Source organism: Gossypium arboreum, chromosome 11 (genome assembly GCF_025698485.1).
Source record: "Gossypium arboreum isolate Shixiya-1 chromosome 11, ASM2569848v2, whole genome shotgun sequence".
In the NCBI taxonomy this organism is placed as follows: domain Eukaryota; kingdom Viridiplantae; phylum Streptophyta; class Magnoliopsida; order Malvales; family Malvaceae; genus Gossypium; species Gossypium arboreum.
In genome coordinates this window covers 7,824,888-7,894,014 of record NC_069080.1, presented here as the reverse complement: position 1 = coordinate 7,894,014, position 69,127 = coordinate 7,824,888, and the positions used below count along the sequence as shown (strand labels likewise).

At 32.8% G+C, this 69,127-nt stretch overlaps 3 protein-coding genes across 4 annotated transcripts; 2 read left to right on the top strand and 1 right to left on the bottom strand.

The window, feature by feature from the left end:
• The first annotated feature begins 10,111 nt into the window (after positions 1-10,111).
• LOC108460225 (BEACH domain-containing protein C2) lies at positions 10,112-30,078 on the top strand. The gene is made up of 32 exons (XM_017759641.2): positions 10,112-10,433; positions 11,095-13,153; positions 13,819-14,606; positions 15,029-15,718; positions 16,015-16,149; positions 16,415-16,519; positions 16,727-16,840; positions 16,957-17,033; positions 17,618-17,699; positions 17,976-18,299; positions 18,623-19,239; positions 19,551-19,635; positions 19,894-20,088; positions 20,342-20,884; positions 20,983-21,120; positions 21,231-21,710; positions 22,653-22,798; positions 23,528-23,597; positions 23,728-23,811; positions 24,031-24,087; positions 24,169-24,237; positions 24,349-24,435; positions 24,512-24,628; positions 25,312-25,461; positions 25,616-25,700; positions 25,788-25,908; positions 26,061-26,157; positions 26,243-26,356; positions 26,495-26,870; positions 27,843-28,633; positions 29,034-29,156; positions 29,550-30,078. Exons 2-32 carry the CDS (start codon positions 11,155-11,157, stop codon positions 29,625-29,627), a joined length of 8,937 nt encoding a protein of 2,978 aa, XP_017615130.1. The 5' UTR covers positions 10,112-10,433; positions 11,095-11,154; the 3' UTR covers positions 29,628-30,078.
• Positions 30,079-32,258: 2,180 nt separating this feature from the next.
• LOC108460757 (uncharacterized) lies at positions 32,259-33,878 on the top strand. Its single transcript, XM_017760386.2, has 5 exons — positions 32,259-32,619; positions 32,705-32,742; positions 32,842-33,074; positions 33,342-33,471; positions 33,553-33,878. Exons 1-5 carry the CDS (start codon positions 32,466-32,468, stop codon positions 33,676-33,678), a joined length of 681 nt encoding a protein of 226 aa, XP_017615875.1. The 5' UTR covers positions 32,259-32,465; the 3' UTR covers positions 33,679-33,878.
• Positions 33,879-34,059: 181 nt separating this feature from the next.
• On the bottom strand, positions 34,060-36,436 carry LOC108460756 (cytochrome P450 704C1-like). 2 transcript variants are annotated; one of them, XM_017760384.2, is made up of 6 exons: positions 35,972-36,436; positions 35,534-35,749; positions 35,168-35,461; positions 34,758-35,078; positions 34,479-34,682; positions 34,060-34,387 (listed from the first exon to the last, which is right to left on the bottom strand). In XM_017760384.2, exons 1-6 carry the CDS (start codon positions 36,266-36,268, stop codon positions 34,199-34,201), a joined length of 1,521 nt encoding a protein of 506 aa, XP_017615873.1. In that variant the 5' UTR covers positions 36,269-36,436; the 3' UTR covers positions 34,060-34,198. The 2 variants fall into 2 exon arrangements, with proteins under 2 accessions (XP_017615873.1, XP_017615874.1); XM_017760385.2 differs by having other exon boundaries at positions 34,761-35,078.
• Between the last annotated feature and the right edge of the window lie 32,691 nt (positions 36,437-69,127).

The following is a 69,127-nucleotide window of genomic DNA, read 5'->3' as shown; positions in this document are numbered from 1 at the left end:
TTGAATTTGCAATTGAAGTTTACCCAGATATAGCTCTAGTGTTTATTGATCCTTATCATATGGCGTCAGTGAAGTTGAAAGAGCTAAAAGTTCAATTGCAAGATCTTTTAGACCGGGCCTTTATATGTCCCAATATATCGCCTTTGGAAACTCCAGTGTTATTTATATATATATATATATATATAAAGATAGGTCGATGTAGTTTGTATTGTTGTGGCCTTGTTTTTTTATCTTGAGCTCTATTTGATTAATAGGGGTTCTGAGCTAAAAATTGCTTAAGGTACCCCTTCCGAGTTGCAGTTACAATAGCATTCTTTAAATGTACACATTGCTCAATTTGATTCATTTAAGCATTATGGTATCTGCAATGAAGGTTGGAGTTGTTGTGATGTTGGCTAGGTGGAAGATGTGGGGTCATTTCAAGAATTCCCTAGTATTTTACCTAGTCGGATATCTAGGTTAGAGAATAATTGAGCTTATGATGAGTCCTAAATTGATTGTTCGGGGCTCGAAGTCGCTAGTCCTTGGCCTCCTCTATTGTTCACCCACTCCCAATTTCTTTGGTTTGTTGGCTTGTGATGTTCATATCCATGCCGACCTACCCCTAGGTTGGTCATTGGCTGCTAATAGCCTTAAAATCTTTTAGAGGCGATTACCAAGGAAGGTTGATTTTACATGGTACTGGGGTAGAAGTATCGGCACGAACTTTCTCAATTTTATTTCATTTTGGAAACTTATGTATCATTTCAGAAAGACGAGAGAGTTTACTTAGTGCATTCTCAATGAAGATGTACCTCAGTTGTTGATGGGTGGTTCCAACAATAAAGGCTTGAATGACCTATTCATATGTGACCCATTTTGTAACCATGGTGACAACATTGAAACATCACACATAATCACGAAAGGATTCGTTTGCTCCTTAGCAGATAGTCATTAGATAAGATGAATAATACTGAAATGTCTTGTTAGACAGAAAAAGACTTGTGAATTGCCTGACTAGCTGTTTGAAAGAGTGAATGGAACAACAAGTACCACTATTGAGTTGTTTGCAAGAGGGTCATAGAGAAGGCCCTACACTGCTCCACCAAATGTTTTTAGTATATTCATATGATTATTATATCTAGCCAGATGGTCTTTCAAATCCCCCAACCAATTGTAAACAAACTTTGGAAACTTGAAGGATGTTGAGATATGGTTTTCAAATACTTCTGAGATTAATGGTTTGTTGGAGTAATTCCAAAAAGTTTCTTCTGTTTTTACCCCCTTTTACTTCTTGCATTAGCTCTACTCTGAATGCTCTAAGTTGTTCTTCTATAAAGACATTGTTGTTACCATAGGAACGTTGGGATATTGTTAAGAGGTCGACATTATTCCTATGAAGGTTTTCCAAATTTTTGCATCGCGTTTTCCACAAAGGGTGGACTAAGCTTCATCCTATTGGTGAGTTGGGTTCTCCCATCTTGGGTAGCTCTTAATTCAACGACAAGCTATTTATTCTAGGCATTCCTTTGATCAACGACGCGCTGTTGTTCTTATTGCTACTAGAAGTGGCGCTCTTACTGAGAAAACTACTATTCTAAATGTTGTCGTTTTCCCTGTGTTTCTGAGTCATGGGGTTGAAGACCCAATGCTTATTGGTGAAAACACTGGTTTACAAAGGTGAAGTCACGGTTGGTGGAGTCGTTGTGGTTGTGAGGTAAGTTATGGCTTCTTGCAAAAATAAGTTATTTGATCTAAGAGTCCAATGTTAGAAAAATTCAATTTGAAAATGGTTTTCGTTACAATGAAAAATTAAAATTTAAAAACGAGTCGATTTGTGATATTTATGGCAACAAAATTTTCTCAAAAAGTACTTTTATTTTGTACGAGATGGATCCCGATGAAAAATATTTTTTTTACTTTCAGTACGAGCGTAAATATCTCTCTCAATAGAAAATGGAAAAATTGTTATTCTCGATAAATAGAATTTATACTTCAAAATAGATTCTCACTATTTCTAAGAAGAATAGCAATATCTTAAAGTTGTATGTTTTTAGCTTACTATAGCCATCTATTTATAGGGAGAAATAGAAGAATCCTAATTGAATTAGTAGAATACAAATAATATTTATGACCGTTATCGCCCGAGCATAATAAAAGCAATTTTATAAATCAATTTAAATGTGCGGTTTTGACTGTAAGTGGACAATGTCAGTTGTAATATCTGTAGCATCAATGGAACACTAGAGCATTCCAATGATCAAACCCAAATGATTGCCGATAAATTTTTTTGTCATGTTAATTACAAGTTAAACAATTACTAATCTAATAAAGTCGGAAATTATTAGTGCAAATTCAAATGAAATAATATTTAAGCTATATCTAAATCAACAAAAAAAATACTAAACTAACTTTTTTTCTTTTTATTGGGATTAATTCAAATGGATTGAAATGATGGTTGAATGATTATTGGATTACTAACTAAGCTAACAAATCTATGATGATTATATTGTTTGTCACTCCTAGTTAGGAATCTCCTCTCGATCTCATCCTAAACTAAAAAATACCAACTAAGCCCTTCTCTTGGTCTCACTTAGGCATATAGATCTCCTTTCAGTCTCACTATTCGGCATAAGTGTACCAAAGTCCTACATGATATAGTCACCTCTTGGTATCATCTATTTAAATCTTTCATCAGAGGCGTCAGTTCTAGTGTAATATGTAATTTAATACACTTGAACAAACAATCAATCAAAGCATAGATAATAACTTAGCCAAGTAACTCACACATCTATCAACTAATAAAATATTTCAACACATGATTAAACTTAATTTCCTCACAAGCATTTTGACAAACACATAGTAAGCATAAAATATAAAAGATAAGGTTGAGAAAATGCTCATTAATAGATAAAATTCAATGAAGCTCAAACGTTTAATACATTTCCCTTCACAATGTTCCAACAAAAAAGAAGAAATAAAAACACCACAATAAAAATAAAAAGAAAAGAAAACCTAAACTAAACCCTAAGCTATGAGCATTGAACTATGAAACTAATGAAAAATGTTCAACCATCAAATTTGAAAACAAAGGCTTATAAAGATGTATTTATAGTCTATTAATATTGACCATTATGGCCTTAAATAAAAAATAGACTTAAGCTTATTGGACATAAAATTGCCCCTACAGTTTTTTCACCCGTCAGTGTAACACCCCTTACCTGTGTCCGACGCCGGGACAGGGTACAAGGTATTATCGGACTTAAACATAACCAATCATACAAAATCGGGCAATAAAATTTTATTCAATTTAAAACCATTCATACACTTGCATATCGTCCCCTATACGGGCCCACGAGGCCCAAAACATGCATTGGAAGTGGTTCAGGACTAAACCGAAAACTTCGAAAAACTCAGAAAATTTTTCATCAAAACAGGGGTTACACGCCCGCGTGCCTTGGGACACACCCGTGTAGGTAGCCCGTGTGGTCACACACGTCCGTGTCCTCAGCTCGTGTAACTCTCTATTTATGATGTCATGCACGATTTGGGGTCACACGCCAGTGTCCCGGGGCTGTCCCTTCACACGGCCGTTTCTCTACCGGTAGTGGCCAAGAAAATGGTTATTTATCGAGTCATTTGCCACCCTCATTTGCACACTCACATACACACTTTCAATGGCACAATTAAGCTACCAACACAACCATGATCAAGGCTTAAACATAAATACTTATTCACAAGATTAACTTAAGGTCACTTTCATAGTGATCATGAACTCATAATATCATGAAGCCAATGCTTATAAACTTTACGTATATACTTGTACGAACTCATAACACAGTCATATCCTTTCACATCATTGACATAATCTTTGAATTACTCGTTGAACCGCTTGGAATGCTAAAGGATACTCGAGAATCACATACACATAGTAAGATGCCAATGCCATATCCCAGATATGGTCTTACATGAGATCACATATATCGATGTAACATATATCGAGAATCACATACACATATATCGATGTCTCATATCGATGCCATGTCCCAGACATGGTCTTACACGAAATCACATATCGATGCCATATCTCTGATATGGTCTTACACAAAATCACACAACCCTAATGTCATGACATTTGTATCCTATCTATTCCTAAGGTTCAACCGGGAATTTTACCACATCGAATCTTCATCGAACGTATTCATAAAAATAATTAAATAATTCATGCAATATCAATATTAAATGCATAATATAAAGTTGCATTATTTACACACGAACTTACCTCTATACCAAAATGGTAAAATGACCTAACCGTCAAATACCCGTTTTCCCTCGTTCTAGGCCCGAATTGTAACACTCCTTACCCGAGACTGTTTACAGAATCGAGCACGAGGCATTACTAAACTTAATCTATCACTTAAATAGTTTTAAATTGTTTATTTAAGCTTTTCGAATGTCTTGCCATTCGCTTCGTAGTCGCTTAAAATTCATATCTTGAGTTCAAACTCAAAATTAAGATCGTAAATTTTTCCTGAAACTAGACTCATATATCTATCTACTAATTTTTTTCATAGATTTTTGACTTGGCCAATTAGTACAGTTTATTAGTTAAAGTTTCCCCTGTTTCAAAACTCGACTGCACTAACCTCTTCTTACTACGAACCATGTTTCTTCCTGTACAAAATTCATATCACTAAGACGTTTGTTTCTCTTAAAACTAGACTCAACAAGGATTATAACCATATAAAGTACACCTTCTAATTAGTTTTGTACAATTTATGGTGAATTTCCAAAGTTGAAACAGGGGATCCAAAAATTGCTCTGACCCTATTTCACTAAAACTCAGATATATCATAAAATATAATACCTTTACCTATTTTGCTTATTCCATAAGAAAATAGACATAATAAGCTTTAATTTCATATATTATTCATCTTCAAACTATGTTTCTACAATTTTAGTGATTTTTAAAAGTTATGTCATTTCATTACTTGAATCTGCTTTTTAGGTTACTTTCACATTTTCATAATTTTCATGTGATAATCACCATTCAATCATACATATTAATAAACATGCGTATCATCGGCCATTTTTATTAGCTAATCACTAGCAAGTATTTACACATCATTCATTGTTCATATTATATCAAAAGTAGCTAAGTTTCTATACATGCCATACACAAAACAAAACGTCTAATTACACCGAGTTATTTCTTTGATAGTGTGATCGGCCTCCGACGTTTCCTTTGATCCCCGAGTGGCTAGATAAGTACTATAAGAAGAAGAAAATAAAGAGGTTAAGCACTAGGCTTAGTAAGCTTACAAGCAAATAAATCACAACATTCAACATAATGGATAATTATGCATAATATCATCTAACATCATAAAATTCTTTACTTCTCAATTTCTATCTTCTTCTTTATTCCTTTACCTTCTTTCTTACCTGACCTTTCCTTTTTCATAAATATAATCTGCTTTTCCTTTGCTGTTAATTCACTGTAATTTAACTCAGATCGACCGTTGAACCACTCGAATACTAAGGATACTAGGTCGCTTCTGTCTATCAATATCTCGCCAATGCCATGTCTTTGACATGGACTTACATGAATTATTCATGTCTCCAATGCCATATATAATATGGACTTACATGGCTCATTTCTGTTCTGTCCTGTTAACCCTAATATCCTAACATTCCTAGGATTCAACCGGGGCTTTCTAACACTTTTCCTCTGTCACTTCACCTTAAATTCGACTTTAAATATTTTCATAACATAAATATATAAATGCTGAAATTGACAATAATAATGTAAAATAAAAGAATATTGCATTTATTTATCAAACTTACCTCGATACAAAATGTGACTAAACTTTACAATTTAGTCATTTACTTTTTCTTTTCCCGATCTACTCCAATTTCACTCTTCTTGATCTATAATAGCAAATTTAGCTTATTTAATATCAAAATTTATCAAAACAGCCCTTTACTCAAACTTTGGAAAAATTACATTTTGCCCTAAACTTTCACATATTTGCACTTTTTCCCCAAGGCTCGTAAATTAAACTTCACCCTATTTTCTTATGTTTTATGACATGCTGATCATTTTTCCCTTCTATAACAACATCAAATTCACACACTAACATGTACTTATGACTATTAGGTATTTTTACCGATTAAGCCTTTTTACTCGTTTTCATTTAAAACCAAGTAGCACAAGTTGTCTAACATAATTTAAAACCTCATATTCCATCATAAAACATCAAAATACACAAATTTCACCTATGGGTATTTTTCCAAATTTGATTCCTAACTTAAATTATTGCTAGCATAAGCTTTAAAGAGCTACCGGGACTTCAAAAACGTAAAGATCATTAAAAACGGGGCTTGGAATCACTTACTATGAAGCTTGAAAGTTGAAGAAACCCCAGCTATGGAGAGAGGTAAGGTTCGGCTGGTAACTTGAAGAAGATGATACAACTTTGTCATCTTTTTACCTTTTTATTAATGTTAATAACCAAATGACCAAAATGCCCCTCCTTAATAAACTTTCAAAAATTCCTTCCATGTCCTAATTTTGTCCATGAACTTAAAATTGGTCAAATTTCCATTTAAGATCTCCTAATCAATATTCCAAAACAACTTCATACTAAAAACTTCTAGAATGCAAGTTTTGCAAATTATTCGATTTAGTCCCTAACCTCAACTTAAGCACTTTATGCATAGAATTTTATCACGAAATTTTCGCACAATCATGTAATCATACCATGAACCTCAAAATAATAATAAAATAAATTTTTCTACCCCGGATTTGTGGTTTCGCAACCACTATTCTGTTTAGGCCCTATTTCAGAATGTTACACGAATCTCCTTCTTTTTTTTTTTATCTATAATATCAAAATTAGTTCACTTATTAGTCACATTATTCAATGTGAGCAAAAAAATCAAATTATGGCAAAATTACATTTTTTCCCCTAAAGTTTGACATATTCAATTTCTTCAATTCCCAAGCCTAGCCGAACCTCTTTTATACTTATAGAAGCCCACATTTTTCATTTAATCACACTTTTATGATATATTTATAACTTTTACAAATTAGTCATTTTAAGCATTTTCACCGAAAATCACTTAGTAAAAGTCGTTTCTCTAACAATAAACATACATTTTCTACCATTAAACACAATAATACACACATATTCATCATGGGTTAAAAATCTATACTTTAACCATGTCTCAAATTAGTGGTAGAAATAGATATATCTTGTTACGAGGATTTCAAAAACGTAAAAATCATTAAAAGCGGGATAGAAACAGACTTACAATCGAGCTTGAAAGCTTGAAAAACCCTAGCCATGGTTTCCTCTTGCAAATTTTGGCCAAAGAGGAAGATGGACAATTTTTTGGGTTCTTATTTTGTTTATTAAATCATTTAATTACTAAATGACCAAAATGCCCCTAACTTAAAAATATTCTATTTCACCTATTTCACGTCCATTTTTGTCCAACAAGTTATCCAACGGTCTAATTCCTTTTAAGGACCTCCAATTTAAAATTTCATAGCAATTAGACACCTCTAGCTTCTATAACTCAAGTTTTGCACTTTTTACGATTTAGTCATTTTGACTAAATTGAGTGCCCAAACGTCAAAAATTTCGAATGAAATTTTCACAAAATCATTCTGTGAAACCGTAGACCATAAAAATATAATAAAAAATAAATTTTACTGTGTCAGATTTGTGGTCTCGAAACCACTGTTCCAACTAGACCCAAAATCGGGCTGTTACAATCAGGCAGTGGTATCGCGATACCCACAATAGTCTTGAGATTGGGAGTCTTTTGGGGTCTCGGTATTGCGATTCTCATTACTGTAGTTGGCCTCAATTTTATTCACTTCAGCACCATTAGGAGTATCACGCCTTCCATGCCTTGGTATCACAAAGCCCTCTTTTAAGTGATGTTCTCTTCACGTTCGGTCATTATCAACTCCTTACACCACCCAATCTCATTGTTAGGCTTCCCATGACACAATTGACCAATTTAGGTCTAAAAATGGCATAAAGCTAACAAAAACAATTTGTTAACAAAAAAGAAACTAAAAAATTACAATAAAAAGGCACCTAATTTGCTTGAGAATAAGCTCTTTCAATGTAATGGAGAGCCTAATTTGACATATCAAATTACTGACGATCAACTTATTTGATAGAAAAATAAATCCCCACTTCTCTTGGAAGAGAGGAGTGGCTAACTCTAGTTAATCATGCTGAGGTTACTGCTTCTCGTACATATTATGAGTGGTTTTGGACCTCTATATATCGGATCCAATTATGTGCTTCTTAAACTTTTAACGCAACACTTTGTAATTTAATCAAATCCAATACATGTTTTTTTATTTCACAAAATAAATATTATTTATTAAATTACTTAATTATATGTTTAGAATGAAAATTCAGTGTTCTCAACAAGCTTTGCGGTGGCGACATTGGCTCTTCTTGTGGGCTTTTCTACTGGACGTGGGTACATCAACCTTGTTTTTAAGGGCTCCTCGGATCAGACTTCTTCTTTTTCTTCTCTAGGCAGCGGCGACTGAAGTTGTTGAGGAATCTAAGGTTTGCTTCCCTTGGATTTAGGCTGGGCTTGTTTAGCTTTGTGCTAAGTGTTCATGTGTTTGCGAGCTTTCGGCTTTTATGTAATGTAACATTGATGTTTTAATGATACTACTGGTTTCTTCAAGAAAAAATTGATATTGCCAAAGCGTAAAATATTTATTTTGGTTTAAATTCGGTTATGCGGAGCTTTTGTTTAGATTTATGATGTAAGTTTTGAATATTTTTCATCATTAACTTAATATTGTTTTGTAATGATTACTTTAATATGGTGGCATAGATTTTAGTTTAGGATAGAACTAAATTATTGAATAACTACTTAGAATAACGAAACAAATTAGATTTGTAAATAAGTACAAAATCATATCGATCGATCTTTATTATGAACGTTGATCGATTAGATCATTTCTTTGTGGATTTCTATATAAAACTTTTATAGATGCGTTTTTGGATATTATTATATTATTTCATTTACGGAAAAAATTTCTAATTCTCTATGAATTGTTCTAAAATCTTTTTTTTAATATCATTAAAAAATCAAATTACTTAATACTCCACCAATTAGTAATCTAAGATTTTATGCATTAATTAAATGAGTCCGAGATCCACTAGGATAAAAATATTATAGATGTAAAATGTAGAAAGGGAATGAATGTTTTTTTTTTTTGCCATTTTTTCATTTGTAAGTTGTTAATGAATCCAAGTTTTTAAAATTTACTTATCCAATTTTTTAATTCAATTTACTTCATTTTTTTATAAATTAGATGAGATGGGATTTGAATTTTTTAAAAAGTTAATCGAAAATTTAAATTGGGTCCATCCATCTGTATTTTATTCTTATCAATCCACCCTCCATTCTCTCCATCCTCTCACTCTCATATTTTCTATTTCATTTAATTTTTCAGTTCAAGATATAAAACTAACTCAATGTATTATTTCATTTAATTTACGTATAAAATATATATTTAAGTATGGTCGAAATTTCAAATACATATATTTACATTTGAAATAAAAGAATTAAAAATAAAGAAATGAAACTATTTTTTTCAAAATAAAACTATTTATTGTTAAGATATTGCTACATTAAGTATTGCATGAGAAATGAGAGATTCGTATCCGACATAAGCCGAAAACTTTTAATGGTGATGTAGATCACATGACTAAATGTGTTGATACAGCTAGTTCTTTGATATATTTATTTAGAGCCCCACAGACTTCGATTATAAGCTTATTGAGAAGAGATCGCAATGAATCTATCAGGTCTTAATTATGATTTATCTATTATAATTGTTTAATGTTATAATTTTCTAAAAAAAAAACTCATAATTTTGTAAATAATAATTCACTATACCCTTTCCATGGAATAATAAATTTCTTCCGTTTTCTTCGCTTGGAATGGAAGCAAAGATTAAAAGCTAAAATTCTAGAAAAAAAAAATCTTTGTTTATTTTTTCTTTGGAATGTGATGACTACTTTTACAGTGGTAATAATAATACTAAAGTAAATTAGTAAAAATTAAATAAGGAAAAAAAAGAAAAAAGAAGTGACATTGGAGATATCATTTAACCACCTATTTTCCTTTGTTTTATTTAATTTTTATTTTTTGACTGGGCAACCATTAGGAGGCCCTATTGCTAATTACTTGCTAAAATCTACCTTCTCTTTCTCCGGCGCCCATTTCGCCCTTCTCGCTCGTCGTCGTCTTCTCCAATTCTCCCTTTCTCATATCTTGAAAGAACTTTTTCTTTTCCGTTTCTATAATTTTCTTCACCTTTTCGATTTCCTTGTTCGTTCTTTGTTTTTTAATCAATTATATATATAATTTAACGGGAAAAATTTAAAGTTGAACCGACCCAGGTAAGTTCACCTTCTCTATCACTCGTCACATTTTTATATATTTTCGGGAATCATTCAAATCATTAGTTGTTAAACTTTGATCCGTGCATATATCGTTATTCTCTTTCACTTGGATTGGGGTGGATCGGTCTGTTTGTTTTTCTGGCATTCATGTTAATTTGTTGATTTCAATGCCAGTTGATCGATTCGTCAATGTTAGAAAGGTTCATGTTTTTTCTTCATATAATTCAATGTTGTTAATTCTTATTTGTTTTTTTGAATGTGTACACGCTTCATGAGCTAGATCCGCTACTTCTTGTTTCATCTCACTCTTTGATTCAAGTTTGAATTGCCTGTATCTACGCGATTTTTGTTAGTTGGACTCAGCTGTGAACTTTTTTGAGTTTTAACTAATCGTGGAGGACATTAATGTTCTGTAATTAAGAATCTCATGTGTTAAAATTGAAAGTGAAAACATAGGGATAGACTATATTGTTTTTTCTTTTATTTTTTGAGTTCGTGAATAATTTTATAATTATTATTATTTACTGTGCATTATGCTAAAAGAGTAATTTGTGATGTTCTCGACAGTGTTGCATCTATAGTGTCTGATTTATAGTGTTTTTAAGAATTAACTGGAGTGACAATTAGTTTTGTTTTTCATATTTTGTTGTTTTTGCAGGTTTATTCAAGTGCAAATAATTCAAATGAGTATTTGCTAGGTTTTTAAAGTAATAATACAATGGAAGAAGAAGAAGATAAGAAGTTTGGTGAAACTTCTGTAAAGAGTTTTGATACTCATGAAATTGGTTCTGCTGTGGAGGATAGAATAGGAGGATCTCATCAGGATAATGCTACTGGTGGTGAGGAATCTATATTGAAAAACAATAATGCAGTTTCACAGGAGGTTCATTCTACAACTCCTATAGGGGATGAGGACCAATTTGAGCCTGTTTCTTTAGAAAATCAAGATAAAGCTGCTGGAGAGTTTCAGGATGATCAGGTGGACTCTAATCGATCCTCAACTTCTGACTATCAGAGACAGTTATCTGTGATGGAGTATGATTCTTCCTCTATGTCTGGGCCACGGCATGATAGTTCTGCTTCAAGCCCTGGACCTGAAAGACAAACAGATTACCAAATTAAGCAGTCAATTTCAGAAACTGGCCTCGATTCTGTCTTTTATGCAGATTCTAGAGGCTCGCCCCTTGGGTCACCAACAACATCTAAGCCGAAAGCTGCTATGCCAAATGTGTCTCCCGAGTTATTGCACTTAGTGGATTCTGCCATTATGGGAAAGTCTGAAGGTTTGGACAAGCTGAAGAATATTGTTAGTGGGGCTGAGACTTTTGAAAGTGTGGAAGATATGGAGAGCATTCCTTTCTTGGTTGTTGATTCACTTATTGCCACAATGGGTGGAGTTGAAAGTTTTGAAGAGGATGAGGATGACAATCCTCCTAGTGTGATGCTAAACTCTCGGGCTGCAATTGTGGCAGGTGAACTAATTCCTTGGCTTCCTTGGGAAGGAGATAGTGACATTCTCATGTCTGCCAGGACACGGATGGTTAGAGGTTTGTTGGTTATACTGCGGGCTTGTACAAGGAATAGGGCTATGTGCTCCATGGCTAGTTTATTAGGAGTTCTTTTGAGGTCAGCTGAGAATATTTTTGCTCAGGATGTTGGTTTGATAGAGCCGATGAAGTGGGATGGAACTCCCTTATGCTATTGTATCCAACATTTGGCAGGGCATTCACTTAGTGTTAGTGATTTGCACAGATGGTTTCAGGTCATTACAAAAACACTTACTACCATTTGGGCACCTCGCTTAATGCTTGCACTAGAGAAGGCAGTGAGTGGGAAAGAGTCTAGAGGACCAGCATGCACTTTTGAGTTTGATGGCGAAAGCTCTGGTTTACTTGGTCCTGGTGAAAGCCGTTGGCCATTTACCAATGGATATGCCTTTTCAACGTGGATCTATATTGAATCATTTGCAGATACATTAAATGCAGCAACTGCTGCAGCTGCAATTGCTGCTGCAGCTGCGGCCAAGTCAGGAAAATCATCAGCTATGTCCGCTGCTGCTGCTGCAAGTGCATTGGCTGGCGAAGGCACTGCACATATGCCTCGTTTATTTAGCTTCTTATCTGCTGATAATCAGGGAATAGAGGCATACTTTCATGCACAGTTTTTAGTGGTTGAATGTGTGAGTGGAAAAGGAAAGAAGGCTTCATTACATTTTACTCATGCATTCAAGCCACAATGTTGGTATTTTATTGGATTGGAGCATGTATGCAGGCAGGGACTTATAGGGAAAGCTGAGAGTGAGTTGAAATTATATATTGATGGATCCTTGTATGAAAGTCGTCCTTTTGAGTTTCCTCGCATCTCCAAGCCACTTGCATTTTGTTGCATTGGGACAAACCCCCCTCCTACAATGGCTGGCTTACAACGCCGCCGTCGCCAGTGCCCTTTATTTGCTGAAATGGGCCCAGTATATATCTTTAAGGAGCCAATTGGTCCTGAAAGAATGGCACGCATGGCTTCTAGGGGTGGGGATATGCTGCCTTCATTTGGTAATGGTGCAGGACTTCCTTGGCTAGCTACAAATGATCATGTTCAGAAAATGGCAGAGGAAAGTTCTCTATTGGATGCAGAAATTGGAGGTTGCATTCACCTACTCTACCACCCCTGTCTTCTTAGTGGGCGGTTCTGCCCAGATGCTTCTCCTTCTGGTGCTGCAGGTGAAAAATTTCATCTGTAATTACAGTATATGATTCTTGGTTACTAGACTCCAATAAAATGTCTGTGCATATAAAATTCGTCTCCTTGTCAAAGTATTCTTTTTTTTTTTTATCCTTCACCCTTTTTATTTATCCATGCTCCTGAACCAGAATATGGTTTACGATATTGAGGAGTGAATGGAGATCTTTATTATTTTTATCTCATCGTCCTTTCTTCCCTATCTATGTGCTGTTTCAAAGTGTTATGAACATGCAAAATGCATATACTTTTATGGTATGCTTGTTTGTTTTCCTATAATCCCCCTCTCTCAGTGCATGCAGGAGTAATGAAGGTTGGTGGCTGTGTGGATGGCATGTTAGTGATTTTGGATGTGCATGTAAATTTGTCTGCTGCTGTGCATACCCGTTTGATTCTTATGTTGTTTTACTTGGCCTTTTTATTGGGTTAAATTCAGTTCTGGACATTGCAATATGTATTTTGCCAGATGAGTTGAGAAAGATGTCTTTATTTATATTAGTTTCTTCACTCATTGTTTTGGTTTTTGTTTCCACTCATATTTGACTTTTATGTTGTGTATATATTTGGAATTGGTTGGCCCCCATTTCCTTTCTATGCAAAAATTATTCTAAATTCTTGCTTAGATTACCTACCTATGGTGATCCAGGTATAATACGCAGACCAGCTGAGGTTCTTGGGCATGTCCATGTTGCAATGCGGATGAGACCTGTGGAGGCTCTCTGGGCTTTAGCATATGGGGGACCCATGTCTTTACTTCCTCTGGCTGTCAGCAATGTGTGTAAAGATAACTTGGAACCGGAACAGGGTAGTTATCCATTGTCTTTGGCTACAGGTGCCCTTGCTGCGCCAATATTCAGAATTATTTCTGTTGCCATCCATCATCCTGGAAACAGTGAAGAGCTATGTCGTATGAGGGGACCTGAGATTCTATCAAGAATCTTAAACTATCTTTTACAAAATTTGTCGTATCTTTGTTCTGGAAAGCATGATGGTGTTGGGGATGAGGAGCTTGTAGCTGCTGTTGTTTCCCTGTGTCAATCTCAAAAGCACAATCATGCACTTAAAGTGCAGCTTTTCAGTACACTGCTTTTGGATATTAAAATTTGGAGTTTGTGCAGCTATGGGCTCCAAAAGAAACTCCTATCATCTCTTGCAGATATGGTCTTCACAGAGTCATCTGTCATGCGAGATGCTAATGCTATGCAGATGCTTTTTGATGGCTGCAGAAGGTGCTATTGGACAATTCGTGAAAAGGACTCTTTAGATGCTTTTTCTCTAAATGATGCTATGCGGCCAATGGGCGAAGTGAATGCTTTGGTCGATGAGCTCTTAGTTGTCATTGAACTTCTAATAGGAGCATCACCGCCTTCATTAGCTGCAGATGATGTCCGTTGTTTACTTGGATTTATGGTTGATTGCCCACAACCTAACCAGGTGAGCTCATGTTTTTCTGATTTCCTTTCACTAGTGCTTCTGAAGATGTGACTTCACTTTTATTAAGATGAAAGTTGAATGACGTGCTGGTTTAAGAATGTTATATCATACTGAGGCATGAGAATATTTTTGACAGTTGCCTATTTTTCTATAACTAAACTTGTGAAAACACCTTATTTTCTCAAGATCTGGTGAGTTGTGCTTAAAACTCTTTTTGGTTTCTTTTCTGTAGAATTATGGGTATGTACATCTTTTATTTGATTCGGGGTTTCGGTTTCCATTGTTGGATCAGGATATAATCAAGTGCAAGTGCATCATGTGGTTATATGCATGCCTAATATTTTTGATTTATATTTCAGGGCATCTTTTATGAACTAGTTTCTTATGATTTCACCAAAAATGATTCTCCTGTATTCTTTCAGGTTGCCAGGGTGCTACATTTGATCTACAGGCTAGTGGTACAACCAAATACAACCCGAGCTCAAACATTTGCACAGGCATTCATGGGTTCTGGTGGGATAGAAACTCTTCTTGTCCTCCTGCAGAGAGAAGCTAAAGCTGGTGATCACCACATTCCTGAAACTAGCACCAAGACTGAGGAAAGCTTGGCTGTTGAAAGATCTGAACCAGAACTAGATACTTGCATTCCAGAAGGAAGTCAGGATGAAGGATCACTAAAGGAGAAGGATCAAATTTCACAAAAGAGAGATTTTCACGGTATTTCTGGCCTTGTGGCCAGTTCTAGTCTGAAAGTGGAAAGGGTGTCATCTGTTTCTGAAAATGCTTTTATGAAGAATTTGGGTGGAATAAGTCTTTCAATTAGTGCTGACAATGCAAGGAATAATGTTTACAATGTTGACAATGATGATGGAATTGTTGTTGGGATCATTGGGCTGTTAGGTGCTTTAGTAGCTTACGGACATCTGAAATTTGGTTCCCGTGTGTCTTCTGAGATGACAAGCAACCTTTTTGGTGGTGCGCTCAATGATGCAGCTGGAAGCATGTTTGAAGATAAAGTTTCTATACTGCTTTTTGCATTACAGAAGGCTTTTCAGGCTGCTCCTAATAGGCTTATGACAAGCAATGTATACACTGCTTTATTAGGGGCCTCGGTATGATAATACTCTTTTGCTTCTATATATCTTAACCTTGTTCATCAATGCTTATTATACTTGTACTTTATTGCAGTGTTTTCACTTGAAAAGCTTATCAGTCTGGGATTTTATTAATTTTCTACTACTTTTATTATATTTTTACTTAAAACTAGTATGTTGTAGCTTTTCAGCTTGCTTTTGATATTTCAATTTGTTTAAGTAGGAAATATTATAGCTTCTTGTGTTATCTTGCATTTGCATTTAGCATTGAATGTGAATGATTTTATACTTCTTTTTCCCTTTAATTTGCTCAGATCAATGCTTCTTCACCGGAGGATGGATTGAACTTTTATGATTCTGGTCATCGTTTTGAACATTTACAACTTTTGTTGGTTTTATTGCGGTCTCTTCCATATGCATCTAGATCTTTCCAAAGCCGGGCACTACAGGTATGCTTGTCTGAGTTTACTGGATGTAGATTTTGTTATGTGTTGGTTGTTAACTGAAAACATTCTTAATTTAAATAATATTTATGAAAATAAAACATAGTTTAGAATCGTCATCTGTTCTGTTGGTGGTAGCATTTCTCATATTAAATTCAACTATAGTCATATCTTGGTTATCTCCTTTTGTTTCACATTTATATTTTGTCCTTATCTTGACTTTTCAGATTTTCCATTATAATCTGAGCTATTTCTTTCTATATGATTTCAGGATCTTCTGTTTTTGGCTTGCAGTCACCCAGAAAATAGAAACAGTCTAACAAAAATGGAGGAGTGGCCTGAGTGGATACTAGAGGTCCTTATCTCTAACTATGAGGTAGTAATTTCCAGCTTCTTTTTTCTGTATGCTAATGTGCTTCTTCCCCATTGTTGTCTTTGGTGTTCTGTTGCAAATGAATCTGGTAGTGCTGTTGTTAGGGTTGGAGTTGTAGAGTTTTCTAACTAGTATTTTGACCTTACTGAGTAACTTTGAATGTATATACTCCTTGTATTAATTATTGCAGCTTGTTACCTGCTTTTGCAGATGGATGCGAGAAAAAAGTCTGATTCAGCAAGCCTAGGTGACATAGAGGACCTCATACACAGTTTTTTGATTATTATGTTGGAGCATTCAATGCGCCAAAAGGATGGATGGAAGGTTTGTCTTTATCCAACTTTTCCACTTTGCTGTACCTTCTAATATACATTTGTTCCCCTTAATATTAAGTATGTCAGCACCATTTATATTTTCTGGTCTTTGCTTCCATTTTACAGGATATTGAAGCCACAATTCATTGTGCTGAATGGCTCTCTATCGTGGGTGGCTCTAGCACTGGGGATCAGAGAATTAGGTATTCCACTGCTGAGTCCTGCTTCATGATTTCCACTGCTTTTATTTGTCTCCTAAAGTGCACCTTTTGCCATTTGAATGTGGTTGTCCATAGTTTATTTTCCCTGGAGTGATATGTAAGAAGGCACATCTTTTTTTGGGAACATACACAATATTCACTTGTTGGGACATAATCAAGTTGAAGGAGAAATCTAAAGTTTGTATTTTCACTGATAAAAATGTCTTACTTGCTATCTTTCAGAATCACTGAATCATTGGATTCTGTGTTTTGCCTTTGTTAAGGTGATAAAGGTATTACTATTTTGACTAAAATACAAAGTGGCAAATTATGGAAACTATATTTTTTCTGTAGTTACTTCTAAACCTTTTGAAACATCTTATTGGCTAAAAAACTGAATATGTTTGATATATTCACATAGGATAAATAACAATGTGACTCTAGTGATTATTTTAATGTTGATTCACCGATTCTTTTGCATAATGTGCTCCTCAAGGGGCCAATAAAAAGTTTAGCTGTAATCTTTTTTATGGATAAATAAGTATGGTTAATTTGTTGTGATTTCCTATGTGATTGTATTCTGAAAGACGTGAAGAATCCTTGCCAATATTCAAGAGAAGACTCTTAGGTGGGTTGATGGACTTTGCTGCCAGAGAACTTCAGGCTCAGGTAACGTTAAATTGTTACCAATTGACTTCAGCTACCTTTTTTCACTTAAAAGAGTTTTGTGGAAAATGATATATCCATGTTAGTTTAGTTAGTCATGAAATAAAAAGTCGATCCTCCTGTAATTTTGTTTATCCTTTTGTCATGTTTCCCGTCTTACTACTTATTACTCTCTCTCTCTCTTTTAATTTTTATGTCATCATCATTGATCTGTTATGTTTCACAGCACTCAAATGAAAAATGGCAATAATTATTTATTGAGCTTTTCTTCTTCTGCAGACTCAAGTTATTGCTGCAGTTGCTGCTGGGGTTGCAGCCGAAGGTTTGTCTCCTGAGGATGCTAAGGCAGAAACAGAGAATGCTGCACAGCTTTCTGTGTTTCTGGTAGAGAATGCAATTGTCATATTAATGCTTGTTGAGGATCATTTGCGGTTGCAAAGTAAACTTTCTTGTGCTTCATGTAAAGTTGATGGTAATAAATCTCCTCTTTCTTTCGCGTCTGCCCCAAATAGTCAATCAAGTTCAGCGGCATCAATTGGTAGAGAATCAACTGAAGCTGTGGATGATAGCAGATCTGGAAATTCTGGTGGACTCCCTCTTGATGTACGTATATAGTGATCTTAAAGACACATCTATATTGCATTCAGAGTTTAGTGATTCATATATTAACTATATATAGTTCTCATCAGTTAAAATTCTTCATCTTCTACTTTTACCTTATTTGCCAGAATTTCTTCCCTGGTTTTGTGAGTTGTGACATTGGATGAGAGACAGTTATCTTAGAAACTTAGACGTGATTGTTTTCATTGTTTTCTAGTTAAAGAAAATGGATACTTCTTGTAAGTTCAGTTGAGCTTCGTTTGAGTTCCTTTATGGCTTGTTCTGATTTTGTTATTTCCCCTCTTCATGTTCTGTTTCCAAACAAGGTCCTTGCTTCAATGGCTGATGCAAATGGGCAGATTTCTGCAACAGTGATGGAACGGCTTACTGCAGCTGCTGCAGCTGAGCCTTTTGATTCTGTCTCCTCTGCTTTTGTGTCATATGGGAGTTGTGCTATGGATTTAGCTGAGGGTTGGAAATACAGGAGTCGTTTATGGTATGGTGTTGGCCTGCCCTCAAAACCAACTGACATTGGTGGTGGCGGCTTTGGCTGGGAGTCGTGGAATGCTGCTTTGCAAAAAGATGCTAATGGAAACTGGATTGAGCTTCCTTTAGTGAAGAAGTCTGTAAGTATGCTCCAAGCATTACTGTTAGATGATTCTGGACTTGGTGGTGGTCTTGGTATTGGTGGTGGATCAGGTACTGGGATGGGAGGAATGGCTGCACTTTACCAGTTACTGGACAGTGACCAACCCTTTTTATGCATGCTTCGCATGGTACTTCTTTCAATGAGGGAAGAAGATAATGGAGAAGACAACATGATCATGAGGAATGTAGGCGTAGAAGATGGAATGTCTGAAGGACTGTATCGAGGCAACATTGTATCCTTAGATAACAGTGGTCGAATGGCAGCAAGGAAACCGCGGTCTGCTTTATTGTGGAGGTATGTTAAACAGAGGAAATCTTATCCAATAACCACTAGGATACATATGTGTGCTTATCTATGCACTTTGCTTTACTGTGGACGTAAGTTAATCAGAGGAATCTTAACCAATAACAACAACACATAAGTGCACAACAGTATGCACTAGAGTGCCTGCTTTATCTCCCTCTCTCTACTTTTCATTTGCTTATGCATTCCCTAAAAATTATGGTTTGGTGCTCTTTGACTTTGTAGTCCAATGATATTTCTGCTTCATTTCCATGATTCATGCACAATGAATTTCAGAACTTATTCATTTAAACTATGTGCAGTGTTCTTTCTCCTATTCTGAACATGCCGATTTCTGATTCCAAGAGACAGAGAGTTTTGGTAGCATCCTGTGTTCTATATTCTGAGGTTAGTTTAATTGAATCAGCTTAGTGTGAATAGCAGCAAACTCTTTATTTATTTGTTTTTATGGTATAGTTTTTTATCAACATTTTGTAGCATAGCTATTTTTTTCTTCTCTGTTATGTTCTCATCTATTATCATATTCATTTTTTCATGAAAACATAATGGAATATTTGGTTTTGTTTCTTCCTTTCTTATGTTTCTATGGATATCTAGGTTGTTCATTGATATTTTGCAGTGAAATAAATGTGGTCTATGCTGCAGGTGTGGCATGCTGTTGGGAGGGACAGAAAGCCACTTCGAAAACAGTACCTTGAGGCCATTGTACCACCTTTTGTTGCTGTTTTGAGGAGGTGGCGACCACTTTTGGCAGGAATTCATGAACTTGCTACTGCTGATGGTTTGAATCCTCTTAACGTTGATGATCGTGCACTGGCTGCTGATGCACTGCCATTAGAGGTTGCTACATATCAGTATCATTCTTAACTCCTTAAAATAGTTTCTTAGTTTAGGGTTCAAACTTGTCTTTCCTAGTGTTAGCAGTGTTAACTCCCTGTCCTACAAATGTGTTTGTGCATGCATGCTTATTGGAAAATTTCCGGAGTTGCTTGTTGACCTTTTTGTACATTTATTCCCTTTCCATCTTTTTGTTATTGTTTCATTATTTAAGATTCACTAATTGTCCTTTTCTTTCTTTTTCTTTGTTTTTCAGGCAGCTCTTGCAATGATCTCTCCATCTTGGGCGGCTGCTTTTGCATCACCACCAGCTGCAATGGCATTGGCAATGATTGCTGCAGGCGCTAGCGGAGGAGAAATTCCTGCTCCAACAGCCACACAGCTTAAACGTGACTCCTCAATACTTGAGCGGAAAACTACTAAGCTGCAACATTTTTCTAGCTTTCACAAACCTCTGGACATGCCTAACAACTCACCGTCTCTTCCCAAAGACAAGGCAGCTGCAAAAGCTGCTGCCTTAGCTGCTGCACGTGATCTTGAACGCAATGCAAAGATTGGTTCTGGAAGAGGTCTCAGTGCTGTTGCAATGGCTACTTCTGCGCAGCGGAGGCATGATAGTGATATGGAGCGTGTAAAACGATGGAATGATTCTGAAGCCATGGCCGTTGCATGGTTGGAATGTCTACAGCCAGTCGATACAAAATCAGTCTATGGGAAAGATTTTAATGCTTTATCCTACAAATTTATTGCGGCCCTTGTTGCAAGTTTTGCTTTAGCAAGAAATATTCAGCGATCAGAGGTTTATTTATGGCTAGCTATCATGATTGTCACTGCTTTTTTAGCCCACAAGACAAGTTGTCAATACAGACTTATCCATTTTTTCTTTTGAAATCTCAGATTGATAGGCGTGCACAAGTTGATTTAGTTGCACGACACAGATTATTCACTGGGATTCGTGCATGGCGCAAACTTATCCATTGCTTGTTAGATACGTCATGTCTCTTTGGGCCATTAGTAGACCAAATTCCTAGTAAGGCATGTGAAATTTAAGACTTTTTGCTTTTCTCCTTTATGTTTGTTAGATAACTGAACTTTGATCTTCATCCCTTGTTGAACATTTTTATTTCCTTTTATGGCATGTCTAGGTTTTTTGGAAGCTGGACTTTATGGAAAGTTCTTCAAGGATGAGACCATTTTTGAGAAGGAATTACACAGGGACTGATCATTTTGGTGCTGCTGCTGATTTTGAGGAGCAAAATGATGTGAAAAAGACTCAAGAGGATGTCATAAGCTCATCTAATACTCCTATTCTGGCAGCAGAAGCAATCTCAACAGTGTTTGTGAATGAAGATGATGAACATCCAGAAACTGATAATGTAGATAGCAGAGGCTATGTAAATAACCAAAGTGAGGAAGGTCAGCAAAGGCTTTCTGGAATAACTGAGCAAACCTTGGAGAAATCCATAGAATCTAAAGACACTAAACTTTCCAGTGAGCAAGACTTGGTCCAGAGTTCAACAATAGTTGCTCCTGGGTATGTTCCTAGTGAACTTGACGAGAGAATCTTGTTTGAACTCCCTTCATCCATGGTTCGGCCACTGAGGGTTATACGAGGAACCTTTCAAGTAAGTTGTTAGAATTGCATTTAAATTCCTTTCTGCTGTGTTTTTGTTGCTCTAAATGGGTTCTGTAGTTCTGATTGTGATATTTTTCACTGTACCGCCATCACCCAGACGATTGCTTAAAGTCTTTTTATATTATAGATTTAAGATGCTCAATTTATCAAAAACTTTGGATTTCTTTAATTATGATGACATGTTTGCATTAAACTCATAATAGGACCAAGACAGTTGGCTGATGACAAGAAGCATTTAACTTTTTTGGAATATTGAAGGAAAAATTGCTTTTTCTGATCATTGTGTGTTCTGTATATTAGCAAAAATGTGTGAACTTAAATGGAATGTAATTGTTAAATGCCTTTAAATGAGGGTTGCATGCCATCTTTTCTGGTGGTTAAGATTTGATTGTCTCCAAAAGGAATCTATGTGAGTTGCGAAAGGCAGTTCTAAAAGGTGATGAACTGTGCAGTTTTGTGGTCTACTTTTTTTTTTTTTATAAGAATGATTATTTGTATGACAAAAAATATAATGGAGAGATCTATCAGGAATTCAGGATAGAAGGATCCTATGTTAGAATTAGAGAGGAAACTTTCCCTGTAATGCTTTTGGTTGAATTGGCACAGCCCTTGTTTAAATTGCTGGTTTTACTCCCCTCCCCCCAGTCCAGCTAACTCTTCTAGCTTTGCTACATAATCTATGGAGACTATACATTTGTTGCTTCCGACATTAGATCTCTGGCTGCCGATGATGCTATCATTCACATTTTATGATGCTGGCTTTCTTTAAAAATTGAGAAATGTGAACAAAAGGATTTCTGTATGAGTAACTTATAACCCTGATTTCACCTACTTTTCCCTTCTGCCCCATGGTAAATCACCATGGCCGCTAGCTTTTCTATTGGTTTAGTATAAAAGTTTTATTCTCTCTTTTTTTGTTTTTTTTTTCCAGGTAACCTCAAAGAAAATAAATTTTGTAGTTGATAAAACTGAATGCAACATATCGGTGGATGGTTCAGAAGACAACTCTGAAGCAAAAAATGATGAGAAGGACCGTAGTTGGTTGATGACTTCTCTTCATCAAATGTATAGCCGAAGGTGTGAAGTTATAGTGAGGAATTATGTTACACTTGGTCTTTATTCTAATATTTGTTCAAGCTTGCTTTAGAAAATATAAGCTTCCCCATTATATATTGGCTTTGAGCTACTAGCTACAACTTTTGTTATTTGACACTCTAAGTAGATATTGGGAACCATCCTTGATTTAGAAAATATATTGGCTTTAGAAAATATAAGCTTCCCCATTATATATTGATAATTATTGTCAGACAGTGTGCGTAAATATTGGGAACCATCCTTGATTTCATATTAATGAGCATGCAGGCACATATTTGTAAAGCAAGATGCCTGCCTAGAAGATGGAATGAGAAGAGATGCCATTTTAGTGCTTTTGTGAAATGGCCTTTATTTCTGCATCTTATTGTGCCTGCTAACATCCAGAAATGTTCTTGAAATTCCTCAATATTCCAAACGTGTTAATTTTTAATTTCTTCTTTCCATATTGCAAGTGCTGGATATGAACTGCACATGAGGATGGTTTTTTTACTGTAGAATCTAGTAAAATATACAATGAATTTGAGGTCTTCACTCTGTGTTCTTATTGCCGATTAACATCAAGAGATATTTGTTATTACATTGTGCATGGTAATCCGTAACTTAATATCCTTGTTGCTGAATGTGCTGCATTTTAAGTTTTCATCTTTCAACTTTGCTTTTGCTTTATCATATGCTATGCATCTCATTTTGCTTGTTTTATCTTTGTCATAGATATCTCCTACGAAGAAGTGCTCTGGAGTTGTTCATGGTTGATCGTTCTAACTTCTTCTTTGACTTTGGGGTATTTTCCTATTGGACACACCTTCAAGATTTATTGCTTTGTGATAAAAAGAAATATGCTTTTAATGGTTGTTGACCTAGTATGCGCCCCTTAATCTTTGGCTTACCTCTTTTTTCTTTTAATGATTCAGAGTTCTGAGGGCAGACGAAATGCATATCGTGCTATTGTACAAGCACGGCCTCCTCATTTAAACAACATTTATCTTGCAACACAGGTTTGTTCTTTTCCTGTAAATATTTTTATTTAAAGAGGCCTACCATGTGTGTATGTATATACATGGTGAATATTGTTTTTATTTAAATTGAGAAGAGTGGAATTTTACAGATATCTTATGGCTACAAAATTTTGTTCATTACAAGGTATCTAAGTGTGTATTTAGCTGCTGCAATTCATTTTCTCTTCACGTTGTTGAACTCATTGTTTTCTTCTGTAGAGACCCGAACAACTCCTGAAAAGAACTCAGTTAATGGAGCGTTGGGCTAGATGGGAGGTATGTGTTATGGTATACATGTATATTCACGTGTAATAAATAAGCAGTATAATCATTGAACAAATTGCAACCCCTCTGCAGATCAGCAATTTTGAATATCTAATGCAGCTAAATACATTGGCCGGGCGTAGTTATAATGACATAACTCAGGTGAGATTGTTTCTAAATATGCATCTTGATGAGTAATCACTCATTCTTTTTGTGGTTGTTTGTAATATCACTAAGCTACATTTTCTTTCTTTCCTTTCTTTTTGCTTACAGTATCCAGTATTCCCATGGATCCTTTCTGACTACAGTTCAAAGAGTCTAGATCTTTCTGATCCTTCAGCTTTCCGAGATCTTTCAAAGGTGGCTGGCTTTAATCTTGGTGGCACTTTATATCTGCACTCTCCTTTTCTGACATTATAACTTTGTGTACTTGCAGCCTGTTGGAGCATTGAATCCAGAGCGGCTGAAGAAATTTCAAGAGAGATATGCTAGCTTCGATGACCCGGTCATTCCCAAGTTCCATTATGGCTCACATTATTCAAGTGCTGGAACTGTATGTTTTCTATTCTGTTTAACATTTTGGGTTTTACTTTTTATAGTGTATATTTAAATTTCTTAAACTAGGGTCACTGCTGGATACATACCAGCAATCCATGAAGAAGGTTGATTTCTTTAGTTTGTTTCTCATAGTAATTGGGAAATTTGTATACATTTCCATATGCGTGTTGCTTGCTGAGTATTTGCCTTTAAAAATAAAATTTTGTTGTTTACTGTCTTCTGTTTTATTATTCTTCTGTCTGCCTCGCAGAATATGTTTTGCGAGATTGGCTGATACCCTCTATAGAGCTGACATGTTACTTTGTGCACCTCAAAACTGTAGTTTATCTCCCTTAACTAATTGTTCTGATTGCTTGAAATTTTACTGTTTCATTGTGCATCTGCCATTTCACTAGGTTTTTTGCTTCATTTCAAAAGCATTAGTACTATTAGTTTTCAGCATGATCTACTTCTCTCCTTGAAATTATTTGCAAGGACTAATTTTAACCAAGTGATAGCTGGATAGTTTCCTTGCCTGTAATTTCTTGTCATCTTTTCTTTGATTGAATTCTTTCAATTTTTTCACTAAAAAAAGTTCTATGGCAATTAGTCGATTAAGGGGATTTTTATTTTTAAGTTTGACCTATAGATGCAAATTCTTTATTTTAACTACTGTGTTGTGTCGGTATTTTCTTGCAGGTATTATATTATCTTGTTAGAGTTGAGCCATTTACAACCCTTTCGATTCAGCTGCAAGGTGGAAAATTTGACCATGCAGACCGGATGTTTTCAGACGTTGGTGCTACATGGAATGGAGTTCTTGAGGACATGAGTGACGTGAAGGAATTGGTTTGTGTTTTTGTTTTATCTTTGGCATGAGAACAATTTTATCTTATACATTGTTTCTTATCTCCATCTTTTCTGATCTCCTTTGGCTGTAGCTTCAATGGGTTATCAGAATTTTTTTTCTTCTACTGTTTTTATTTTACTCTTTTCATGTTAGGTTCCGGAGCTGTTTTACCTTCCTGAGATGTTAACCAATGAGAATTCAATTGACTTTGGAACAACACAATTAGGAGGAAAGCTTGGTATGTACCTGAGTGTCCTTTTTTCAATATCTGAAGAGTGACAAATGCCAGTTGCAGTAAGTTCTGATTTTCTTTTTGAACATTCAGATTCGGTAAAACTCCCACCATGGGCTCAAAGCTCAGTTGATTTCATTCATAAGCATCGAATGGCTCTTGAGAGTGAACATGTATCTGCACATTTACATGAATGGATTGACCTCATATTCGGGTTTGTTTTCTTTTACTTTCTTTCCTTATCTAAGTTGATTTTCTTTCCCTTTGTAATCTTCACTATGATATTATTGTTAATAATTAATTGTTCATGGAGATTCTTCTTTTGAACCTTGAGTTTACCAAAATTTACACAATTGGAATGGTCAGGTATAAGCAGCGAGGCAAGGAAGCTATATCGGCTAATAACATGTTCTTTTACATTACATATGAAGGGACAGTTGATATTGATAAGATCTATGATCCAGTGAGTTTGATTTGCTATGTTGTTTTCCTAATGTGTGCTCTATTTGGAAATTATTAATTATCCTATGCGTTCATGTAAATAAAAGGTACAACAGCGTGCTACACAAGACCAGATTGCTTATTTTGGACAAACTCCATCCCAACTTCTTACTGTCCCTCACATGAAGAAAATACCTCTTTCAGAGGTTCTTCATTTGCAGGTAGCAATTCCAATTTTGCAGTTCTGTTTTTTTTCCACTACTTTCCATATGATCTAATAAGATCGTCCTTTTTGTCATGGCAATTTTTCTGTCAAAATGATCTTGTTAAAACTGAATCTGGATAACATTTAATGTCAGACAATCTTCCGGAATCCGAGAGAAGTAAAATCGTATGCAGTCCCAAACCCTGATCGCTGCAATTTGCCTGCAGCTGCTATTCATGCGTCTTCAGATTCCGTCATAATCGTTGACACAGATGCGCCAGCAGCTCATATTGCACAGCATAAATGGCAACCTAACACTCCCGATGGTCAGGGAGCACCATTTCTGTTTCAACATGGAAAGGCAACAACAAGCTCTGCTGGTGGAGCACTTAGAAGAATGTTCAGAGGGCCAGCAGCTGCAGGCTCTGGTTCTGATGATAGGCAGTTTCCCCAGGCACTAGCATTCGCTTCTGCTGGGATCAGAAACTCATCTATTGTTTCCATCACATGTGATAAAGAAATTATCACTGGTAAGGGTAACCTATTCCTAATATTATGTTGGCTGACTTTAATAAATTTGATTGTTATAGTACACTTTTTATTCCCATTTATGAACCCTTCAGAAATCTTTCTTTGTGATACTTGCAGAGAATTTGCTGCAAGTTCTCCTTTTCTGATTCTTTATAACGTTAGGATCCTTTCTTTGGTCCTAGTAGTCTTTATTTGGAAAGATACTTCATAAATACTGCTGCCTGAACTCTGAAGGGTACTTGATACATGTTTTGAAATTAACATTTCCTGTATTACAGTTTTCTGGTCAATCCATTTAACTAGGATTATAATGTGCTTATAGTTTGTCTCTAAAAAATCTTTGTTCCTTTCTGGGTAAAGGAAGGGAATTGTGTACTGGTGGCTTGGGCAAATGAAAAAGGTTGGAGGGCTAGCATGTCTAAAACTACCCTGACTTCTCATAAACATTAAATCTAAGTTCTCAATTTCATAGTAGTGGAATGCTGCAGGACAACTGTGTTTTATGATGATTACAATTTCAGTCTAATATTGTGAACTTTTACAAGATCAGCTGCTGCCGTACAATATTTAGTGTGAAGAATTGGTCAAAAAGAATATATCAATCACTTTTGAATATTTTTATTAATCTCTAGTTTAGAGGCATTCTGATGAAATATATTTAATGGATTTAAGGCATAGGGTTGAATAATTTAAAGCTATGTTATTCATTTAAGTGCTTTCAGTACCCTTATCTTGAAAGAGCCATTGTAGCTCATAGGTCCCTGTTCCACTATACTTTGGAATTTGCTTGCCTACTCGATCCATTTTTTTTATAATTTTGTAGCATCCGGTGACTTTTAATTCTGAAACTCAATGTTCCAGGTCATAAATGATGGTCATTTGCTTTTGAATCCAACAGCTGGCATGAATATATGCACATTTCTTGTACTGTTTATTATCTTCTTCTCATATACTTTCTGGATGTTAACTAGGTGGACATGCTGATAATAGCATCAAGCTTTTGTCATCTGATGGAGCAAAAACAATAGAAATGGCTTTTGGACACTCTGCTCCCGTGACTTGTCTTGCTCTATCACCAGATAGCAATTATCTCGTGACAGGATCCCGGGACAGTACTGTAATACTTTGGAGGATACATAGGGCATTTACCTCTCGCCCAAGCAGCACATCGGAACCAACTGCTGGCACTGGTACACCAACTTCAACTAGTGGTGGTACTTTAGCTAATTCCTTGGCAGACAAAAGCAGAAAGCATCGGATAGAAGGTCCCATATATGTACTTCGGGGTCATCAAAGGGAAATTCTTTGTTGCTGTGTCAGTTCAGATCTGGGTGTTGCTGTTTCATGTAGCCATTCATCAGATGTTCTGTTGCATTCTATAAGAAGGGGTCGCTTGATGAGACGGTTTCCCGGTGTAGAAGCTGATGCTGTCTGCCTTTCATCTGAGGGAATCATTTTAACCTGGAACCAATCGCAACATACTCTCAGCACCTTCACTCTCAATGGTGTTCTGGTTGCTAGAGCACAACTTCCTTCTTTGGGTGGTGTTAGTTGCATGGAAATTTCTGTTGATGGTGAGAACGCTTTAATTGGAATGAACTCATCTTTGGGCAACAATGGAGTGTCCAATAGCAACCAGGACTTGAGTTTGAAGAAACCTGTGGCTGATAATTTGGATCTTGAGTCAGAAGAAACCAACAAAAGCAACAAATTAGATATTCCTTCTCCTTCAATTTGCTTTTTGAATCTGCATACTCTGAAGGTATAAGAAAATGTTTAAACAGATGCCATTATGCCCCATCTGCACCTCCTGTACATAATGAATGCGCCCATGCTTGTCGCTTCAGCTTAATATTAATTTTGTTCCTAGGTGCCACCTGTACAATGGTGCCCTAGGGAGATTAAATTTCTTGGTCTCTGGGGTGGGTAGTTGTGGACTTGTTTCAGTTTCTTCTTTGCTGTGCCATTCGCACATGGTTGAGATGAAATTTTCATTTAATATGGCATACGTAGTTTAAGGTACCTCTGTCACAGAAAGAATGGGATGCTTTTCTCTTCCCTTTTTACGATTTCCCTATTGTAGGCAATAGGCACTCATGCACATCATGAATGCGTGTCTCTTGCTCTCAAACGTTGACCTGGATAAAAACTTTCATTTGCAGGTATTCCATGTGTTGGAACTAGGAGAAGGACAGGATATCACAGCTCTTACTTTGAACGAGGATAACACAAATCTTCTAGTCTCAACTGCAGATAAACAGTTGATAATTTTCACAGACCCAGCTGTAAGTCGCACGTTTTTCCCTTCCTCCATTTCTTGGTTCTCCACCAATCCTTTCTTAATTATTTGTTCTTCTATCACGACATTGCTTAGTGTTTGTATAAATGTTATAACAATCCTAGCTTGGTGAAGGATGTTGAGGTCTAAGGTTCAAACCTTCAAATCCCTGCCAACTTCCTTGAATTTATTGGAAGTAATGAAACCCTTAAAACCTTCCATCTTATGGATATTAAAAAAATCAGAAATTGGTAAGAAGTAATACTGTCTTAACCTAAGTTTAATGTTATCATTGAACGGCAAACCAAATTTCTTGGATTATAAGGTTCTTGAATTCTTGTTAATATTGTTTTATTGAATGTTTGAAATCAAATCTTATAATGGTCTTTGCTATATGTAGTTGAGCCTGAAAGTGGTGGATCAGATGCTTAAGCTTGGTTGGGAAGGCGAAGGGCTCAGCCCTCTGATAAAGTCATAATCTTCAGTTCAGCCTTAGAATCTTGACTGATTAGAAAATGATTATAGAAGATGCACCATTGATCCCACCAGGTTCAATATTACAAATATCACAGGTGTGTGTGCCTCAAGCGAGAAGAAAACCTAGTCAATAGCGCGGCTTTCAGCACCAGCTGCCTTTTGTCATGTATGTAAAATATGTGAATTAGTACTCTTCACAAGTGGAACAACCCTATAATATGATTTAAAAAAGGAGGGTTGTTAGGTAGATTCTTTTATTTGATTTGTGGTAAGTTTATTACCATTGTGATTTGAGCTACTCCGAGGCTTGCGATTTTCACTTTTTGTTCATCGATATAGTGAGAAAATTTGATACCCTTTCTGGCCTTTTGTGCTTGAATTTTCCTCTTCCAAAGTAGCGATGCAGTTACCAGATTGAAACTGAATTAAGACTTGAACATTTTTTTTGGAAAGTTGTTTTTTTTTTAATTTTAATGTACATTTATAATATTTTACTATTATCAAATAGTACATCGACTTTGTAGGTCAAATTAAGGAACCAAATTGCGAATCGTAATTTGTCTTCAAACAGTAATGAGGGGGCTTTCATTTAGGATTTGTTCTTCCTGGATTTCAAATTTCTTAATTAAATCTATATCACTGAAACGTTTCAGATCCATTCAAATTTCTAAAATATTCTTAATTTCTAAATTTAATAATCATTGTCAAAATAATTTTTATGAAAAATTGGATGAATTAAAAAAATCCAATTTTTAATTGCAACTGCAAGTGTCATGATGCGTAAGAGTTTTGGTTCGATACCTAGCAACCGGTATCTCGATTATAAAAAAATTGAATCAGTAGTTGAACTGATCATATTATTAATTCTCGGTTTAACTTGTTCAATCTTTAATTTAAATAATTAATTAAAAATAATAACTTTCTAAAATATACTAAAATCTTATAAACTAGTTTACTAGTAAATTTTTGTTTCATTTTTTGAGAGGTTTATTCTAAGGCCAATTCAATCCTCGTCTAAACCAAACAAAACTAATTGTTAGGCTAATAATTATATCTTTTGATGGTAATAAATTTTAATTTTCTAGATATGTTTAATCAATGTAATTGCAGCATAAATCTTTCTATAAAATTCGGTAGTATAAATTATAATTTGACAATTATATAAATTTAAATTCTAAAAATTTATCAATAATGAATGAGAGAAATATAAACAAGTAACAAAACATGTAATACATTAATCCAATAAAATATTCAACAATATGAATACTAATAAAATTAACAAGAAAGATAAAACATTTTGTGCAATTTATTTAATTACTATAGCATTATGTATTAAGTTGTTTCTATCTAACGTTACATATGCTATTTGTAATCATTAATTGGTTCTTAATTATTTATAATCGTTACATATAAATAAGTAATAATAAATAATGTATAATTTAAATTATTTATAATAAATACGGTTTATTTTAGTTAAATATTTAGAAGGTGAAAATGTAAGAAAAATCATTTCTTCTAAATAAAAAATTAAATTATTTAAAAATTAATAAAATAATATATACATATATTTTAAAAATAAAATAAACATCTTAAAATTGAATTACTAATTTTTTTTTTGGTGAATAAAAAAGAATTACAAAAAACCTAGAAAGCAATAATTGAGATTCATCATATAACCCTAAGCCTTTCTCTCTATCAAATGTCAACTTAGTAATTTGATTAGCTTCTATATTATATTTTCTAGGGACATAATCAATGGATCAGAATGCCTTTTTCCGCAAGAGATAAGTAACGCGCCTTATTAAAATAGAATTTGATCCCTTCAAAAAAGCTTCCTTAACATCCCCAATGACTTCTATATTATCAGTTTTAATAGATAATTTGTCATGAAAATTTCCTTGTGCCAATGTCATTCAGCTTCATAAACAGAATAGTTTTCCACCTTGCGATTAAAACCAAGGATCCAATCATAAAATAATTAAATTATGTATAAGTGTGGTTAGAAAATCATAAGATGATTAAATTATTGCAATTCTTGCTATTAGAGTTGATTGCTTCAATTTCCTTCAAATCAATGAGACACATTAATTACAATAATTACTCAAATATACCACATATGTGTAATTTACAAATAATTTTACTTAGAATAAACATACACAACATTTATATTATATTTAAATATTTGATTGAGTTAATATCATGTATTAATACATGCCAACTTAATCGAAAAATAATTAAAATTTATTAAAAATACTTTAAAAATCGACAAATATTAATTTTAAAAGGGATAAATCTCAAAGGTATACATAAATTTTGATTTAATGCGTAATTATATACATAAACTTTAATTTGATGCAATTATACATATGAAACTTTAATTGTAGTTCAAATGTATATTTGAAATATTAATTTTAATTTAACTACGTATATTTTAGAAAATAAATATTTTAATTTATTTTTATTTTATATTGAATAAATATAATAATTTATACATATAAAATAAAAACATAAAATAATGCAATATCAATAATTATGTTAATTGTACAAAATAAAATTTATATTTACAATTACTCGTTAAACTATAAACTATAGTTAATATATAATTTTAATATTTATGGATTAAAAAAACATCACACCAAATAAAACTTGGACTTATAACTGGATCTTGATTTAATTAAGAACTTCATAATCCCCTCCGTTTATGAATCTCTTATCTCTGTGTATTTTCCTTTTAAGGGTTTTAGACTTAAGAGTGGCTAGGGTTCTTCTATTTTCGGAATTTGCAAGGGATTATCAGATCATTTAAAAAAAGGAGAGAGGAAAATACAAGCAAACAAACATGGGAGGCAAAGGAAGGAGAAGGAGAGAGAAGAATTATAGAGCTGCTCATGGTCGTCCGGCCAGACTCCCTCCGCCTCCTGATCCCTCCCAAGTCGAGGCTTTACCTTCTAAACTCCGCAAAATCATGTCCTTCACCACAGATTCTCCTCACGGTTCCTTTCATCTCTCTCTTTTTCTCGTTAGTTTGTTTCCTTTCCTTCCACCTTTTTAACGGATTCATCTCCTTTCTTTTTCTAGGTGAGCATAAAGCAGAAGAAGGGAATGCTGAGAAAAAAGTGAGTCATTTATCATTCAAACTGACTAATTATGTGCGGTTTTAACTTTTAAGCTTAAGTCGGTTGATTCAAATCCAAGTACTATAATTTGTGATGCAGAAAAACCGAGCGGTGAATGAAATTAAGTTGAAAGCTAATGAGGTCAAAGATGGAGGCCATGATAAGCATTTGAAGATATCTCAAGATTCAGATAGCGGCGAAGGTACGATGCGGAATAGCAAAGGTGGGAAGAAAAATAAGAAAAGAAAGAGGAATCAAGTAACTGATCTCCGGTTTGAAGCAACGGCTGATAAGTTAGCTAGCAGTTCTAAACGGCGGGAGCGCAAGAAAAAGTAACTTCTCCCTGTCCTTTCCTCACGTAATTGGCAATAGAAACTACAATAGAATTTTAGCTTGGACTTCATTATAGTAACTGCAATAGATTATATGGTAGAGAATACTTTATAACTGTGAGTGAACATAGTAGAGATTTAGAATTATACCACATTGTAAATGATATATAATCTGCTGAATTGTGTACTTGTTTTTTTTTTTTTTCTTGTTTCTGTTTCTTGCATGCTAGATTATTCATAATTTACAAGATTTTGGTTCTTTTGTAGGTATTTTGAAGCAAAGAAGAAAAAACATAAGAGTGCTAGAACAGAAGAGAATCTAGAGTTTCCTGGAAGAGAGCACGTAAAATTTGGAGATGTGGTTGAAGCTCCACCAAAGTTGGTTACAGTACCCAAGGTAATTTTTATCATTTGATGTTACATTAAATGTTATACTAGTGGTTTGCCTCATTCAAACAAGGAGTTTCTTCTTTTGCAGGGATCAACGACCTTACTTGATGCTTCAAAGGAGAGGCTTAGGTTACAGGCTATTGAGGCTTATAGGAATCGCAAAGGATGGAGCTCAAGACCAGGGGGGCCTCAACTACCTCCAGTGACTACATGAAATTTCATTCAACACTCTTTCTACTTCAAGTGTATGCATCCGTTGACATTGTCCATTTGTTTAAGCTGGCTTAACTATAAGCTGTCCACTTGTATGAGTGATCATCCCGTTGTTGATTCTGAGCTCAATTTTGTTAAAGATAATATGTCTTTGATTTTGTTGAATTGTAGCAACATATATTACCCAAAATTAATTCACAACATGCATATGGCAGTTCTCTCTCTTTTCTTTTTAAATTTTATATATGACCCTGCTAGAAACCAGGGGAAGGAGAACTGAATTACTTTTTGTTAGATCTTTGCATTAAGATCATCAGGATTTTGAATCCATTGGAATATTCTGCTAGGAATTGGAAGCAAAAAGTTAGAACTATGAAGTGTGTTGTCTAAACGACTTGGTTTTGCTTATTTATTAGTTACCTGAACCCGTTTTATAGGACAAGAGATGATTCAGGTTTCACGTGGTATATAGATGTTTAAAGTTTACAATGAACCGAGACAGCCAACAGATGAAACCAGGTTTAAGTTTGACATCGGTGAAATGCACGAACATGAAGACCCCCTTCTATATGGAGATTGATCATCGTCCTGTATGTCACTGTTCTGTTCTCATCACTCAATTTGAATACAAAGTAGCTGAGAAGAACAGCTGAGAAGATCTTCATCTGCCTATAAGCAAACTCTTTACCCAGACAAATCCGAGGTCCTGCCTGTTAATCAAATGAAAACCGAGGTCAATGGTTTTGAGATCAAAGCATAGAGCGATTCCTGCAAGTGCTGAAAATGCATATTCTTTCATACCTGGAAAGCTGTAAACTTGAAAGGGTTTTCTAGCTGGAACATGCCATTCTTGTCAAGCCATCTCTCAGGTCTGAACTCCTCCGCATTGTCACCCCAAATGAACCTCATTCTACCCATTGCATAAGGCTGATAAGCAATCATATCCCCTTTCCTTGCACTGAAACCATCCGGTAGAGTATCATCAGCCAAACATACCTTTGCATCCTGCAATCAAGATGGTCAACAAATTGATTTTCCAAGTAGAATATTCAAGCTTAATGGCAAATGGAATTTCATTACCACAGGAACGGCTGGGTAGAGCCTTAAAGTTTCAGTTATAGCTGCATGAAGATAGTACATTTTTCCTAAAGCTTCTTCGCTCAGGCCAGCAGCGAATTCAGCAACATCTTTAACCTCCATCGATTTAGTTGCTTCCTTCACTTCTGCAGCAACCTTTTCTTGAACATCAGGATGTTTGCACAGCATGTATATAAACCACGACAGAGAGGCTGCTGTTGTGTCTTTGCCAGCAATTATGAAGTTAAGAATTATATCTCGCAAGTATTTGGGGTCAGTGTCAGTCACTTCGAGGAATCTAGTTAAAATGTCTTCCTTTTTTATCTGCAGAATCCCATAGAAATACAGATCAGTTCAGAATTCTACTTCAACCCTTCATATAAAAAGCTCAAGTAGCTCTATTTTTTACTTACTACAGCCGAATCGTCCTTGGATTCGCGTAGTTGCTCAATCTTGTTATGGATCAGCTTATACACAAGATTATCAACCACTTTTATATTTCTCTTTAATGCAGCTTCCGATCCGATGTTAAAATATCTCTTGATCTTCCAGAAGGGATCAACATATCGATAAAGAGTTAAAGCACTTGAATCATCGAAAGCAGCTGCGAACTCCTTGCCTTCTTCATTGGATCCACACATGCTATCTAGTTCAACCCCAAATGCAACTTTGAATATTGAATCCAAAGTCGATTTCATAAACAAGTCCTGCAGAACTTTGTGTTATTTAACAGTTTTGATTTTATATATCACCTAAACATTTCCATTAGGTGAACTTACTTGCATATCCATTGTCTCATTGGAATTAGCTGCCTCCGACACTATATTGGCAAGTCGTGCCACATTTTTCCGAAAGACAACACTGCTGAAATCTCTTAAAACTTTTGTTGAGAATTCATGGCTTGATACCTTCCTCTGTTGACGCCATTTATCCCCATCCACTGTGAAAATCCCTTCACCAAGTAAATCCCTTAGCAAGCTGTGATTATATTCACCCTGCACACAAATTGAAAAGCCAGCAACAAGTTCATTATCAAAAAGCCCTTTCATTATACTAATTACCGATGAAAGTGAAACCCTAACTGACATTATTATCTGGGTGTTTCTAAAATCTATCTAATTAGAAATTAAGCTACTTTTTTCTCTTAGCCAACCACAGGAAGAGTTCAAAAATGTCAGTCCAAAAAATAAGTTGATTTTTTTGAGGTAGGAAAGTACCTTGCCATAATTGTGGAAGTTGGTTTTGAGTATATACTCAACGTTGGCAGGATCCGAGGTATAAATCTCATTCCTGAAAGGAGAAAGCAGCCTGTAGGTCCGATACTTGGCTGCAAGATCAGTCATATAATGATGCAATCTTTTGAAGTTGAGGAGCTGGTTAACAAACGTGCCGGCAACGGGGTGGTACTTAATCTTTCTCTGTTTTTGCCTCAATTTTGCAGACAAGAACTTGAAGGAGATTAGGGAGATGAGCAGAAGCAAAGCTGTGAAGGTAAATGAGTTGGAGAAATCCATGGAGACGGATTCCTTTCCGGCACCCAACAAGACTAAGTTTAGCTTTCTTCTATCAAATTCTTGAAGGCATTTATTTATGTTATGAAGAGCCAAAATGTTTGTTTTTGTCGCATCGCAACTATAGTAACAGATAGAGCCTCAGTGCCGACCTCATTTATTTATGTTAGGATGATCTAGCAAGTCAACTTTTTTAGTTGGGTTTTTTTAGGAATCTTATCGTTTAAAAAATTATGAAAATATCTAATTTTTAGATTAATTGTGGAAATAAACTGAAAATGTTTAAATTTAGATAAATTTGAGAGGAAATTTTTTAGGGATATATTAGGTACTTTAAATAAGAATTTTATATAATTTTTAAGTTTACTATTTTTTAAAAATGAAAAGAGTTTATTTTATTATTCTTATATCTTTTAAGGGCTATTTAAATTTAATTTTTAAAAATGACAAACTTAACATGTAACTAGACTAAAAATTTAATTAGTTGTCGCTAAACAAATTTTTTTGGCCAATTTAAAAAGGATAATTACTTCAGTTCGATGCCACCAATTTATTAGCCAACACAAAAAAAAAAAAAATAGTGGGAGTTTTTAGGGTAGTGCCACCCAACTCTACTGTAAAAATTAAGTCATTGTCATAATTAATCTTGAAGTTGAGTTATTTTCATATTTTTTTAAATTTATAGCGATCAATGCTTAAAAAAGTATTTTTTTGCCAAACTCATTTATTTTCCAAATTTGAGATGCTAATCTAAACACATTTATTTAAAATAAATGAAATTGACCATGTTATCCAATTATGGTGATGTCCAATTCAACATTATCTATGGACCACCTTGGAAGAAAGAACATAGGATTAGAAAATGTGGTTGAAGCTCCGCAAAAGTTGGTAATAGTAAGTTTTATCACTTGATGTTAAGTTAATATTACGTTTGGTTCGCTAAAATGTAATAAAGATGAAATGAAATGGTTATTTTATAAGAATGTAATGAAATGAAATGAAAATAACAATAATTTAATTGGACGGAATGGGATGTATATTTTAATAATATTACAACGTTTGACTTATGGATGTTCCTTAGGAAATAGTGGAATGGTAGGGTAGTTTCATGTTAAAGTTAAGAAATTAATTTAGGTTGGTTTTTTAACTAAAAAATTGAATAGATACAATAATAATATTAAGAAAAAGTTTAAATGAGTAATATACACTTTTAATTAATTTTTTATAATATAAAAAATCTAACAATATTCAATTAACTAACCTATTATTTTACAAGTTTTTTTAAAAAAACCTAAAAACATAACAACAATAAAATATCTGATTAATTATTTTTTATTAAATTTAGTATCTTGGATTTATTGAAACAACTTGGCATTAGTTCACCCTATATATATATATTTTACAAAACTGAAATATACATAAACCAACAACTAACAAAATGGATTATGATTTAGCATAAGATGAAATGAAAAATAAATAAATTTAATATACAAAGTGTTAGATGCAATGGTAAGATATATTTTACTTTTAAGAGAAAAATATGGTTTAAACTTTAAAAACGATATTGTTAAAAGAGATAATCTCAAACTATGAATATAAATTATAAAACGGATATGTACCAAAAACTAAAAAATCATAAAGTATACATTAATATAAAAATGATTTTATCTATCTTTATAAGGCATGACAGAATAATCTTAATTATAATAATAAAACACTTAAAATTTTATTTACTCCTACAAATAAATTTTATCTATATTTATTCACAATTATAGGTTATTAAAATTTTAGTAATAATTGGATACCAATTTTTAACATATTTTTGCCACATCATAATTCAATGGTTAAAGTATGTTTAAGTCTTATATTTTTGGTAGAATTAGAATATTGTCTTTCTATTTTTACTTTAAAAATTTAGTTTATTAAGTTTTTTACTTAATTGAAGTTCATTACAATGTTTTTTTTTGTTATATGACTACTCATTGAGTATTTTTTTAATTTCAAAATGTCATACTAATATATTTGCAAAAAAAAAGAGAGGTAAAATTAACAATTAGATCTAAATTTTAAATTTTGAATAATAGAGAAACTAAATTTCTGAAAATAAAAGTAAATGGATTAAATTCCAAACATGTGAATACAAAAACTTAAAGCATATTCCAAACCGTTTTAATTAATTCTTTCAATATTGTGTTCTAACAAAAATCCTTACAACTAGAATCCCAATATTTGACCCATTTGATCAAGAGTGTTTAACCTTATCTTTAAAGTTATGGGATCGATCCACTGACCATGTCTATGTAGTTATTTAAATGAGTGTGTATTTATTTTGTAAAAACAAATCCCCAAAACCGATTCCATTACTAATTTTGATCAACATTCATAATAATACAGTAGTAGTTGTTGGGTTAGTGGTGGGAGGGAAAATAAATGCTAAGCCTGTAACACCCTAGGTCTAGCGGGTCTAAAGTTTTGGCATATAGTAGTAAACAGTCTATCGGACGAAGTGTTATCCGTTCAAATGATTATTTTTAACGTATATGTGTAGGTGTATAGTAACCACCACATGATTAAGTGAGAATGTTAGTTCGGGATATTCTACTAATTAAGAGAAAAGATTGTGTTAAGCAAAATAGGTGATTATGATATGAGTTACTGCCAAAGGTATAGTATGTCTAATTTGTCTGGAATACTATGCTAGTTAGATTATAAGTAAAATGGTTAGAAATCAATTGGATAACCTAGTTTGAAAATTGTGAATGCTGGGTATTTATTTAAGTTTCTCTTGGAAACTATAGACCATTAAGAAGGCAAATTCTGAAACATGTGACACTTGTTAAGCTCCACTAAGTAGGTTGAGTCATATATATATGTGTGAGATGGGTTCTGAAAGATATTCTTCTTTTTCTTCTTCTTTAAATGTTGTTTTCTGATTCCTTTTTTTTTATATATCTCTTCCTTGCCAAACTGGAAGCTAAGATTCTAAGTTTAATTAAAGATTATTTCATCCCAGGGTAAGTATTTCATCTTTGTATGCTAATTTTTGAATAAGTTTGTATGTGATTTTTGAACAATAAGTTGTAAGTGCAATGTTTTGCATGAAGTTGTCAGCGATTGAGATGATAAGTAAATTGTATGTACAAGAGTTGTAGTAGTAAAATTATGTTTTTAAGCAATGGTTGCTTCTGGTTGGAAAAGGATATTTGGGTCTAGAGCTTAGAACCGTAGTAGGTGAGAATCAGATGAGTCTCTACCCTAATTCTCTTGTGTAAACTTTTCAAGTAGAAGTATTTATATATAAAGGATGGTGATAGCTATAGTAATAGGTAAATGTATGATCATAGTAAAGATGAAGTAAGTGTTATGATGATATGTGTAAGGTTCTATTGAGAGAATACTAATTGATAAGAATACATACATAGTTGTGATATGAAAATAATGTCAGACAGGAATACGGTTACTTCTGGGTAAGTAAGTAATGAGAAATGTCTCATAATAAAACCTCTAGTAAGGCAGTTATAATACTAACCAGACTAACATATCACGGATTGAAAACGAGTGTAAGACCATGAGGTAAAGGCCCATGGCAGCTTGGTATGATTTGGAATCATTCATGGTGTAGCCTCTAGTAAGATGAGACTAGAAAGGCAGAGCATGATACATAAATGTTTGTCAAACCATGTGGTTAAGACCCATGGTATGATGTCTGTAGATATGTTCATGGTGTACCATACGATGATGTGTAAATCGAAATGGCAGATTATGATACATAAAACTCTGTATAAGACCATGAAGGAGAGACCCGTGATATTTTTTGTGAAGTCCACCAGGACAGTTAACACGAGATTCTATATGATGGATGCATGATGTATTCTGTTTGGCCTGTGTGGCGTGATCTGTCAAGAATGCTTGGTAAGATTTGAGTGTTTGTCTTTATAAAAAGATATGAATAAATTATGTTAGTTCTGTAATAAGTATGGCTAAGATAATGTATAGAGATACTCAAGGTTAAGAGTTGAATAAAATCTGTAATTTTGTAATGACCCAAATTTTTAGGTTATCGAAAAAAGTAAATTTTCGGGTCTTTGATTCTAAAAATTAGATTCGTAAATATTTTTTAGAAATATTTACGAAGTTAAGTGAGAGATTAATTAGATTTTAGTTAAATAAATCTAGTTTAATTAAGGTTAATTTAGTGAAAGGACTAAATTGAATAAAGTGTGAAGGTTTAAAACTATAGGAAAGCTACGGGACTAAATTAGCAACTAGACCATAAGGTGACAAATGTGTGGTAAGTATAAATACCTATGTGTTGTTTTAATTGGTACAAATGTATGTATAAATATGTATTTACTTATTATATAAGTAAATAATAATATAAAGTAAATTATATTATATTATATAATTATAATATATTAATAAAATAAAGAATGAATAAAGAAAATAAAAGAAAAAAACATAAAGAAAAAAAAGAAAGGCACAAATAGCAGGGAAAGAAAGAAGGAAAAAGGGAACAAAAAAGAAAAGGAAAATTTAGGGTTTTAAGATTTCAAGCTTGATTGGTAAGTCAATTTAATCCTTTTTATTGTAATTTTGGTGTCTATAGAATCCTAGGAAGAAATAATTTTTGAGTTATGTTGAAATTTAGAAATTTATTGAATTTTTAGATGTTGATTAAGTTGAATAAATGGAAGAAATTAAGTGTATTTTGATGGAAATTTAAGTTAGAAGTGGTTAAATGATTAAATTGTAAAGAGAGATGTAAGTTTTGTTATAGTAGGGATTAAATTGTAGAATTGATGTTTTATATTGAATATTAAGAGTTGAAACTTGTTTAAAGTAGGTATAAAATGAAAACTATAAGGTTATTTGAAGAAAAAGAATGGTTATGGTGGAAGGACCTAATTGGAAATATAGTAAAAGTTATATGGAAATAAAAGAGTATGTTATTAAATAACATACATTGATAATTTTAAATGTTAAATTTTATATAGCCAATGTAGCGCAAGAAACGTCATCAAAAAAGGGGAAGGAAAAAGTGAACGAGGATATCGAATAAACTCGAGAATTTTGGTTTGTATTTCTATGAACTATGTTTAATGTTTTAATACAATGTAATTTTTATTTTTATTTTTAATAATTAGAATGTATAATGAATGGTATGATGGAAACTGTTACTACTTCTGTATGGAAATGAAACGATTGGAATACCCTATTAACAGTGTCGGGCTAGTCGGATACAATTGGAATGCCATAGGATTGGAAGTGTTCAGGGATATTCCGACTGTGTGCCGATGAGATACTATATGTGTCGACTACTGTGACTGTTCCGGATTCGTTCCAAAGAGGTACTTTGTACTTGACTATGACTGTTACTGTTACTGTTACCCTACGGTGTATTCCGGTTTCGGCCAATGAAACACTGTATATTATCCCCGGTGTGTGGGTTGGATCCGCGTATCCGTTTAGATCCGAGTTATGTTAATAGGGGTAAATGAAAGTAGTGAAGACTGTCTGATATCGATTAAGTGACTGTGACTGATTTACGAATGTTTAAGTTATTGAATGGTATGAAATATAAATATTTATATATGAATTGCTTAACTACAAGAAAGAGATGTAAAATGAATGTAAGGGGTGAAGCTGTTAAGATTATGAAAGTAAGGTTTAAGCTACAATGTGTATACATAGCTTATTATTGTTCAAGTATTAGTTTATAGAAATACCACCTAGTGCATACTCAGCGTATGGTTTGTTTCCGTGCACAGGTTAGGTACGAAAGAAAGTTAAGGACTCAGCATCCAAGTCAATCCCGAACTCAAAGTGGTGAAGTACTTTTCTTTTGGTAAAATGGCATGTACCTAGGCTGATAAGATTTTATTTTGTAAATGATAAGAATGAGCATGAAAGATGTTGAAACATTTAGTGTGAAATATGCATATTTTGGAAGTTAAACTTACATGAGTTTGACTAGTATGATAATGTAGTATAATTTTGGTATGAATTGTGGCACATAAATTTTAAGAGGTATTGAAGTGAATGAATGAATATTTGCTAAGTTTGAACGGCATAATGAATGATATTTGATTTAAGAACTATTAGTAAATGTTTGGGCATGAATTAGATGTAATGACCCGAATTTTACCGTTACCGAAAAAGTGTATTTTCGAGTCTCCGTTTCTGAAAAATGGATTCGTAAATATTTATTAAAAATATTTACGAAGTAAAATGAGTGGTTAATTAGAGTTTAATTAAGTGAATTTAATTTAATTAAGAGTAATTAAGTAAAATGACCAAATTGAATAAAGTGTGAAAGTTGAATTATAGATTAAAAGAAAATAAAAAGGACTAAAAGGGAAATTATACAAAAAGTATAAATTGAGGCGGTTTATCGTGAAGAAAATCTAAGATTTTTTTTATGTTTAGTATATTATTATATTATTATATTATTATATAATAAAGATACTTTATGTTTTAATTATATTATATTATATTATATATATAAACTAAAGGAGCAAATGAAAGGAAATAGAAACAGAATAAAACGAAACAGATAGCAGGGGAGAAAAAGAAAGAAAGAAGGGGAGAAAAGGGAAAATTAAAGGTTTGAAGCTTTAAGCTTTAATAGGTAAGTCAATTAAGCCTTTTTTACTTAATTTTGATGTTTTAGAAGTTTTAGAACAAAGTTTTGATGAAATTAAGTTGATATTTTGATAGTTATTAGATTTCTAGATATTGTCCATGTTAAATAAAATGATGAATTAAGGGCTAAATTGATAGAAATTCAAGTTAAAAATGATACAAGGATTGAATTGTAAAGTGATTCATAAGTTTTATGCTTTAAGGACTAAATTGAAAGAATTTCAAAATTATGGTTTTATGATGAAAAATAGATAATTATGTCTAAGTTTGGTTAAAATTGAGTAGAAATAAAGTATGAATTAAGATAGAAAAGTAAGTGAATTTAGTTAGAATTAAATTGAAATTAAAGTAAATCAACATTTTGTACTAAGACTATTTTGGACAGCAGCAGTAGTCTAAGTTTGAAAAATCACCAAAATTGTAGAAATTGAATTAGAGGATAAATAAAATATGGAATTAAATATTATTTAGTCTAGTTTCTTATAGAAGAAACGATATAAGCAACTGAATTGTAAATTAGGATATATAATGAATTTTGTGAGACAAGGTCAGAATGAATTCAGGTTCTCCTGTTCTGACTTTGGAAAATCATCAAAAATTGAAGAAAAATAATTGGAGGCTTAAAGTTATATTTTTAGAATCCCTAATGAGTCTATTTTCAGGAGAAATAAACGGGAATGTTATCCGAGTTCTGTAATGTAAGATAATTAATTTTTAGTGAAGAAGGGACGAAACTGTCAGACAGCAGAATAAGGGTGAATTTAAAGAATAAACTGTATTTAATGGCTAAACCAAAAATTTTGAAAATTTTATTGTAAGAAGATTTGTGAGTCTAGTTTCAGGAAAAATTAGCGGATCTTAATTTAGAATTCTGTAACTCAAGATATGAATTAGTAATGTATTAATGATTATGAATTATATTAATTTCGTAGTCAATGTGGTACCGGAAATCTTGGCTAAGAAAGGACAAGACAAAGTCAACGGGAGTTAGCTCGAAAATTATGGTTTGTATTTCTATAATCCGAACTTAGTTATTATTTGTTATATTTATATACATATGGCAATTGTTAGTGTTAGAATTATGATGTTTTACAATTGGAATGGATTGATTTTGGTATGTGATGAATTTATTGAATTTATATTGATTGAAATTATTTTGATTGAATTTATATTGATTGAATTATATAATATTTATGACTTATGTAGAAATTTGAATATTGAATGAATGTTATATTGAAAATATATTGATTGGAAATATAGGAAATTGATATGAATATATGAGATTGTGATATTTGAATATTTGGTATTGAAAAGTAAATTGAATTGTATTGAATTATGAATTAATGTGCATAATTGAAATATTTTTGTTGAATTGAATGAAATTGTATGAATTGTGAAAATGGGTGAATATATGTGATTATCAGAATGGTATATTGATGAAAGAATTATTAAATTGAGAAAGTGAACGAAATACCCTATTAACTAGTCGGGCTGAGTCGGATATAATTGGCATGCCATAGGATCTGGAAGTGTACGGGATTTGCCGGCTTTATCGATCAGGCACTTTATGTGTCGTATTTCAGGCACCTCGTGTGTCGTATCAGGCACCTCGTGTGTCGTATCAGGCACCTCGTGTGTCGTTTTAGGCACTTTATGTGTCGATATCGATCGTGTACTATGTACCGCTTTTAGGCACAATGTGCCGTCTTGGTGTGTTTGGGTTGGAATCTGTGTATCCGTCAAAGTCCGAGTTTGTTAATAGGGGTAAATAAGTGAAAGATAAATCGAATAAATTTGATTGATCAAGCTATTGAAATGAAACGAGAAATTGAATTGAGAATTGAAAATTTATATGAAATTGAAAATATGAACCAAAGGTTCATGAAATGATTGGAGTTCGAATTGATGATATATGATGCCACTTGATGAATTGAAATGTGATTTGAGATATATGAATCGTATGTATATACTGGAAAGCTATCGGGATAGTAAGTTGAGATGATATAAATGAAATTGACTGTTATTGAAATGAATTAAAATGGAATATGATTGATAAGTGTATAGTTGAATATAGTTTAATGATATTGAATTGTGAATAAATTAAGGAAAGCTATACCGAATAGTAAGTGAAAGAATGGAGTAAATAATAATGGATTTAGTTAAGAATTGAACAATTATGTTATTGTGTTTATTATATGATTTGTATAAAATTTATATGGTAAGTAGTTGAAATTTATCTATGAATAAATAATTGAATAATTGTAATTATTATTATGATCTTAAGTATTTGTTATATTATTAATTGTTCGGATTATAGAAATACCACTGAGTATACCATACTCAGCGTACGGTTTGTTTCCATGCGCAGGTTAAGTAAAGATAGTACGTTGAATCAGCATCCCAAGACAATCCCGAATTCATTAAGGTAAAGTATGTTGAGTATTGATAATGGCATGTACCTAGGACGTTTTATGAGAGTCATTTAGGTTATAGAAGTATTGATGAAATGAGTAAATTATGGTTGGCAACGGTATGTAGTATGAATTTTGAAATTTACTAAAAATTCGTAGTGATTCTAAATTAGTCCCGAATTGAATTTACTGTTCATATTGAACAGCGAGGGCCCATTAAAGGGACGACATCTTAAAACTAGGATGTGTGTGAATATTTATTTTAATTAATGACCGAAATTGGACTGTACTGACTGGTAATGTCTCGTAACCTTGTTCCGGTGACGGTATAGGGTTAGGGGACGTTACATTAGATGTGTTTAGCATGTGAAAATAGCTTAGAAATGGTCAAAAATCATGTTTTCACACAGCCAAGTCACATGGGCGTGTGCTCAGGTTGTGTGGCTCTCTGTTTATGTCACACGGGTTGTTCCCACGGTCATGTGTGCAAGTAAGATCTACCTACGGCCTGGCCCCACGGCCATGGGAACCCCACGGGCTGGCCACACGGGCATGTCCCAGGCCACACGGGCGTGTGCCCCTATCTTCAAGGTAAAATTTCCAAAGTTGCTGGTTTAATCCCGAGTTACTTATAAAACATGTATTGGGCCCCGTAGACCCATATTAGGGACTTTATAGTGTAATTTGAGAAGTTTCGATTTGAAATGCAAATTTATGACTCGGTTTTGTATAAATGCTAGTATAAACTTCGGTAATGTCTCGTAACCCTATTTCGGTGATGGTTTGGGGTTAGGGGGTGTTACAAATTTAATTGAATAAGTTTTAAGGGTTTTCGTGAAAAAATACGTGCATCTGTATGTTAAGAAGGGTATTAATCGTGACAATTTGAAAATATTGAAATTGGGTGTATTTGTAATTATAAGAGATTTAAGAAATTATTGAATGATTTGATTCGTATTATGTGAGGGTTGAATCTTAGTTATGTGAAATCCACTACGCTTGAGTTGTATCATATTTTCTTCTAAAATTATTCAGAATCTGAGTTAGTGTTATTTTGAGTTTATAAGATTTGGAAATAAAATGATATGGAATTCATCTGAATGGTCTATGCAGTACTTTATCAGTATGGGTATATATGGTATTGAATCAGGGTATGTCTGAGTGTGAATTTGATGGTATTTAGTTTTGTGTAAGTATTCGCCAAACATATATGTATCCGCTCGTGATAAATGTAAATGAACCACTGTTTTGAGATAAGTGTATCTGTTAAGGCATGGTTTGTTGGAATTGGACTCTGAAGGTATGTTTAGTTGAGAAATCAATACGTGACAAAAAGAATTATGAAATATTTGGAAGGATTTTCAATTAGTTAGATAAGGAAGATGTGAGTATAACAAGAGCATGACAGTTGGCGTATAAGGGTTTGATAAAATAGTTGGCGTGAAGAGAAATAGTTGGAGCACAGTAGTTCAAATAAGAATTCAAAGTATTCATCAATATGTTGTTGTAATAAAGCTCACTAAGTACGTTTGTTCTTACAAGGTTGTTATTGTTTTTCAGGTAATTGGGAAGAGACTTCGCCTAGAGGGACAACACCAGTAGTACGCCAAGGTGGGGGCAGTGTGAACTATTATGCATACAGTGAAAAAGTGGTGTAATATGGGATACGCCTTTTGTGTCTGTCTTTAATAATAAACTTCTTTATTGTAAAGATTTGTATCAAGCTTAATGTAACAATTTATTTTAAAATACTTCTTTTTTTTTCAGATGATAAGTTTTTCTATTAAAATGCTAAATGAAAAATAAAAAAAAATGCAAATTTGTGAATTTTTTTTGTTAAATATCAGATATTGTGTGTAATGACTCAAAATTCACGGGCATTAGAAAAGTGCAATATCGAGCCTCTGTTTTAGTGAAATGGGTTCGTAAATAATTATTACAAATATTTACGAGCCTAGTGGTGTGTTTAATTAGGTTTGATTAAGTGAATTTAGCTTAATTAAGAGAAATCAGGAAAAAGGACTAAATTAAATAAGGTGTGAAAGTCTAATTATAGATTAAAAGAAAATACGATGGACTAAATAGGCAATTAAGCCTATTCCATTAAATGAGGCGGCAAACAAAACAAAAAGAATTAATATAAATAAATAGATTAGTTATAAATTTAATTACGTTAAATAATAAATAATTATATTACAAATGTTTACATATATTTATTACACATGTGTTTTATCATCACCCTACATTTGTCAACTATTTAATTTAATAATAAATATCTATTTAATAACAAATATATGTATTACAATTGTGCACCCATATATTTTTTACAATTGTATATTATCATCACCATCCACTTGTCCTTATTTTATTTATTTCATATAATGACCTGAAATTCACGGGCATCAAAAGAGTGTAATATCGGGCCTCTGTTTTAGTGAAATGGGTTTGTAAATAATTATTAGAAATATTTACAAGTCTAATGGTGTATTTAATTAAGTTTTGATTAAGTGAATTTAGCTTAATTAAGAGAAATTAGAAAAAATACTAAATTAAATAAGGTGTGAAAATTTAATTATAGATTAAAAGAAAATACGAAAGACTAAATAGGAATTAAGGCTATTCCATTAAATGAGGCGGGCAGACAAAACAAAAATCTAAGATTTTGTTTGTTTAATTAATATAAATAAATAGAATAGTTATAAATTTAATTATGTTAAATTATAATAATTATATTGTAATTATATTATATTATATTGTGAAATAAATAAAATAAGGACAAGTGGATGGCGATCATAATATACAATTGTAAAAAATATATGTGTGCACAATTGTAATACATATATTTGTTATTAAATAGATATTTATTATTATTATTATTTAATTGATATTAAATTATAAATTAAATTAAATAGTTGATAAATATAGGGTGATGATAAAAACATGTGTAATAAATATATGTAAACATTTGTAATATAATTATTTATTTACTTATATTTTAAGCTAAATATATTTATTATAATAATTATTATTAAATTAATTTATTATAAATATCATATTATGAATTGAATTAAATAAAAGCCAAGTGTATGGTGATAAAATATACAAATATAATACTAGTATTTATACATTTGTAATATATTTATTTAATTACTTTTAAGTAAATAGATATTATTATTATTATTATTATTAACTAATATATATATATATATATATATATATAATAAAGTAAAATAAAAAAAGAAAGCAACAAAACAAAGTAGAAAAGAAACAGAGAGCAAACAGGGGGAAAGGAAAGAAGAAAAGAAAAAGAAAAGGAAAAACTGGGTTTTGAAGCTTAAAGCTTTAATTGGTAAGTCAATTAAGTCATTTTTACTTAATTTTGATGTTTTAGAAGATTTAGAACAAAGCTTTGTTGAAATCAAGTTGAAATTTTGGAAATTCTTAGGTTTTTGAACATGGTTCATGTTGAATAAAATAATGAATTAGGGTTTAATTGAATGAATTTCAAGTTAGAATTGATTAAAAGATTAAATTGTAAATTAGACTATAAGTTTTGTGTTGTAGGGATTAAATTGAAAGAAATTTTAAATTAGGGTTTTATTATGAACATTAGATAGTTAAGTAGAATATGGAAGGAAATTGAATGGAAATAAAGTACAATTGAGTTAGAAAATTAAATGAGTTAAATAGGATTAAATTGAATTAGGTATAAATTGGATAGAAATTCAATTCTTATTATTATTATTAATTAGTGTTGTAATTAATAGTATAAATTAATATTATTTTCGTAGTTAGCAAAGAACCCGAGGCATCGGCACCAAAAGGAAAGGAGAAAGTTATCAAGGAGTAATTACGAAATCCGGGTTTGTACTACTACAATTCAAATCTATTTATTATTAATGGTTATATTTTAATTAAAATGCATGGTAGATAAATTTAGGAAAGTAATTGAAATAATGATATTGATTTGAATGAAATTGATTTAAAAGTGGTTATGGCTATTGAAATTGAATGGGAACAAATTGGAAATTAAAAGTGATTTGAATTGAATCAAATTGAATTGAATGAAGAAAATATGAGAATATTTGAAATTTATATTGATTGAAAAGTAATTAGCGATTTGAATTTGATTGGAAAATGAATTAAAAATATGAATTAAATAAAAGTGAATTAATTTATGAATATGTGTGAATATGTAAATTGTGTATTGATTGAAAAGTGATTTGAATTGAATCGAAATATGATTATATGTGATTATCTGAAATATGTATTAGTATTGAATTGTTTATTGATTAGAAAGTGGAAAAGTAAATTTGAATTGAATGATAATTGAATTGAATGGTGAATGTGTATGTATAATTGAACTGTATATTGGTTTGAATGTGAAATTATAATTGAAATGTGATCTTGAATTGGAAATGAAAGTGAATTGAGAATTAAAATACCCTATTAACTAGTCGGGCTAAGTCGGATATAGTTACCAGGCCATAGGATTGGAAGTGTTCAGGGATACTTCGACCTTGAGTTGACGAGGCACTATAAGTGTCGTACTGTTACTTCGACTTCGAGTCGATGAGACACCATGTGTGTTGTATTGCTACTGTTACATCAGTTTAATCCGATGAGGTACTGAGTACTGTACTGTTACCGTTTTCTTTGGCAAAACCGATGAAGCACTAAATGCCGTACTGGTGTGTTTGGTTGGAATCCGTGTATCCGCCAAGGTCCGGGTTTGTTAATAGAGTGATAACTGAAATGAGAAAATTAAATAAATTTGATCGATCGTACTATTAAAAATATGATAAAGAAATTATGAGTTGAATTGTGAATTGAATTGAAATGTGAGATTTGAAGCATGAACTTAAGGTTCATGAATTTGCTAAAATATCGAATTATTGATATTGAAATCAGTTGAATAAATGAAATGAGAAAATCAAATGAATTGATCGATTGAACTATTGAAAGTATGAGAAAGTGAAATTATAAATTGAAATGTGAATTGAAATTGAGATATTGAAATAAGAAGTGAAAATAGAATGAATTGGAAATAATGAAATAGTGGATGAGTTAGTTGAATATAATCCTATGAATTAATTATAATTATTTTATTGAAAATGTTAGTTTAAATAATTATTGAAAGACTAATGTTGTAAAGTTTTAGATGTAGAATAGAATAAGTATTGAGTTAGGATATAGAAATGAAATATATGAAACAATGATTTTATGAAATGGTTATTGATGAAATGCATGAAATGGATATATTGATATAATAAGAAGATATATAAATTAAAATAAAGAAAAACTATTTAAGATATATATTATTAGAATAAATTTAAAGTTTAAATACATGAATGATTTATTGAAGGTAAAATAGTGGTAAGATTTAATGTGTATATATATTGTTTTTACCTTAAGTATTTGAATTATAGAAACATCACTGGGTGTATACTCAGCGTACGGTTTGTTTCTGTGCGCAAATTAGGTACATAAATTTTGAAAAGTTGTAGATGAGATTACGAGTCTTCATCTCATCACATCTTCAAGCAATAAAAGTGTACGTTTTAAAATTTTGAATATAATGGCATGTACTTACGAAAAATTAAGTATATCCCAAGTAGTAGTAATGAATTTAAATATAAATGTTATAGGCCAATTTTGGGCCGTTTATGAGACTCAGGCCCAAATACATTACAATAGGACTTAGCTAACCCCAACAACTAGACCCTAAGCCCATTAAACCTAACTAAACCCATTCAATAACCCCCAAACCCTTACAAACCCAAAACCCAATAACCCCAACTAACCTAAACCCATAACACCAGCCCAAACCCGAACGGCCCACTAAACCTAACCCTAGCCCCCACTTGCGTCTGACCAGCACTGAACCCCACCAGCACGCCCAACCCTGGCGCCGCAGCTCCCCATGCCACCATCGCCCATGCCCTGCAAAACAACAAACAACAGCAGACAAAAAAGCAGAGAAGAATGGCAAAAATAATAACAAAAGTGTAGCAAAATAGGCTATAAGAAAGCCAAATGAAACACTGTAAAGGGATTTTTTTTTTACATCAATACAAGAACTAGATTTTAACACATAGACAGATTGAAATACATAGAAAAGATAGGAGAATAATACAAAACTCGGTGGCCAAAATCCCAGAATCAAAACCTTAAGGTAACCTTTTCCAGTTTTTATTTTTGGTCTTATTCTCTAACCTATATCTAAATATCTAAATAAATAAAAACTATATTTAAAGTATAAATAAATAAATAATAATATTTTAAAGCATAAAATAAAATACAAAAAAAAAAATTTACCTCCGGCCACCACATGCAGTGGTGGGCCAACACCAGCCATGAGCCCTCGGTGGCCGTCCGGTGACCGGCCACGGCCGGTGCTCTCCCCTCCCCTCTCTCCTTTCTCCCCTCTCTCCTTCTCTTTTTTTTTTTCTTTCTGCTATCTCCAAATGAATTTTAAAATTTTTTAACTTATATAGGGGACCAAAACGGTGCGTTTTGGTCCCCCCAAATAAACAAAACGACGTCGTTTTGGAAGCGGGTCGGGTTGACCCGATCCGCCTGTGTCGATCCGCGTTTTTTGAGGAGGGTTATTTGCGCGTTTAACCCCTCCGCTTTTTCGTGGATTTATAATCAAGTTATTTTACCTTTTTAATCTAGCCCATTAATTTGTTGCGCTTTGTGATTTGACCCTCTGCCATGCGCTGCGTTTTTAGGAAGCTGGTTTATTATCTGATCTGGTCCCTTATGTTTGTTTGCGTGTGCAATTCAACCCTTTTCCGTTTATTTTCTTTTAAAATTTTGCCCAGAGCTTTGTTATTTAATTCAATGTAGTCCTTTTTTTAATTCGTTGTCTTATTTTCAATTTACTCACCATCATTCTTGATATTTATCGATTTTAATATTTGTATTTACTATATTAAATGTATTTATTATATATCTTGCTGTATAATTGTATATATATATGCATGTATGTGTATGTATTTGTATTTAGTTTTTCTAGTTGCTTTATTTTAATATTCTAATGCTATATTAGTCTTTATGCTTCAATATTTTTATGATCCTTCTTGTTGTCATAATATATATATTTGTTATATGCTAATATTATTTGTTAGGCATGCTATTATCTTATTATGCATTATGTACATGTTGAGTATTGTATTACCTGTATTTTATTATATGTATATATCGTTAATATATATATATATATATAAGTATTTTTATGTAACATTCGTATCATTATTAATATTAATATGTTCTTAGCATTGTAATTATGTGTTATATATACTAGTATATATATATTTTAGTATTATCAGTGGTGTTCTATTTATGTTTTTATTTTCTTGTGTACATTGCTTTATTATCTTTGTCACTATTGTTGCTAATTTTAGTGTATGTATGTGTATATTTCTAATATGTATGAGTATATATATATTGTATAATATTATAATAGGTTTCTCTCCTCATGTGTATACATCATGTAGATATTAAAGTTTTAGATTATTTTTATATGTATATATATTTTTTAATGTCGTATTTTTACATATCACATATATATTTCTAATATCATATTATATTTTCATATTATATCATGTACAAACGCATATATATATTTTTGTTGTATACTCTTAATATTTTTGTGTGTTTTCATTATGGTCTGATCTTCAACATTATTATTATATTAAATCTTGCAAGCATAGCTAGCATTTTATTGTCACGCATATTCTTTGTTCCAACGCATTTTACCCTCTTACTTTTATTCCATATTAATTTTGTTTTACATTGCTTCAAAAATCATCATTCTCGTTTTCCAATTAATTTCGATAATCAAGGCAATATATCGATTCAACATTAAGTCGTAAATTTCATCGCTATGTTGGATGGAATTTATCGACTTGTGTTAAAACGATATATCCTTTCCAAAAACCAAAAATTAAATTTTTTTCCATCGGATTACGATTGAATTTTACGTTGAACGTATGTTTTAAAAATCAAGACAATACGTGTTTAGGAGATACCAATTTTTGGGCGTCGCGAGGTGCTAATACCTTCCTCGCGTAAATGACTCGAACCTTAATTTTTCTCTCGGATTTTAACGTGGACTTAAACTCATTTCTTTCCGTTTCAAAATAATTTTATAAGGTGTCCGATCACACCTATAAAAAGATCGGTGGCGACTCCTTTTATTTCAAAATCGAACTTCAGTTTCCAAACTTTTTACTAGATCGCCACAATTAGCGATCGAGAGCCAAACTTTTACGTCGCTACAATAAATTATTTAAATTTATTATTTGTCTGTTTTTATGTTCAAATATAATAGTAATTAGCCAATAATTACTTTGGCACCAAATGTAATATTCCTATATCAGATTCCTTGAGTCGAACATGATATAGGGGTGTTACATTGTGTAGTAACACTCGATATTCAAATCCGACGAATCATATCAAGTCAAGTTATTACAAAACCAAACATAAATGATGAGAGTCAATTTTTTGTTCAATCAATACGAAAAATATTTCACATGTACTTTAAATAAAGTAAACTAAATATATTCATGAATTGATAAATTAATTCCAAAATTCAAATATTAATTTATTTAGCAACTTCAGCTTCTAAATTTGTTCATTCAATGCTAATGTAACCCTAGAAAATATTATAATATTTTTCTATTTGTTTAATTGTTTTTTAATTATAAAATGATATTGGAAAAACAAAGAAAGCACTCTATTCTTAGGGGTTGGAAAATGTAATAAAATAAATAAGTCACCGTTATTTCAATTATTAAAATTATATTAATTAATATAATAAATAAAAAGATATTTTTGTTTTAGAATTTAGATTTCACTCGTAATGTTAAATAGTTTAAAAAAGAATTAAAATATTATATTATAATATCTTAACACTATTCGATAATTTAAAATTACTGGATGATTGAAATGCTGACAATTCAAAAATTAAAATTTCAGTTCGGAACATAACATTATGGGGTTAGGTTATGAGCCATTGAGGCTTCCAGGAATAGCAAATGATATTGCTCAAGAGCAGGGGCACCTCATCTATCTCCGGTGACTACGTCAAACTTCATTCAACACTGTTTCTACTTAAAGCGTATGTTGTATAAACATTGTCGATTCTACATGCTGTCCACTTGTATAAGTGATCATCCTCCCATAATTAATTCATTGCATTCATATGCCATTTCTCTCTCTTTTCTTTTTATGTACAACTATTTGAATTGAGATTTGAGATAGCTAAAGACCCTGCTGGAAGGCAGTTGCAAGGAAAAGGTTAGAACCATAAGCCATTTTGGTATGATTCATGTGGGATGTGCCTCATATTTATTGAACACGTAGTAAGTATTTTAGATGAGAATTGACGAGTAATCGAAGAAAGTTCAAAATTAGCCTAATGTCGGGATGACATGATGAACTCCCAAGTTAAGGCCGTGGCGACATCGTGACGAATATGTATGGGATGTCACGATGACGCGACGTATTCTCCACATAAGCTGCCGTGTTTAGACTTCAAACAAAACTTTTTCTTCATATTGAACTTTGATTATTCCAGAGATATTTTAGTATAATTAGAACTCTAATCTAAGTCTATTTAAACGGCTATTGTCGTAACCAGTTTTTTTTAAAAAAAAGGGGTATCGACTTGGAGAAAAAACGAAAACAGGAGTCGCCACCAATCTTTTTAGGTGTGATTGGATCACCTTGTAAAAGTGATTGTTTTTAATGAATGATTTGATTTATTTAAACAACGATTTTGGTCCACGTAAATCAAGAAAACAGGTTCGGGAGTCGGTTACCACGAGGAAGGATTAGCACCCTCGTAGCGCCCAAAAATTGATACCTAGTTGATTAATTAATATTTTAGTGTCGAAAATGGAAAGCTTGAAAGACATTGAAATACGATCCCTCTTCGTAAAAATGCTAATTTGAAAATGACCGAATAAATTAAAACAAATGTTAAAGACTCTTTCATCTCGAAGTAATAAAATGTCACGTTCAGTAAGTTAGGACACGACATTTCAAACTTTGAGAATGAGCTTGCCTTTATTTAAAATTCATATATTCTAAAATTTTTAAAAGACATTCGATTATTTAGGATAAACAAGAAAAGTCGAAACTCGATGAAGTTAGGCACGTTTTCTCGAATTTCCTAATACCAAATATTACCTTTATTTTTAAACAAATTCTTATTTCGAGGTGACAAAATGTCGTACCCGATAAGTTAGGGCACAACACCTCGTACTTGTAAAATAAGTGTTTTTTTCAGATTGCGATTTAAGAGGATTATATCGTTATTTAGATTTAAACGAGGAAAACCGAAACCCAAGAAGTTAGGCGCAATTTTCTCGAATTGTCTAAATACGAAACTTGTTTTATTTTAGAAAAACGCGATTATGTGCGTCGAGTAAAAGACCAATGTAATCATAATCGCATGGTGAAATAAGAAACGAGTTGCAGTATTAACATGCATAATAATAACAAAGGTGGTGATATAAACAACAATTATAATGACAAAATAATATGGATTTGTAGATATATTGAGACATATAAGAATAAGCGAATAAACATAATGAAATAATGATAATGAGAACAAAACGAAATAAAATACAACGATAAAGGAAATAACAAAGCAAATTATAGTATAAATTGAATTTTAAATCGGGGTAAGCAAATAAACATATGAGTAAGTAAACAAACTTATAATAAATAAAAAGCATAAAATAGTAATAATGGTATTAACAAAATACATATAGATATAAGTACAATAACAATAATGGTAATAAAAATAAAATAATTGTAATAATAGCACGTTAAGTTGTAACAAGAAAATAATAAAAATTGTGATAAGAAAAACATGATAGTAAAATAATAATAGTAATAATGTTAATAAAGATACAAAATGATAATAAATAAAAATGCCAATGAAGATAATAAAAAATAGCAATAGTAGAATAGTAATGTTCATGCGTAAATATAAAGATAGGTATAATACATAAAATATAAACATAAATATAAAGAGAGAAATAAAATTAGATAAGACGAATATAAATTAAGAGATAATAGCAATAATAGCAATAATAATAAATATTGATAATAAACAATAATAAAAGGAATAAAAATAATAGTAATAATAAGAATATTTAATAATAGTAATAATAACAACAATATAATATATACATGAAAAGTAATTGATAATAGCGCAAATAATAACAAAATAATAAAATTAACTAATTTAACAGTAAAATAGTTAAATAATAAAAAAGGGATTAAATTGAGGACCGAAACAAATTATTAAGTACAAATTTAGATAAACAAAAATGATTGCAAACTGAATTAAAAGTGGAAGGACTTATTTGGCAAATAACCCACTATAGCAAAAACGCGCGGATCTCAAGTAAGGCGGGTCGGGTCGCACGGGTATGGCCATTGCTCCGGCAAGGTTTCAGTCCGGTCGCCACCGTGGACCACCACCGTCGCCGGCCATCACACACGGTGGCCGGAAAATATAAAAGGTACGCTTTTTTTTATTTTTTTTAAATATTTTTTTTAAATATTCTTATTATTACTATTATTTTATTCCTTTTATTATTGTTTATTATCAATATTTATTATTATTGCTATTATTGCTATTATCTCTTAATTTATATTCGCCTTTATCTAATTTTATTTCTCTCTTTATATTTATGTTTATATTTTATGTATTATACCTATCTTTATATTTACGCATGAACATTACTATTCTACTATTGCTATTTTTTTATTATCTTCATTAGCATTTTTATTTATTATCATTTTGTATCTTTATTAACATTATTACTATTATTATTTTACTATCATGTTTTTCTTATCACAATTTTTATTATTTTACTGTTACAACTTAACGTGCTATTATTACAATTATTTTATTTTTATTACCATTATTGTTATTGTACTTATATCTATATGTATTTTGTTAATACCATTATTACTATTTTATGCTTTTTATTTATTATAAGTTTGTTTACTTACTCATATGTTTATTTGCTTACCCCGATTTAAAATCCAATTTATACTATAATTTGCTTTGTTATTTCCTTTATCATTGTATTTTTATTTCGCTTTTGTTCTCATTATCATTATTTCATTATGTTTATTCGCTTATTCTTATATGTCTCAATATATCTACAAATCCATATTATTTTGTCATTATAATTGTTGTTTATATCACCACCTTTGTTATTATTATGCATGTTAATATCGCAACTCGCTTTATTTCACCATGCGATTATGATTACATTAGTCTTTTACTCGATGCACATAATCACGTTTTTCTAAAATAAAACAAGTTTCGTATTTAGACAATTCGAGAAAATTGCGCCCTAACTTACTGGGTTTCGGTTTTCCTCGTTTAAATCTAAATAACGATATAATCCTCTTAAATCGCAATATGAAAAAACACTTATTTTCTCAAGTACGAGGTGTTGTGCCCTAACTTACGGGTACTACATTTTGTCACCTCAAATAAGAATTTGTTTAAAATAAAGGTAATATTTGGTATTAGGAAATTCGAGAAAACGCATTCTAATTTATCGGGTTTCGACTTTTCTTGTTTATCCTAAATAACCTAACAGCCTTTTAAAAATTTTAGAATATATGAATTTTAAATAAAGGCAAGCTCATTCTCAAAGTTTGAAATGTCATGTCCTAACTTCATCGAAAGCGTGACATTTTATTACTTCGAGATGAAAGAGTCTTTAACATTTGTTTTAATTTATTCGGTCATTTTCAAATTAGCATTTTTACGAAGAGGGATCGTATTTCAATGTCTTTCAAGCTTTCCATTTTCGACACTAAAATATTAATTAATCAACTAGGTACCAATTTTGGGCGCCACGAGGTGCTAATCCTTCCTCGTATGAAATCGACTCTTTAACCTGTTTTTCTTGATTTACGTGGACCAAAATCGTTGTTTAAATAAATCAAACCATTCATTAAAAACAACCACTTTTACAAGGTGATCCAATCACACCTAAAAAGATTGGTGGCGACTCCTGTTTTCGTTTTTTCTCCAAGTCGATACCCCTTTTTTTTAAAAAAAAAACTGGTTACGACAGCTTGGCGACTCCACTGGGGAGTTTTATAAGAGAGTCAAGCCACAAGTTGATTAACTTTTGCCTTTTTTCGAAAATTGAGAATTTGGTTTTGATATACGATCTCTTCATTGCGTTTCACCCGTTTTTCGTACTGTTTTCATCATTTTATTCCTATTTTCTTTAATCGTTTTAAGTTTTTATGCATATATCTTCTCGCATTGCATTGCATGACCGTTGTGGTCACACCCTTAAGTGGGAGTGAGAAACTATGTAACGTCCCCCCTACCCGAGACCGTTGCCGGAGTCAAGCAGGAGACATTACAAAACTTATCTTAGCACTTAAACAGTTTTCGTAGTAAACTATCCATCTGCGTCACAGTCGCTAAAAAAATCATATCTCGAGTTACGAAACTCGAAATCCAATTCCGTAAATTTTCCTGAAACTAGACTCATATATCTACTTACTAATTTTTTTCTAGAATTTTTGGTCAGGCCAATTAGTACAGTTTATTATAAGAAGTCTCCCTGTTTCAGGGTTCAGCTACTCTGACCCTTGTGCACTTCGAATCAAATTTCTTCCTGTACAGAAATCCAATGACTATGCCATTTGTTTCAATTAAAATAGACTCAATAATGAATCCATACATATAAAGTTTGAGTCCTAATTTTAATACACAATTTATGGTGAATTTCTAAAGTCAGAACAGGGAATCCAGAAATTGTTCTAACCCTGTTTCACCAAAACATAAATATCTCATAAAATACAACTCTTTTACCAATTTTGTTTCTTCCATATAAAATAGATTCATTAAGCTTCAATTACATATTTTATTCATCATCTAATTCACTTTATACTATTTTTGGTATATTTTAAAGTTGGACTACTGTTACTGTCCAAATCTGTTTTAGTATAAAATGTTGATAACTAAGTTTATAACATCTTCATTTCTTCTTTCTACAACATTTACCAACAATTCCTCTTATTACTCTTCACTAACATATCAAAACATACCATTCTTAAGGTTTTGGTAACATTTACAAAACATACCAAAATATCATTTAACAACTTAGATACTTTCAATATAACCAAAAGACATCCTAGGTACAATGCCATTTTCCAAAAGATAGAAACTTCACCAATTTGAGTTTGGGGATCGGCTTGTATCTTTGAGTCCTTATACTTTCGTACCTAGCTCATGCAGACGAAACAAACCGCACGCTGAGAATACTCTCAGTGGTATTTCCATAAACAATAGCTTAATCAACTTTAAAACATGGTAATTCAAACACATTATTGCTATTATTCAATATCAATCAAGACTTTAATAACCTTTACTTTATTTACCCTTATTAACATAACTCGGACACTAACGGATACACGGATCCAACCCACACTCCGGGATAAGCACATAGTGCTTCATCGAACAAATTCGAACTTTAACATTATAGTACACAAAGTACTTCATCGGAACAAATCCGAACTTTAACAGAGTCGACACATAGTGTCTCATCGACTCAATGTCTAATATCCCAATACTTCCAATTCCTATGACATGTCAACTATATCCGACTAGCCCGACAATCATTAATAGGGTATTCAAAATCACATTCATTTCAATATGGTAAAAATACTTACCTCATTCACATTTTCATACAATATAAATATCAAATATAGCAATAACGATTAAGCTCGGTTTATAGAAATACAAACCACTATTTATCGAATTTAATCGATATCTTCGCTCACTTTCTTTTCCCTTCTTTGATGATGTATCCGTGCTACGCTTGCTACTAACAATCATACAATTAAAATTCATCAATATACTAATTCATAAAACACATTTTCACTTTCTATCAAACTTTTACAAAAATTCCAATTTCGTCCTTTTTCCATTACTAATCTTTTTTCTTTAACTTAAGCTTCATATTCTCTTTTAATCAACTCATTAACAATTTCTAACTCATAAAATTCATTATAAAACATAAATTTTGAGCTCTATTCAACTTAATCCCTATTTAAACCTAACTTAGAATTCTTTTAATAAATCACTCAATTTTCACTTCTAACTTCAATTCCTATCAATTTAACCCATAAAACCTCAATTTATTCAACTAAATCAATATCTAAAAATTTTCTATTTTTCTTCATTTTAACCTCATACATGTAGAACTTTGAATTAGGCATCCATAAACATAAAAATCATAAGAAAATGAGCTAAAACAACTTACCAATTAAACTTTAGGGCCTTAATCCTCAAATTTCCTTTTCTTTTCTTTCTTTCTTTCCTTCTTTCTTTCTCACGCTTGCTCTCTGTAACTCTTTCTATGTTTCTTTACTCATTATTATTTATTCATTATACTATATTATATTATTATTAACCTATAAAAATATAATTAACATGTGTAATAGCTATAACATAAAATATCTTATAGCTATTACACATATATACCAACTATTACACATGTTATATCATACATTCACACACATGGCACTTAGGGTCTAATTGCTAGATTAGTCCCTTTTACTTCTTTAATCTATAATTAAACTTTTATTCCTTATGCAATTTAATCCTTTAAACTAAATTCAAGCTACTTCACTTAATTAAACACTAAATAACTATTCAACTATAATTCATAAATATTTCTAATAAATATTCATGAATAAATTTCACGGAAACAAGACTCAAGACTCAATTTCCGATACCGTAACTTTCGGTTCATTACAATTCTCTCCCTTAATAAATTTCGTCCTCGAAATTTACCTAAAAGAGATGGGGTATTGAGATCTCATCGTTTCTTCCGGTTCCCATGTAGCTTCTTCAACACTGTGATTTCGCCATAGCACTTTTACTAAAGGAATACGCTTATTACGTAATTCTTTTACCTCTCGTGCTAGAATCTCAACCGGTTCTTCTTCATACGATAAGTCGTCGAATCTCTACATTCTCGGCCGTAATAACATGTGAAGGATTCGATCGATATCTTCTTAGCATAGAAACATGGAAGACATCGTGCATTTTCGTAGTTCAGAGGTAAGGCCAATCGATACGCCATCGGTCCAATTCTCTCAATAACTTCGTAAGGCCCAATAAAACGAGGACTTAATTTTCCTTTTGACCAAATCTTAGAATTTTCTTCCAAGGTGAAACCTTTAAAAATACTTTATCCCCGATCGAGTATTCAATATCCCGTCGCTTCAAATCTGCATACGATTTCGCTCTATCAAAAGCGCTTTCAATCTTTCCGAATTTTCTTAATCGTATTTTCCGCTTTCTTGAACCAATTCAGTCCAATCATCTTCTTCTCATTCGATTCATCCAACATACGAAAGTGATCGGCATCTTCGCCCATACAAAGCCTCATACGGTGCCATCAGATACTTGATCGAAACTATTATTATACACAAATTCGGCTAATGACAAATAATATTCCCGCTAGACTCAAAATCAATCATACAGCTCAAGCATATCTTCTAAAATTTGTATTACCCGCTCAAATTGACCATCACCATGGATGAAAAGTCAGACTAAAATGAAGTCGAAAATCGAAAGATTCATGTAATTGCTTCCAAAACCTTGACGTAAACCTTGGATCTCTGCTGAAATTATTGATTTTGGAATACCATGTAATCTAATGATTTCCTAACATAAACCTCAAAGAAGTTTCTTTAACGACCAATCGGTTCTCACAAATAAGAAATGAGCGACTTCGTAAGTCGATCAACTATTACCCAAATAGCATTCTTTTTACTTGTAGACATCGGTAATCCCGCCACAAAGTCCATCGTTATTCGGTCCCATTTCCATTCAGAATATTGATGGGTTGAAGTAATCCCGATGGAACTTGATGTTCGCCTTCACTGCTGACAAGTCAAACACTTTGCCACATATTCGCTTATATCCTTTTCATTCCCGACCACCAATACAATTCACGAAATCACAATACATTTTCATACCTCCGTGATGAAATGCAAATGGACTATTATGAGCTTCAAGAATTAACTCTTTCAACTCGTAATTATTCGAATGCAAAGTCGATTCAAATCTTAAGCGACCATTTCCATCAATGCTAAAATTTTCATTGTACCATTCCGAATCATCTCTTTTCTTTAACAACTTATCATCTTCTAACTGTGGCTGATCCGATTCGATCAAACATTATCGGCTTTATTCTTAATTCACCAAAAGGCTTCCATCTTCAAGGATACTAAGTTGTGCAAACATTGCTCGTAATTCAATCGCAGCTTTTCTACTCAGTGCGTCGGCTACTACATTAGCCTTCCCTGGATGATAGTCTATGACACAATCATAGTCTTTTAGAAGCTCTATCCAACGCCTTTGTCTTAGATTCAAATCTTTTTGTGAAAGTAGATACTTCAAACTTTTATGATCCGTATAAACATAGCACTTTTCACCATAAAGATAGTGCCTCCAAATCTTCAAGGCAAAAATTACAATTGCTAATTCTAAATCATGAGTTGGATAGTTGCGTTCATGCGGTTTCAGCTGTTAGTGAAGCATAAGCAATGACTTTCCGCTCGCATCAAGACACATCCCATCCACTCAATGAAGCATCACTGACACTACAAAATCTCTTTCGATTCGTAAAGTCAACACCTGTGCCTCTGTTAACATTCGCTTTAATGCTTCAAAACTTTTCGACATTGCTCATTCCAAACAAATGGAATATTTTTCTGTAGTAGCTTGGTCATCGGTAAGGCTATCTTTGAAAATCCGCTGACGAATCTTCGATAGTAACCACCAATCCGAGAAAACTTCGTACCTCGATACATTCTTAGGAACTTTCCACCGAATAACCGCTTCAATCTTCTTTGGATCCACTCTAATTCCATCCGCCGATACGATATGACCAAGAAACACAACTTCGATAACCGTAATTCACACTTGCTCAATTTTCCGTACAATTGCTTTTCTCGTAGTATTTGCAAAACAACTGAGATGTTGCTCATGATCTTTTTCTCGACTTGGAATACACCAAAATATCGCCGATAAAAACTACTACTTAACCGATCCAAGTATGGTTGAAAAATCCGATTCATAAGATCCATAAAAGCAAGCGAGGGCATTTGTCACCCAAATGGCATCACTAAAATTCATAATGCCCATACCTCGCATTTTAATGCCGCCTTCAATATGTCGCACTCTTTTACTTTCAACCGATAGTATCCCGACCTTAGATCAATCTTTGAAAATACTAAGCTCCTTTCGCTTGATCAAACAAATCATCTATTCGGGAAGTGGATACTTGTTCTTGACAAATAATTTGTTGAGTTGTCGATAATCAATGCACAATCGCATCGACCCATCTTTCTTCTTAACAAATAACATTGGAGCTCCCCATGGTGATGTACTAGGTCGTAAAAACCTCTCGTCCAATAAGTCTTGCAACCTGTACTTTTAATTCCTTTAGCTCAAGAGGTGCCATACTAGACGGAGGTATCGACACGGATCAGACTGGTAGACTTCAATCACAAATTCTACCTCTCGATCGGGGGTAATCCGTAATTCCTCGGGAATACATCGAAAATTCACATACAAATCAATTTTACTACATCGACTTTCAACCTAATCCGAATTAATCACATATGCTAAGAAAGCATTACAACCTCGATGAAGAAGCTTGCTAGCTTTAATGGTCAAACAATACGAATTGATCCACTAGTCCGAATACCATTTACTTCAATTCTATCTTCACTTTCATTCGAACAATAAACTTCTTCTTATAACGTAAAATCACTCCATGTTCGATAACCACCATCCATTCCCAAAATAACATCAAAGTCGCCAAATGGCATAATCAATGATCAACAGGAATATTCTATCTTGAATCATTAACGAACATCTTCGACATATATGGTTCACTAAAGTAGTTTGTCCCAAAGGACTAGACACTTCTATTATAACTTTAGACAATTCAAACTCTAATTTTTTGTCTCAACTACTTTCAGATAACATATGAATGTGATGACCCCGGTCTATTAAAGCATAAACGGTGTCAATTCAATAAGAATATACCGCCACCATATCGTGAGCATCTTTCTCTTCTCGAGTCCTCACAACATACGCCGAGCTGGAGCTCTAGCTTCAGATTGTTGTGTAGCACTCTCACTAGTTCTTCTAGTACCACCTCTAGCAAACGAACTACTTGGCCCGATCCCCGCCTCTGAAGCAAATTCAGATCTTTGCACTCATCGCGGTGTTGTTCCGTATATCTTTGGGCAATCTTTAATAAAGTGATCGGTAGCTCCACAACGGAAACAACCTCCAATCAATTTTCTACACTCCTCTTTGTGTCGGTTTCCACAATGCTCACATATTGAAATTTCAAGATTCGAATCGACTTTGATATCGCCAGAGACACGAGTTCCGTCTTTTCCAACCTCGATCACTCCTTTCGATCGAGAACTAAATCTCCAATTACCTCGTGATTCCTTTGACCGCTTAGGTCATGGACTTGAACTAACCATTCCGGACGTTTTTCAATCGAATGAGCAACTTCGCACTTTTATCCCTTCCAAGAATTTGTTCAATCATCTTAGCTCTTTCCATTAAATCCACAAACTCAGTGATTCTAAGAGGCATCAACGTAGTCTAAATTCATCACGTAATCCTCTTAAAATCTTTTACATCGGTCGGCTTCACCGGTACAAACTCGATGGCATATCTCGTCAATCTCGTAAATTCTCGCTCATAATCCACTATAAGCATCTCACCTTGTTTCAGTGTTAAGAACTCTTGTCTTTTGTCTTCTATGTACATTTCTCCCAAATACTTATTTTGAAACTCTTTTGAAAGAAGTCCCAACTTATCTGCTCTCAAGTACATTCTCAATCACCGATTCCCACCATACTAAAGCTTCCTCTTGCAAGAATGAGACAACACACACTAAGCTTTCTTGTGGTGTACATTCAAGTTGCTTCGAACTCTCTTTGTAGTCTTTAACCAATTTTCAGCAAGAGTCGAATCAATTCCTTGGCACCCAAAAATTCAGAGCTCCATATTTTCTCAATTCTTTAATTGGAGCTCTTCGGTAGTAGGGATAGAGGACGAGCAAGCATAGTTCCTACCGCTTTTGAAGGGCATCGGCGATTATTCTAAAGACTTCATATTGTCACTTCCAACATTCGGTTGATTTCCTCTGGATTCACACTTGGAGTTGCAGACTCGATTCATTCACATTATACGGTTCATCATCTTCACTATACATCTCTTGATCAGTATCCTCAATGCTTTTATCAGACATTCTTAATGCTATAAAACAAAAATATTCAACAAACATATCAGCATCCAATCCCAACTCAAATTTGACTCAGTAATGGCATGTACCTCTAGATTCCCATTGACATTCGATTTAGTCCTAGAACCGACTAAACCTAAATAGCTCTGATACTAATCAATATTGTAACGCCCCCTACCCGAGACCGCTGTCGAGTCAAGCAGAGACATTACAAAACTTATCTTAGCACTTAAACAGTTTTCGTAGTAAACTATCTATCTGCGTCACAGTCGCTAAAAAAATCATATCTCGAGTTACGAAACTCGAAATCCAATTCCGTAAATTTTCCCTGAAACTAGACTCATATATCTACTTACTAATTTTTTTCTAGAATTTTTGGTCAGGCCAATTAGTACAGTTTATTATAAGAAGTCTCCCCTGTTTCAGGGTTCAGCTACTCTGACCCTTGTGCACTTCGAATCAAATTTCTTCCTGTACAGAAATCCAATGACTATGCCATTTGTTTCAATTAAAATAGACTCAATAATGAATCCATACATATAAAGTTTGAGTCCTAATTTTAATACACAATTTATGGTGAATTTCTAAAGTCAGAACAGGGAATCCAGAAATTGTTCTAACCCTGTTTCACCAAAACGTAAATATCTCATAAAATACAACTCTTTTACCAATTTTGTTTCTTCCATATAAAAATAGATTCATTAAGCTTCAATTACATATTTTATTCATCATCTAATTCACTTTATACTATTTTTGGTATATTTTCAAAGTTGGACTACTGTTACTGTCCAAATCTGTTTTAGTATAAAATGTTGATAACTAAGTTTATAACATCTTCATTTCTTCTTTCTACAACATTTACCAACAATTCCTCTTATTACTCTTCACTAACATATCAAAACATACCGTTCTTAAGGTTTTGGTAACATTTACAAAACATACCAAAATATCATTTAACAACTTAGATACTTTCAATATAACCAAAAGACATCCTAGGTACAATGCCATTTTCCAAAAGATAGAAACTTCACCAATTTGAGTTTGGGGATCGGCTTGTATGTCGAGTCCTTATACTTTCAGACCTAGCCTGCAAGACGAAACAAACCGTCGCTGAGAATACTCTCAGTGGTATTTCCATAAACAATAGCTTAATCAACTTTAAAACATGGTAATTCAAACACATTATTGCTATTATTCAATATCAATCAAGACTTTAATAACCTTTACTTTATTTACCCTTATTAACATAACTCGGACACTAACGGATACACGGATCCAACCCACACTCCGGGATAAGCACATAGTGCTTCATCGAACAAATTCGAACTTTAACATTATAGTACACAAAGTACTTCATCGGAACAAATCCGAACTTTAACAAAGAGTCGACACATAGTGTCTCATCGACTCAATGTCGGAATATCCCAATACTTCCAATTCCTATGACATGTCAACTATATCCGACTAGCCCGACAATCGTTAATAGGGTATTCAAAATCACATTCATTTCAATATGGTAAAAATACTTACCTCATTCACATTTTCATACAATATAAATATCAAATATAGCAATAACGATTAAGCTCGGTTTATAGAAATACAAACCACTATTTATCGAATTTAATCGATATCTTCGCTCACTTTCTTTTCCCTTCTTTGATGACGATCCGTGCTACGCTTGCTACTAACAATCATACAATTAAAATTCATCAATATACTAATTCATAAAACACATTTTCACTTTCTATCAAACTTTTACAAAATTCCAATTTCGTCCTTTTTCCATTACTAATCTTTTTCTTTAACTTAAGATTCATATTCTCTTTAATCAACTCATTAACAATTTCTAACTCATAAAATTCATTATAAAACATAAATTTTGAGCTCTATTCAACTTAATCCCTATTTAAACCTAACTTAGAATTCTTTTAATAAATCACTCAATTTTCACTTCTAACTTCAATTCCTATCAATTTAACCCATAAAACCTCAATTTATTCAACTAAATCAATATCTAAAAATTTTCTATTTTTCTTCATTTTAACCTCATACATGTAGAACTTTGAATTAGGCATCCATAAACATAAAAATCATAAGAAAATGAGCTAAAACAACTTACCAATTAAACTTTAGGGCCTTAATCCTCAAATTTCCTTTTCTTTTCTTTTTCTTTCTTTCCTTCTTTCTTTCTCACGTTTGCTCTCTGTAACTCTTTCTATGTTTCTTTACTCATTATTATTTATTCATTATACTATATTATATTATTATTAACCTATAAAAATATAATTAACATGTGTAATAGCTATAACATAAAATATCTTATAGCTATTACACATATATACCAACTATTACACATGTTATATCATACATTCACACACATGGCACTTAGGGTCTAATTGCTAGATTAGTCCCTTTTACTTCTTTAATCTATAATTAAACTTTTATTCCTTATGCAATTTAATCCTTTAAACTAAATTCAAGCTACTTCACTTAATTAAACACTAAATAACCATTCAACTATAATTCATAAATATTTCTAATAAATATTCATGAATAAATTTCACGGAAACAGTACTCAAGACTCAATTTCCGATACCGTAACTTTCGGTTCATTACAAACTACGCCTTCGTGAGGTTTTCACCTCCGTGCAGGATAGTGGATCACTTTCGGAATACATCCGTACCTATGGTTTTGTGAGATTTTCATCTCCGTGTAGCCATAGGGAAATGTATTCCCCTGAATTGAACTTGATTCAAATGAGCCTATAATGGGTGAAGATCGAGGAATCTGCTGGTTCAGGTACCCTTACTCTAGAACCAAACCACATATAGAGAGACCTAGGAGCCCACACTAGGTAGAGCCACTCCGAATCTCTAGTGGTCACCCGAATTGCTTTATTAGTTATTTATTTATCCTGCACTAACGTGTTTTATTTTTGTTTTGTTTATAATTGCATTACATTACATCATCCTAAGAAGGAGGTGTTGATTCATATTTGATTGCTAAATAGAACAGTTTGTCATAAGAAAACAGATTTCTTAATAAAATGGATTATAATACGGTTGTCTAAATATGGTCCAAGTGAACACATGAAAGACGACTGATAGCCCGTGAAGAAATACAAGACTTTGCTTCATTGCCTGAAGACAGAAACTGACAAAGACTATTCGAGAGCCGTCACGTCTTGACCTTCTTAAAGGAGCTGACAAGTATCACAGTAATAAGTGAGCAACGAGTCGCAGCCTAGATCGAGCAAAAAAGGAGTTAATATAGACATCTCTTGGAGAATTCGTCAGACTCGACCATAAGATCCGGATATGAAGAGGAAGATAGGTGTCTTCACTTGGAATATGAGAGAAAAGTCGTATATGTAATCCGTTTTATGTAAAGGAATTTGCTTTCTAGAAAAGTTGTTCTAATAAAATTAAATTTAGAATCAACGCCT

Coding starts and splice junctions, on each gene's coding strand:
- LOC108460225 (XM_017759641.2), top strand. CDS start 11,155: ATGGAAGAAGAAGAAGATAAGAAGTTTGGTGAAACTTCTGTAAAGAGT. Junction 15,719..16,014: donor CTGCTTTATTAGGGGCCTCG/GTATGATAATAC, acceptor TAATTTGCTCAG/ATCAATGCTTCTTCACCGGA. Junction 25,909..26,060: donor TGGATTGACCTCATATTCGG/GTTTGTTTTCTT, acceptor TGGAATGGTCAG/GTATAAGCAGCGAGGCAAGG.
- LOC108460757 (XM_017760386.2), top strand. CDS start 32,466: ATGGGAGGCAAAGGAAGGAGAAGGAGAGAGAAGAATTATAGAGCTGCT. Junction 32,743..32,841: donor AAGGGAATGCTGAGAAAAAA/GTGAGTCATTTA, acceptor TTTGTGATGCAG/AAAAACCGAGCGGTGAATGA. Junction 33,075..33,341: donor CGGCGGGAGCGCAAGAAAAA/GTAACTTCTCCC, acceptor GTTCTTTTGTAG/GTATTTTGAAGCAAAGAAGA.
- LOC108460756 (XM_017760384.2), bottom strand. CDS start 36,268: ATGGATTTCTCCAACTCATTTACCTTCACAGCTTTGCTTCTGCTCATC. Junction 35,750..35,971: donor ACTTCCACAATTATGGCAAG/GTACTTTCCTAC, acceptor ATTTGTGTGCAG/GGTGAATATAATCACAGCTT. Junction 35,079..35,167: donor CCAAGGACGATTCGGCTGTA/GTAAGTAAAAAA, acceptor GGGATTCTGCAG/ATAAAAAAGGAAGACATTTT.